The sequence below is a fragment of the Lathyrus oleraceus genome, chromosome 5 (assembly GCF_024323335.1).
Source record: "Lathyrus oleraceus cultivar Zhongwan6 chromosome 5, CAAS_Psat_ZW6_1.0, whole genome shotgun sequence".
Taxonomy (NCBI): domain Eukaryota; kingdom Viridiplantae; phylum Streptophyta; class Magnoliopsida; order Fabales; family Fabaceae; genus Lathyrus; species Lathyrus oleraceus.
In genome coordinates this window covers 566,786,905-566,847,852 of record NC_066583.1, presented here as the reverse complement: position 1 = coordinate 566,847,852, position 60,948 = coordinate 566,786,905, and the positions used below count along the sequence as shown (strand labels likewise).

At 40.3% G+C, this 60,948-nt stretch overlaps 1 protein-coding gene across 2 annotated transcripts; it reads left to right on the top strand.

Moving 5' to 3' along the window:
* Nucleotides 1–9,168: 9,168 nt before the first annotated feature.
* LOC127086494 (F-box/FBD/LRR-repeat protein At3g14710) lies at nt 9,169–42,054 on the top strand. 2 transcript variants are annotated; one of them, XM_051027266.1, is made up of 6 exons: nt 9,169–9,389; nt 9,946–10,171; nt 10,508–11,473; nt 11,646–11,789; nt 11,882–12,076; nt 41,868–42,054. In XM_051027266.1, exons 3-6 carry the CDS (start codon nt 10,523–10,525, stop codon nt 41,925–41,927), a joined length of 1,350 nt encoding a protein of 449 aa, XP_050883223.1. In that variant the 5' UTR covers nt 9,169–9,389; nt 9,946–10,171; nt 10,508–10,522; the 3' UTR covers nt 41,928–42,054. The 2 variants fall into 2 exon arrangements, with proteins under 2 accessions (XP_050883223.1, XP_050883224.1); XM_051027267.1 differs by lacking the exon at nt 41,868–42,054 and having other exon boundaries at nt 11,882–12,263.
* Nucleotides 42,055–60,948: the final 18,894 nt, after the last annotated feature.

The following is a 60,948-nucleotide window of genomic DNA, read 5'->3' as shown; positions in this document are numbered from 1 at the left end:
CTAAATAAGCTTGGATTAGTCAGAGACTTACCCAACCTGGAGTTTGCTTTAGATACTCTTTGTGAAGCATGTCAGAAAGGCAAGTTTTCTAAAACATCTTTCAAAGTGAAAACGGGTGTTTCTACCTATAGATCGTTAGAACTTCTGCACATTGATTTGTTTGAGCCATTGAAAACTACCTCTATCACTGGTAAGAAGTATGGATTGGTCATTGTTTATGACTATAGTCGTTGGACATGGGTAAAGTTCTTGAAATACAATGATGAGTCACATTCTATGTTCTCTACTTTCTGCTCTCAAGTGCAAACAAAGATGGATTGCAAAATAGTCAGAGTCATAAGTGATCATGGTGGTGAATTTGAAAATAAACATTTTGAAAATCTTTTTGATGCAAATGGAACTTCCCATGATTTCTCATGTCCTAAAACTCCACATCAAAATGGGCTTGTAGAAAGGAAGAATATGACTTTGCAAAAAATGACCCGCACCATGATCCAAGAAATTGATATGGCTAAGCATTTTTGGGCAGAAGCAATTAACACAACTTGTTACATTCAAAACATAACTTTTATTGGACCTATTCTAGGTAAGACTCCCTATGAATTGTGGAAGAATAAAAAACCCAACATTTCTTACTTTCATCCTTTTGGTTATGAGTGTTTTATGTTAAACACTGAAGAGAATCTTGGAAAGTTTGACTCTAAGGCACAAAAATGCTTATTGTTAGGATTTTATGAATGCTCTAAAGGCTACAGAGTCTTTAACACTAAGACACGAATTATCGAAGAATCAATTCATGTTAGATTTAATGATAAGCTTGACCCTGAAAAGTCAAAGCTAGTTGAGAAATTTGCAGATATGAAGATCAATATTTTAGAATCCAAGGATAACGACTTTGGAGAAAAAGACTCATAAGATAAAGCTAAAGAATCTGAAGCAAAAGACTAAGAAGCGACACAACCAGAAGTCGTTGTTGGTCCAACTCATAAGAAGAAGAGTAGACCAAGAACTTCTCATTCTAAATAATTGATTCTGGGAGATAAAGATACACCAGTCCGAACTAGATCTTCATTCAAACCTTCTGAAGAAACTCTTCTAGGTTTGGCATTTATGATAGAGCCCACATCTATTGATGAAGCTCTCTTGGATAATGAATGGATTCTGGATATGCAAGATCAACTAAATCAATTCACCATAAACGAAGTTTGGGATCTTGTTCAGAAACCAAAGGGTCTCCATGTCATTGGAACCATAGTGGTTTTCAGAAACAAGCTCGATGAGAAGGGTGAAGTTGTAAAAAACAAGGTTCGACTGGTAGTATAAGTTTATAGTCAGCCAAAAGGTACAAACTATACATAAACCTTTGCTTTAGTTGCCAGGTTAGAATTTACCTATCTTTTAATTTCGTTTACAGTCAATCATAACATCATTCTTTATCAGATGGATGTTAAGAGTGCATTCTTAAATGGATACATTTATGAAGAAGTGTATGTGCACCATCCCTCTGGCTTTGAAAGTTCTCAAAACCCAAATTTTGTTTTTAAATTGAAAAAATCGTTATATGGTCTGAAACAAGCACCCATAGCTTAGTATGATAGACTTAGTAACTTCCTTTTGGAAAACGAGTTTACCTGAGGGAAAATGGACATAACTCTCTTTTGCAAAACCTTTAAGAATGATATTCTAGTTGTGTGAATTTATATTGATGATATTATTTTGGTTCTTCTAATGCTTCTTTGTGCAAGGATTTTGCTAAGTCAATGCATGCAGACTCTGAAATGAGTCTGACGGGAGAACTCAAGTTCTTTTTGGGAATCCATATTCATCAATGTTTAGAAGGAATGTACATTCATCAGAGTAAGTATACAAAATAATTTATGAAGAAGTTTAACTTATCAGAATGTAAGCAAGGAAAGACTCTAATGCATCCTACATGTATTCTAGAAAAAGAATATGTAAGAAATAAGGTAAATCAGAAGCTATTCAGAGGTATGATAAACTCTCTCCTTTATATAACAACTTATAAACCTAATATTCTATTCAGTATCTACTTATGTGCTCACTTCCAATCAGATCCAAGGGAAACTCACTTAACTGTTATTAAAAGAATCTTTAGGTATCTGAAAGGTACCACTAACATTGGTTTATTTTATAGAAAATCAAGTGAATAAAAATTAGTAGGCTATTGTGATGCTGAATATGCTTGAGACATAATATAAAGGAAAAGTACTTATGAAAGTTGTCAAATTCTCAGAGACAATCTGATCTCATGGTCTAGCAAGAGACATTCAACAATTGCGCTTTCAACAATCGAAGCTGAGTATATCGTAGCTTATGGATGCAATACTCAGATACTTTTGATGAAGAGTCAGTTGGAAGATGATCAAATATTTAAGAGTAACATTCATATTCTCTATGATAATACTTCTGTTATTTGTTTGTCTAAGAATCCTATCTTGCATTATAGGGCTAAGCATATTTAAATTAAACATCACTTTTTACGTGACTATGTTCAGAAGGGTAAGATGAATTTCAGAATGTTAAGCTTCCAGAACTCTTGATTAGGTTCTGAGAATTTATTTGTTTTTGAAACATGAGCTTTCTGAAGTGAAGAAGTTTCATGAATAAAAAAGTTTCTGATCAGAAGCAATCTTATTGATTCGTCCTCCTGATTTTGAACAATCGTTGCATTAAATGATTGACTTATCATTTGAATAACATATGATTCTTAGTGGTAACAGTTATCCCAATATATAAGCATGTATGATAATGGTGTGACACATTGGGTTTCTCATTTATTGGAATTAGGTTAACATCTCGTACGCTTCCCTTTTTTGACTACGTGTTTGTTAGGTTTTCATCATTACTTATTTTCTATATAAGCCTATTTCACTCGCATTTTCACTACGCTCACAACTACTCCCACACTTTTCTTTATTTCAAACCTTCAAATACCCTCTCCGTAATTGTTCTTCTTCATCTGCAACTTCCGTCAATGGATGATAAAAAACAACAATAGCAACAAGCTCAATCTCAATCTTCTCCTCAGTCAGTCGCTGATAAGAACACTCCTCCCTTAAAGGAATAAATCTCCAGTAGTAGTATCCCATCAGAAAACTATCCTATCTTCACCAAGATCGATCCTCCAGAAATCTTGGAGTACTACATGGAAATCTGCCTCGAGGATAATATTGAACCATTGGTGGATCCTTTAAATTCACCTGATGACTACCCAGTTGTTCCTCCACCATAAAACCCTTAGTTTTTAAAAATAGGCTATGCACTTTTGTGTTTTTATTTCTTTTGTTTAACTACTTTTATGTTTAAGTGTTTTGTGTTTCTGCATTTGTAACATGATTGTACTGTTTCTGCCTTTTGGCATTATTTAATGAAATCATGTTTGCTTCTTTCCATCATTTTTATTCTATTACTCTATATCCTTTTTATTGATGACAAAGGGGGAGAAACGTACTTAGGGGGAGAATCATAATTAATTTTGATATACCTATATTCATATTAAAACCCAAACATTGTTTAATGTTTTTGATAACAACTACTTCGAAGAATAGTTTGTTAAGTATCTTGTAGGAAAAAGTCAAGTTCATCAGAAGCTCTTAGAGTCCTTCGGATCAGAACTTAAGTTACTAGTTTCTGAAGAAATGGATCACTCTATGTGTCTGAAGCTTTAACCTTGTTGTTTGAAAAAGATTTCAATTAGGCATCAGTTTATGAGAAATTGGAAACTCGACATCAATTTATGAGAGTGAGACTTAACTCAACCATGTCCTAAGGTTTATAACAAGGCGCATAAGCTCTTTAAGAAGAATTCATAACCAGACACTGGAAGCTCTTTCAAAGGTTCAAAGATAATTTCAAAGAGAACCAAACCCTGAAGCTTCTTTAAAAGAGTTCAACCAAGCTTCTGAAGTGAAGCTCATCAGAATGTTGATGTTAATAACCAATGCTCTGGATAACATCAAGAAATTTCTGAAGACAAACCAGATTCTTATGGAAGATCATTCTGGTACTTCAAAAAGGTTAATCAGGAAAGTGTTCTTTCATCCTGATTTTATCTTTTTAAGATTATACATCTCAGGGGGAGCTTTGTGTTTCTGTAAGATGTATCTTTTTGTGATTACCCTATACAAGACTGTTCATCAAAATATATATTTTTGTCATCATAAGAAAGGGGGAGATTATTAGAATAAGGTTTGGTTATGCATCTATACCTTGAGTTTTGAAGATAAAAATGTTGTATTTGTGTGAGAACAATTTTGATACCCTAATGGTTTATTATTGTGTAACTTTAACAACCAATTTTGATTCTGAATTATGATGTGCAACATCATCAGTTTCTGAATATTATGTTCCAAATTCCGATTTTGCGCTAATCATGATAAGTTATTAAAGATGTTCAAGTTGCTTCTGCAATGATCCTTCTGCTTCTGTGTTGATTCGCTCTTGATAAGTTTATAAAGATACGATATGTTATTGTTGCATTGATCTCTCAGTTTATGCTTATGAATGTGACTCTGATCATCAAACTTTTGAAGAATGATAAGCTTCTGAAGTTTTGTTACTTAGCTGAAGATTCTGAAGATCTCAAGCCAGATATTGAGTTTATCAAGGTTCTGACTGAAAAGTCTGAAGATTCTGAAGATACTGAAAATCTCAAGCCAGTCTACTAATGATGTCAAGGTTCTGACTAAGGATTCTGAATTTTATGAATCCAGCTGTATGGTTATTCATTTCATGCTTCATCATCTATTAACTAGAAGTCAATGAATTTGAAGATAAGATCAAAGTGGACATGTGATCAAATAATACAGGGTACAAAACAAATATTCTTTCCACTACCTGATATTATGGGAAAAGCACAATACTATACATCACACCTATCATTGATATTATGGGCGAAGGACGATACTAAGTGTCACTCCTTTCACCAATCTAATCATGGACAACCATTATATTGGTATCCCCCTTTTGTCCTCCAACGATCTCTTTCTCATGCTATATAAGTATGACTTTGAGACTTGAAGAAAAATGCAAGCGCTACAATAATTTGACAAGTCTATTTCTTCGTGAAAAGATATCAACTTTATGCATACTTTTTCTTTAAGTATTTATTTTTCATTTGTATAAAATATGCTTGTGTAGAAGCAACTTGTAAACACAAAAACTTTATTCAAGCTTGTTGTTTGTAATTCCTTAAGGAGACGTGGGTATAGTCAGATCCTTGAGAAGACAAAAAATGTTGTTCTTTGTGATTCCTTAAGGAGACTAGGGTATAGTCGGATCCTTGAGAAGACAAAGAAGGTTATTCTTTGTGATTATTGTAATTAATTGATAATAGTGGATTAAGTCCTTGTGTATAAGGCAAAATCACTCTGATGGGTAGACTGGAGTAACTTTGAGTTTCAAGTGAACCAAGATAAAAATACTTATGTTTTTATCTCTTTGTTCTTAAAATTTGTGTGGTGCTTTTGAGTTGGTAATTTTTTTATATTTTAAAACCCAATTCAAACCCCCAATTTCTTGTGTTTTTCACACCTCCGGGTTCTTCACATAAGATTCTCACTGAATCTTTCTTGACATTTTCTATACAATCTCATTCCTTAAGCTTATTTGTGATCATGTCTTTGCGGATCACTACTTGCTTGTTCACTGGGTCGAACAACTTATAATCTCCAGTTGAATGATATCATATTAGGATCATCTGACTTTATTTGTCATCAAGTTTTCTTCTTAACTGATCAAGCACATGTATATGTGCTATAGATCCAAATACTTTCAGATGACTCAAGCTAGGCTTGACACCAGACTAACATTCTTCTAGCGTAATTCATTCTAGCTTATTCGTCGGACATTTTTTCAAAATATATGTTATCATCGACATAACTTCTCCCCATAATTCTTTGGGAAGATGCTTTCCTTTCAACATACTTCTCACATATTCATGATGTCTACATTCTTCCTTTCAACATTTCCATTTTATTGTGGAGCGTAGGCGGGAACTAACTCATACACAATCCCTACTTTCTCACATAACATGTCAGAGTCTTTCGACACATATTCTCCACCACCATAAATACTTAAATTTTTTAGCTTTCAACCACTATGTCTTTCCACCATAGATTTAAACTTAGCAAATATCTCAGTCACTTCGTTTTTCTTCTTGATTATATAAGTCAACAACTTTTAACTGAAATTATTTATGGACGTGACAAAGTATTTGTTACTTCCAATCAAATCACCTACATGAAACCACATACATCAGAGTATATGGTTTTAAGGGTTGCCTTTGACTTACTTCATGCATCCTTGCTGAAGTTGTTCTCGTGCTGCTTTGCCTAAACACATTCTTCACACACTTCTTTTGGAATGTCAATTTCTGGTAAACCTGAAACCATATTTCTTCTCTTCAGATCTCTGATGTCGTTGAAATTGAGATGGTCAAGTCTGTAGTGCCATATCCATTCATCCATACTAGTTGCAGTTGCAAGGTACTTATGCTCCATCACATTAAGTTTAATCCTGGAGGTTCTATTCTGAGGCCTAAGTGCCTTCAAGATTAATCTTCCACCTGAATCGAGAATTCTCATCATCTTGTCTTTGGTCGATAATTTCTAGTTCTTTTCGACCAACTGCCCTATGTTGAGAAAATAGTTTTTCATGGCTGGTATGTATAATACATTAGAAATTACTAACATTTTCCCATCATTCCTCCTAATCAGAACATCACCAATACCTTCATCTGCTATAGTATTGACATTTGTAAATTTTACCATATTCTTCATTGAGGGTTTCATGTTGACAAACCAATCTTTCCTACCAGCCATGTGTGATGATCATCATGATTTAAAGTACCATTGATCCTGAAATCTTTCTTTATCTCTTATTGTGACCATCGACAACATCTCTTTTTATTCATGCTTTGCAAACTTTGCATAATTATCTTAATTATTTTGTTTTCAGGATAATCACTAGAGTAAGGATCATACTTTTGACAATTGAAACACCGAATCTGACTTTTGTCGGGTTTTTGACCACCACCCTTCCTCTACCTGCAACACCACCTCTTTGATTGCTTTGGTATGAGGGCTTTCTTTGATTTGACCAACCTCCATCTTGCTGATTTCGACCAATCAAATTACTGTAGCCTCCTCTACCGTTGTTGTCAAACCACTTTCATTTACCTTTCTTTTCTCTTGCTGATTGTGCATGCAAAGCCATATCACTCTTTGACTTGCCTTCAACTTTTTTAGTCATTCTTTGTTCATGAGATTCATGCGTCCCTTGAAGCTCTTCCTTTGTTAATATTGACAAATCTTTTGACTCTTCTATGACTAATACCATGTGGTTGAACATTGGAGCCAATGACCTTAAGATCTTTGAAGCAACTGATCTTGATGTCAACACTTCTCCATATACCTTGATTTGATTTACCAATTTTGTAACCCTAGTGAAAAAATCAGTTATGCCTTTATTGTCTTCCATCTGAATCAATTCATACGTTCTTTTGTGAGTATGTAACCTCACTTCTTTCATCTTTTCTATGTCTCTATACAATTTTCAAGAATTTCCCATGCTTCTTTCGCTGATTCAACAACACTAACCTTTTCAAAATTGTCTGTATCAGCATATTGATGGATCATAAATAGATCTTTATAATCTTTCTTCTTTAATTATTTGTGTGCAACATTTTCTTCATCCGTCGCGTTTGTTGCAAGCAAAGTCACTCCCTCATTCACAAAATCCCAAATATCTTGATAGCAAAAAACAACCTTTATCTACTTGCACCAATTCTCGTAATTCTGATTCTTCAGAATTGAGAGACTAGCCGGAAAATACCCATTCAGATGATTCATCAATATGGTGTTTTGCTTCCCACGAATCGCGTAGCCAATGCTCTAGATACTAGATATTGGAAATTCAACAATACTTATAGAGAATTCCGATGCATCTTGATGAACAAAATTCACTCACACCGATAAAATTCCTCTTGTTCTCCACTTTTCACTCGAGTGAATCAACCAGTCTTGGTTGCAAGATTGCGCTACACAATTTTTTAATGGAAGAAGAATTAAAAAATGAATTTGGGAAGAAAAGAAAATTTAGGATTTACGAGAAAAGGAAGAAGAAGAAGAAATTTCTGCATAGTTTCTCTCTGTTTCAAAATGAGAATTTTATTATTGGCAACTGCAAGTATATGTTATAATACAATGATATGGATTACTCCCTATTTATAGATTTTGGGTTTGCTTGCTCCTCAAACAAAACCCAAAATACCTAATTATGCTAACACTACAAAATTAGACCTAAGTCGAAATTCTTGTCGAAGTACACCATTTCGACGTTTCAACAACTATCACAATTCAACATTTTATTGCTTTTGTCGAGCAACCTACTTCCACACAAGGAATTATAATTCAACATCTTCAACATCTAGAGTATGTTCATATGATTCACTCTCACCGATGCATTTCTGAAGCACAAACATCACAAATTGCATTGACAAATGAATATGGAATAAGACTAAAGGATGTACGCAAATATATGTCCAAGCAAGTAAAGGGAATAAAGACTATTGATTTTCCATGACGTGATCTTAAGAATTACCTTCAAACCAAAAGAAGTCAATCACTAAAGTATGGTGAAGTGGGTGCATCGATAATGTATTTCAAACAAGAAAGTGAAAATCCTTCATTTTTTAATGACTTTCTAATGGATGTTGAAAAGCAAATAACAAATATATTTTGGACGGATGCATAAATGATAAATGATTATGAGTACTTTGGTGTTGTCATCACTTTTGACACCACATATATATGACAAATAAGAATTATGGACATTTGAGAGTATTTGTTGGACTTAATAATCATAAACAAACCGTCCTTTTTAGGAAAGTATTGCTATATGAAGAAACAACTCATTTTTTTTTATAGTTATAAAATTTGTGTTGTAAAAATTTTCACTAAGATTGTCCTATGTTCCACTCTAATTAGTAAAAAGAAAACTTAAAAAATATCAAAACAAGAAAATGTCAAAAATATAAAATCTTTTTTATTTTTTAAGTTTTATTTTTACCAATTATACAGGAACATATGACAATTTTAATGAATTTTTTTACAATATAAACTTTATTGGAAAATACAATCTTAATTTAGAAGTTTTCAAATATTAGTAAATTGTTAGGAAAAGGTTAATTAAGTTCACTCTGAGGGTTCTCACTTTTCTCGGCCATACGCAACCGGATTTCGCGTCTTGTTTCTTTTCCCCCATTTCTCATTCCCCTCACCGGAGCACTGTCTCCGCCGTTCCTCGCTGATGCAACCCTTATTATTGCATCCAAGTTCAAATTGCACCATCAATTATTAAATCGATCTGTAAGTTTATTTCATGAAACAACTAATCAAAATCGTCTAGTTTTATAGATTATTTGATTTCGTTGATGTTCGAACAACATTCCATCATTTGATCTGTAATTCATTATGAATCAATTTGTTTACTGTAATGGTTTGAGTGAATTGGGCTGGAAATCGACCATAGTCCTGCTTACTGCGATATTGGAATTAACAAATTGAGCACAATATTAGATTCTTTTTATTTGTTTATGAATAATTGAAAGATTTGCATTACTGTTTGTTCCTATTTGTTGAGAAGATTAGGGTTTATTCTATGTGTTGTATGGTACTACTTCTAGATTAGAGTTTTTCTGAATCATTTTATAGTGCAGTGTGTCGGTTTTTTGTGATATTTTTTTTGTTGTATTTTGCTACGCCCCTTTTGTAAGGGTATTTTGATTTGAAATTGTTAGTATGAAATGAAAAAATTGGTTCATGCGTTTCAGCCTGTGATTCACGTGTTCAATGAGTTACTCATTGGTTTAACCAGTGACAATATATAGGGAGTTGATGATGTTGGTTTTTGATTTTGTTTCAGCTTCCGTCTCCTTTTGGTACCCACCTGAAACTGACCTTCGAGTTCTGCACTCTATTCTAATCACCATCATTCTTCATCAGTTGGTGACGGTAGTCCACCATCACTCAAAGCTACTGTTATTGATAGCCTGTGATTCAGCCATGAAGATTGGACAGCCCGTGCTCCTCAAAACCTGGATTTATATTTGTTGAGTACACATGCTTTCTGAAAGTGCTCTATATTCAAGGTAGAGTGAAAAATCAGTTACTTTGTTTTTCATTTCAATAGAAATTAATATTCCATGGATTGGACCAATGAGCGTGTAATATCTTTTATGTTCTCCTTAATTATTGTTAAGAGTTTCACATTGGACAATATATGGCTGGAACATGTGCTTATAAGTGGGTGCGATCCTCACCCTACAAGCTGGTTTTGTAGGGATGAGTTAGGCCCAACCACATTTTAAATCATGCATTTTTGCCTCAAAGTCATGTCATTGTGCATTTGAAGAGTTGCTTCAATTTTTGAACAATGATGTGTGGAAATATATAGAGCTTTACAATGCATCTAATTGTCTTCATAGGAACTTGCTGTAAAAATGGACTCTAGTCCCATTGACGCGTTTGGTAGACGTAAGCATAAGCTTTCTAAGAGGCAAAAATCCAACAAGGAGGGTCAGGACTTGACAAGCAACCTACCTAACCACGTTATTGGCCACATTCTTTCTTTTCTTCCGACTAAGGAAGCAATTCATACCAGTGTTTTATCAAAGAGGTGGTTATATCTCGGAACATTTATCACTGGACTAAATTTTGATGACAGAGACTTTTATTATTCTTCCTGCACGATAAGGAAAAAAAGCTTTATAGACTTTGTAGATAGGGCACTGCTTCATTGGAATAGTGGCGGCTTCCAAAGTGTTTCTCTTGCATTGTTAGAGACGTATGATTCTTCTTGTATTAAGAAGTGGATATCAGTGGTTTTAAATTTGAGAATCAAAAAGCTTTGTGTCAATCTGCAGAATGAACTCGCAGTTTCCTCTGATGCCTTTTTTAAATGTCGGTTCTTAGAGGAATTGATACTGAATAGGTTTGCCATCACAGTTTCTTCCTTTGTTTGTCTGTCATCCCTATCATCCCTAACGATCCTGAAGTTGTGTAGAACTAAAATTAGTTGTGACTCCTCTAATGAGTCCGAAACGTTGACACTTAATTTCCCAGCTCTCAGAAAGTATGAGACATTAGATTGCACTTGGTCTGGTGTGAAGAGTGTCACTTTACAAGTCCCTCTACTTGAAGTGGTTTCAATAAAGTATACTTCTGTCTCTCGTGATTCGCATGTTGAAATTAAGTTTTATGCTTCGCGGCTTACAAAATTTTGTTATTCTGGTTTTGTATTGGATACCATTTTGTTAGACACAGACAGTTTAGCATCTGCTGATATTAGTCTATATAATAATGAGAAGAGTTTACAAGAAATTGGGATGTTTGTTAGTAAACTTCTCAGTATTTATCCAGAAAGTCTAAAGCTGTGTGTTTGCATTAAGCAGGTATGTTTTCTACTATTCTTGCTTCAGCCTTTGTTTTCACATAGGATAAGGTTATGTGCATGCCTTTGATCCTTTTATAGTTGAGAACTGTGTAATTTTTCATTAAATTTACTGTCTTATAGATATAGTCTCAATATACTGTCCTAACATGAACAATTGTACAATTTTGTAGTTCGTCCTTGCAGGATCGAAACATCATTTTACAGATATTCCTCCATTTGGAATGTTGAGTTATCTAGAACTAAACTTTGTTGGCTGCGAATATTTGTTAAGCATACTTCTAAAGACACCCTGTCTGAAGACTCTAGTTTTAAAGGTTTGTCATTGTTAGTTTATAAATTTAAAAAGAACTTAATGTATAAGGTTTTTTGGTTTCGAAAATTCTACTTTTCTTTTTCTGATCTCCAGGTGATATATTTTGATGGAATGCTGATGGATTTTGCAACTGTGCCTCATTGTTTGCTACATACTCTTAAAGTGCTGAAGTTTAAGAAATCTGTTGGTCATGTGCGTGGGTTAAGTATTGCCAAATATATTTTAGAAAATGGTCAGGTATTGGAGAGGATTAATTTTTGCCTCTGTTCCAAGGAAGCTCAAGAGAAGGTACTTTCATTTAAGAAATCTTCTACTTCAGTGATTTTAGAATTTTCAACTGAGCTGTAAAAATATCATCTTAGGAAGCTTTGTTTTAAGATTGGTAAAAAAATAATACAATTTTATTGGGAGAATGTATGTAATTGCTACGTGCAGTTTTAATAATCTAATTTTACCTAAGTTCCATTTTTCTTCATACCTGTGACATTTTTCAGTGAGTCATACAGTCTTAATCTTATATATCAAATAGTTACATATCCGTCATATCTACGCTAGAAAATAATAGATAAATACAGTTGGGCTATTCCGAGCCGAGTAAGGACCCCTGTTAATTTGTTAACTAAGAGGTTTAATTTGTAGAAGCACATGTATGTTAGCTTAGATTGTTTAACTCTTAGTTTTCTTGTAATAGTGAGCAAGCCTATGGATTATGCTCTCAACAAGGATGAGCCTGAACTTAGAGTCTTTGTCCTTCTTGTTCCTCTCCAATTCCTTAGCTTAGATTGTTTAATTTTGTGCTTAAGTCTATCCCTATTTTCTTCCCGTCTTTTTTGAAAATGTCTATAAAGGTTTGGAGAAAAATAGTTCAGATTCAAAGGTTTTTGCGGGGAGGAGTTAAGGGTGATTCTAAAATTCTTTGGGTTAGTTGGGTCAATGTGTGTAAGTCTAAGAGTAAAGGTGGCTTGGAGGATAGAGATCTACACCTGGTCAATTTAGCTTTTTTGACTAAGTGGAAGTGACGTCTTATTTCGGGTGCCTTTAGTCTTTGGAGTGATATCCTGATCGGCCGTTACGGTGTTGCTATTGGCTCTTCATTAAGAGGTGGTAGAGACTCGGGCTTTCGGAATTCGTCTTCCTAGTGGAAAGATGTTTCCCTTCTTGGTTCTAAACTGGAAGACCCTTCAGACTGGTGATAGAACCCAAACAAATGAGGAAGCACCACATCAACAATTAATTCACTCAGCAACTAGTGGGGCCCAGCCGTTATTGGTTTATTCTAGAAGAAAGGGCAGATTGGGAAATAGTGGCTAAGGTTGTTAGAAATGAGGTGACGTTGGGAGAGAGCATCACAACATTTCCTTTCCTAGTTATAAGGAGTGAGAGAGGGAAGGGAGGGGCATTTTTGCATTCTGTCTGTTAGTGCAGTGAGGGTAGAGAGTACTGACTCTCTATTGATTACAGATCTAGGGATCTGTAATTCATTCTTCTGTACCTTGTTCCTTTACACAACCATATAATAAAGCTCTTTCTCTTAAATACTGTTATTATTATTACTATTCTATTGTGTACTGTGTTGGTACGTATCAAGTGGTCCGACCTGCCGGATTCGAAGCACCGGTACCAGTGGATGCTAGCGAAGAAAATCAAAGCGGTAGCTTTAACGAGAATGGAGGCAAAGGTGACGACATTAGAAGGAGAAATCTCGGAAGTACGTTCTACCTTGGAAAATTTCCAGGTAGAGGTGAAGGAGAATCACGCGAGTTTAATTGCGATGTTGGAGAAGTACCTGGGAAAGGCGGTAAGAGAGGAGAGCAGTGGGAGTGTGTTAAACAGAACTGTACCGAAGAACTTGGGGACACCGGAGAAGAAGATCGGAGAAGCTTCAAATGGGTTTCGCGTCGATCCCTTGACCGAGTTCCGTCATTCAGCGAAGAAGGTGGAGCTTCCGTCGTTCGACGGTGAAGATCCTGCCGGTTGGATTTCACGAGCAGAGATTTACTTTCGGGTACAGGGTACCACGCCGGAAGTGAAAGTGAGTTTAGCCCAGTTATGTATGGAAGGACACACCATACACTTTTTCAACTCACTAGTTGAAGAAGATGAAGGACTGACTTGGGAGACGTTGAAGGAAGCGTTACTCGAAAGGTACGGGGGACATGGCGATGGAGATGTGTACGAGCAGTTGACGGAGCTGAAGCAAGAAGGATCTGTGGAAGAGTACATAACAAAGTTCGAATATTTAATCGCTCAAATTCCGCGGTTACCGGAGAAGCAATTTCAAGGCTATTTTCTTCATGGGTTGCAATCGGAGATTAAAGGTAGAGTTAGGAGTCTGGCAACCATGGGAGATATGAGTAGAATGAAGTTGTTGCAAGTATCTCGTGCTGTAGAGAAGGAGGTAAAAGGGAAGAGTGGAGTTGGACTCAACCGTGGGCCAAAAAATGGGCCTTATCGGGTTGGGTCACAGGTTGGAAGCAAGGGAGGGTCAGATTGGGTTATGGCAAAAAATAGAGAAGGGGGGGTGCAAGTGGCAATATGAGGAATGGGCCAAACAATGACAGGCAGGCCCAAGGTGACAGGAGGCGTGTTGGGCCTCGTGATAGAGGGTTTACACACCTCTCTTACAATGAACTTATGGATAGAAAAAAAAAGGATTATGTTTCAAATGTAAAGGACCTTTTGGTCCTACCCATCAATGTCCAGACAAACACCTTAGAGTGTTAATGGTGGATGATGAATGTGAGGAGGATGGAGAAGCTAAGGTGTTGGCTGTGGAGGTAGGTGAAGAGGAGGATGAGGAGCACGGAGAGATGAGCATATTGGATTTACATCATATAGCCCATGAAAATCATCAAACCATGAAGTTTCAAGGAACAGTCATGGGGTAGAAGTATTAATTTTGGTGGATAGTGGGGCATCCCACAACTTTATTTCACAAAGTTTAGTACACCACATGGATTGGCCCATTGAACAAACCCCACAAATGAAGGTTAAAATAGGGAATGGGGTCCAAATAGAAGCGCAGGGGAGGTGCAAAGAGCTGGAAATGTACATTGGAAGTTACAAACTAAAGCCGAATCTGCAATTGTTTGAATTAGGGGGTATTGACGTGGTGTTGGGCGTTGAATGGTTAAAAACTTTGGGTGATACTATTATTAATTGGAAGCAACACACTATGAGTTTTTGGGAACAAGGGAAGTGGATAACACTTGGAAACAAAGAGGGGTGCAAAAAGCCATTGATTGCTGTCGCATTACGCGAAAAAACCGGCGGGAAGCAAGAACAACAGAGCCGCCACCGTGCGTTATTTATCCCAAAAAAGGGAAAGGAAACGCTCAGAGTAAACCTGGAAAAAGCATGGTCTCGCGACCAAAGAGAATGGGATCGGGAGTCGGTTATGCGAAGGGAAGGTATTAGCACCCCTACGCATCCGTCGTACTCGACGGGATCCACGCACAAAAGGAAGGAATATGGTTGCTAAAACACTGCTCAAAAACAAACAAATACTGGCTGAAAGAGACACAAGAAAACAAACAAGACTGACTCGGCAGGACATCGCGTCCTGGGCCTATTTAGTCTATCAGGCATAGACATCAGAGTCGAAGTAGTTCGGACTAGGGGAAAACATGCTCGCTAGGATGTCGCATCCTATGCATACGTATCTTCTTGGACGAAGAAGAATCAGAGCATCCGTAGCTCGACTAACACGCACACCCAACACAACAGACACATGCAAACGTGGAATCCGAATGCCAATCGCTGGACTTACATCAGATTCCGAACCAAAACAGACCACACTGGAAACCAGATGCCACTTGATGGACTTATACCGGACTCCAAGCACACAACTAGACACAGGAAACCGACTGCCGATCGCTGGACTTACGTCAGACTCCACGCCAACACAGGAAGAAGAAGGGTCTCGATTGCAACTAGGGCAAGAGAAGGGGAAGGTCTTAATCGCAACGAGGGCGAGAGAAAAGAATTAGTGTTAGTTGTTAGTCAAACTCGACAAGACATCGCATCTCGTGCCTACGTATCTCATCTGGACATGAGAATCAGAGTTGCCGTAGTTCGGCTAAACTATTCCTGTTGGTTTGTGTTTTTTAGTGGACGACGTCACTACGCAATCTACCGGATGCTCGACCTTTGGAGACTTACTCACCTGTAGTAGAAGGAGTTGACGTATCCTTAAGAGGGGATAATGTTTGTTTGTGTTTTAGGAAAGCTCAAGCAAGAAAGGAAGTCCTATACGAAGGAACCGTGCTACCTTAATTGTCATGCAAACGAGACTACGCGGAGTCTAGCAAACCTAGGGGATACAATCACACCACACAAACACATACAGCATGAAATAAACACACCAACAAGGGGCTCAAACATCAAGGCTAGGCTTTAGTCGAGGGGTCATATCAACCTCGACAAACAAGCCTCTGTATCAAGGTAAGGTTAGCTCTTAACCTTGACATTGAGAGTCAAGGTGAAGCTAGATGAAAGGTGAGTGAAGATGAGACTTCACAGCTCTTATCCCTGGCCAAGGAGAGCTTCAAACAATGAAGTGTGGGTCCAGAAAGTGGGAACCCTTCTACACTTAAGACACTGACTCAACTGTACAACTGTACAAGATCTTGGGTTACTGTCCTCAATGCATCAACACAGTGGTGTGAGCAGAGGGACGACTCAACAGAATAGCGGGAGATAGATTGCATATCTCTTTTATCCGCCAATTGCCTCATAAAGGTCTTTACCTGCTTGGGGACAAAAGTAAACAAGCACAAACATCGCCTCTTAAGGAGGACTTCAGACAGGTGCCTGGCCAAGTAACAGGCCAGGTCTTCCAGACTACATGGAGACAAGAGAGTCTACCTCAATGCTTAAGCAAAGCAAAGCAATAGCTAGTTCTCAAAGAACTAAAGCGACTATGGTACCTGAAATCAATCAAATATAATCAGTATTCAAGTCACAACGTCACAACAGACAAATTATGAACCAACAGGCAACACAATCAATCACATGTGCAAAGCACAAACTCAAATGAAATGAATTAGCATCCTACAAAACAAACCAAGTTAGTTCATCACAATCAAATAAACCAAACTCAATCAACTTGAATTAAACTCTTCAAAGCATTTTGCTTCTTAACCTGAAAAAACAACTCAAAGGTGAGAAGTAAGACCACTAGGACAAGCCTAGGGTCAAAAGGAGATGAAAAATTCAAAACAGCAAGTAAAAATTGATCAAAACCAAGATTAATCAAACAAGAATAGAATCTAATTGGTCTCACATCAAAACTATGCACCAAATCCATTTCATACACAATTTAGGCCAAAGTGGGCAAGTGTGAACCACATATGAGCAAACAGAATGATTACAATCAAATCAATAACAGCTCAATAAATTCCACAAAAATTCCAGCCTAAACAGAACACATTGAATGAGCAGCATATCAAATTTCATGATATTTGGACAAGTGGAAGTAAGGAAATTAAAATCAGGAAGTCATGGTATGCAAATACAACTTCAAACAAGACCACAAATCATCTGCCAACGTCAAATGAATGCCAAACAGTGGAAACCAATGATAAATGAATGGGACCAAAGCCAAGATGAAGTTAAGCATGTTAAGAACCAATCCACCAAATTTCATCTTCATATGATAAGGAATGAGAATTTTACAAGTCATGTAAGTTGATCACTCAAGAAAAGTTCACAAAATGGGAAGACTTGACCAGACGTCATCGGACGAAAGGGAGAAGCTCGACGTTTATCGACACCAACGGAGAAGGAGACCAGACATCAACGGACGACGGATGAACTAGGAAGACTCGACCAGACGTCAACGAACGAAAGGGAGAAGCTCGACGTTTATCGACACCAACGGAGAAGGAGACCGGACATCAACGGACGACGGATGAACTGGGAAGACTCGACCAGACGTCAACGGACGAAAGGGAGAAGCTCGACGTTTATCGACACCAACGGAGAAGGAGACCAGACATCAACGGACGACGGATGAACTGGGAAGAAAGCAATACATCTAGATGTCAACGGACAACTAGGAAAAACTCGACGTTTATCGACACCAACGGAGAGGAGGAAACTTCACTAGGGAAGGGGTATAACAACCTGAAACCAAATAGGACGTCACCAACGACTCTACTAGGGATCCTGGCTGGGAGTCAACCAGACATTAATGAATGACTGGAGAATAGGATGTACAATCAAACGTCAACGGACGAATGAGAAAAACTCAACGTTTACCGAAACCAACGGAGAGGTAGCTCTGTATGGGGAAAGATACAACTAGACGTCATCGGACGAATAGGAAAAACTCGACGTTTATCGACACCAACGGAGAGGAGGAAACTCTGAGGGGAATCATCTGGTATTACCAAATGATCTGTGGGAAACAAGCCACTATACGTCAACGGACGCATAGGAAAAACTCAACGTTTATCGACACCAACGGAGAGGAGGAAACGCTTTTGGGGAGGAAATACAACTAGTTATCAACGGATAACTAGGAAAAACTCGACGTTTATCGACACCAACGGAGAGGAGGAAACTCTTCTGGGGAAGGAGATCGACGTTACGAACATCGAAAGATGATGTTTACCGACACCAAAAGAAGACCAGACACTTACGCATGACTGGGAAGGCACCGAAAGATGGTGTTTACCGACACCAAAGAAGACCAGACACTTACGCATGACTGGGAAATCACCGAAAGATGGTGTTTACCGACATTAAAGAAGACCAGACACTTACGCATGATTGGGAAAGCACCGAAAGATGGTGTTTACCGACACCAAGGAAACAACACACGCGGGTGCTGACAGGACGACATCTACATATGTCAAGGCAAGGCTACACACTTGCTGGGGTCTCACTGGGGATCAAGGTTACAACAGCGAGCAAACAGGAAGGAGCACCAAGAATACCGGTTTGTAGGTATGAAAACCGGTGACCGACCAAGGCGTGAATTGGTTTGTTTTCCAAAACACTCAACATCCTGAAGAGGGCTAGAAAAGCGATCTTGTTAAAGGATGGACATCCGATTCCACAGGGAATGCGAATCTTACTCTGCTGGAGAAAACAATCAAAAGATTGACCAAAGAGTGCATGAGATATATCATCTATAGCCGTCAAAACGTAGATAATACACTCGCATGGAAGATTATCCATAATCGGATTGGAGGTTGTTAGATGGAAAAAAATCGACCGACCTCATCCTGAAGAGAGCGAAAGCAAACTTGTTAAAGGATGGACATTCGATTCCGAACAAAGGAATACAAATCTTACTCAACTGGGGAGGACGACTTCGACCCAAGAGCGCATGAGATACATTATCTATAGCCGTCGAAACGTAGATAATACACTCGCATGGAAGATTATCCATAACCGGATTGGAGGTTGTTAGATGGATAAATCGACCGACCTCATCCTGAAGAGAGCGAAAGCAAACTTGTTAAAGGATGGACATTCGATTCCGAACAAAGGAATACGAATCTTACTCAACTGGGGAGGACGACTTCGACCCAAGAGCGCATGAGATATATTATATATAGCCGTCAAAACGTAGATAATATACTCGCAAGGAAGATTATCCATAACCGAGTGGAGGTTGTTAGATGGATAAACGACCGAAAAGAAAGGCATCGGGGTACCAGACTAGGTATGCAAAAGATGACCAATCAAAAGGGATAAAGTTGCTAACTCGGAGCAAATATCCAAAAGGTGAAGAGAATATCAATACCGAGACTGGGTAAGGATAACCACAAAGAGGGGATTACATCTACCGGGTAGTGGGTAGAAGACCGCCAATTCCGCCAACAATCAGAATGAACCACAAAGGTTACCTCTGCTAGGGGATGAAAGTGGGATTTTACAACTACCAAGAGTAGGTAGAAAACCACAAAGATAGGACTTACAACTACCGGTTTGTAGGTAGAGGCCACCAACTTTCGCTGAGGATAAGATGAATGAGTGCCGGTTAGTGAGCAACTATTCATTTATACCACAGGGAATCACAAGAGACAGCCACAAGGAAGCCAATTCATGATCGATCCGAAAAGGCAAACTGAATCAAGACATCCTAATGAGGAACGAACTCAATAGGGAAAACCCATCCCAAGGGGAGGGAACGGAAACAACCGTCATCCACGAGGATATAACTCAGTGGGGAAATGCAGAAGAAAACGACAGACACTTTCTGCTTAAGGGGTCAACTCTACATGGAGAGATCAGACACACCCACATCTGCTAGGGGAATTGACCCAATCTTGCAAGATGCTGCCAACTTCCGGGAGTAACACTGCTGGGGATACCCGCTCACTTGCGGAGTCACTTGTTGGGACAACACCTTCCTACCCTGCTGGTGAACCCAATTCTGAAATCGATCCAGAGGTGCGCGACTAAACTCCTTCCAATAACCCGTTCTTGGCCACCACGACTTAGGGCTAATGGATATGCTTGCAATGCAGATGCATGAGTTTTTTTTAGCGCAATGCCCCATGATCATGAAAATGCTACGCACTAGTGATGCGATATGCTATGCTTATCTAAATGATGAATGCATAAAACACACGTCTCCTCCCGAGACAACACCGGGGAGCTCCAGGAACTGTGCTGAGGATCTCATTACCACGTCAATTTCCACCCTGCTGGGGAAAGACAACATTTGCTGGGGATGACCTCCATCGAACCCGAACTGCTTGGGATTACTCTGCTAGAGGAGGCAACCAATCCTTACCTCTATTGGGGATAGCCCCGCCGAACCCGATCCTCTTGGGGACCTTGCTGAGGGAAAACCATCAATACAACCTCCGCCGGGAAGACAGCTTCAGACTTGGAAAACAATCACAACTCCGCTGGGGATATGGTAACCTCCAGGCTTGATGAGGAGACACCGATCTCGAATCGGCTAGAGAAATAACACTTTCAGACCCACTTGGGAGATACGGCCTATTTAACACGAAACACCCTTCGATTCGTCGAACACTGGCATTCATCCTCCAACCACAGTGTCGACTTTCCACTTTTGAGAACTCCCAGACTTGTCTGAACTCTTCTGATTCATCCCACGAAGATCGAATTCCTGGGATTCATACAAACTTTCCAGTCCTTAGACTTTGAAGAGTTTTCTTGATTAACCCTCCAGGATCATCGTCGTAATCCTTCACCGTCCCTTCATTATTCGCCTAACCCTTGCCCCTGGTTGGACTCTGTGGGGATTTCTTTTTTTTCAAAAGGCTTCATATCACCACCTGTCAGCGAATGAAGATATCTAACAGCACCTGCACAAGAGATTGTTAGATAAAAGCGTGCCCCAGGCGTGCCAACACTTCAACATCTTGGTCGCTCAAACTTCCGAATAAGATTTCCAGATTTCAATCTTATAAGCATGCATCGGAAGGGACCTCTATGTTTCAAAATGCAAATATTCTTATCAAAACGAACGGATGTTTTCGTAATCAAAGCGGTAATGAAAACAAAAACAAAACTATTTGACTGAACGCATTTATTGACTGAAACAAAAAGGTGGCTCAAAACCAAGCAACACACAGGAAGCAAACCCTGGAAAGAGGTGATTGCGCATAAAAGTGAAAAAATCTACCCTAATGGCAATGTGAAACCATGATCTCATCGGGTTCCAACTCGGTTACACCCCATATGTCCTCAAGACTTTTCGCACTTTCGGCCTTCTGAACAAGACGCTTCCGATCGATCTCGGTCGGAGATTATCCAAGTCATATCTCAAGCACAAACGATCATGCTGGACGCAGTTGTTCGTTTCAATCCCTCTTTTGCCTGGACCGCCCTTTCGGGTTTCAGTCCACCGGGATACCCTTTTTTGCCCAAGCCGCCCTTGTGGGATTTTCGACTTGCCGGGTGTACAGTTTTTTTTTATTATCCCTAACTTTTGCCCGAACCTTTTCTTTCTATTTTTTGGTTCGCCGGGATGCCCTTTTTTGCCTGGACTCTTTTATTCTTTTTGTCCAGCGGGACTCTTTTTACAAAGTATTTTCTAACTGCGTCCGCATCTGCAGGGGATGGAAAATCCTCGCCACTCATGGTCGTCAGGAACAAAGCTCTGTCGGAGAAAGCCTTCTTGACCATGCTGGGGATTCATGACTGTATATCCACTTGCCCCACGATCGTCTCGAGGAGGAAGGATCCTTTTCAACACCACATCTCTTCCATGCTACCCACGAGGTCGCACTTCTCGGTTAACAACACGCTTCATTTACCGGGTACAACTGCCCCATGACAAGTAACTGTCAGCCCTTTTCTCCTCGGTCAGGCTCAACATGTCATACTGAGTCCTTATTCACTCATCCTTTTTCAAGTTTACGTCCAACGGGACCCCATGACGAAACCTGAGTCTCAAATGGTAGTACCACCTTCATCCCATATCTGAGTGAGAAAGGCGTTGCCCCAGTATGTGCACTTACCGAAGTACGATACCTAGGATACCAACTTCGTACTCAGCCCCCATCGTTGGTGTGTTCAAATGTTATCGGGGAAGCACTAGCTCATTCACTTTAAACTCTCCCCATCAGACATCAGAATCCGTTCGGATTCAGGGTCAGGCCCCTCCTCCGGGATCGGTCACTCTCAATCTTTCGATTTGAGTACCTCGAGATGTCCTCATCAGGGACTTCAGACTTCCTTGGTTGATAATCATCAATGGGTTGTTGGGCAAGATAGCCATACAATACCCTCCTCTTGATTGCTTTCTGGGAGATGTACTGAATATCGGATTCAGTCGACACCATTTTCCCTCTCGCAACCCGTCCGTTCAATGCTATCTCCTCAAGCACATACTTGATCAGATCCATTTTGGACATCCACAAAGTGGTATGAATCAGCACACTGTCTTAGTCGGCGAACAGCCTATGCCAAAGTACATCAAGTTTTCTCGAGCAGTGAGTGTATTGTTTCACAGTCGATAAACTCTTTGCTTAGGTAAATTGCATGCTCTTTTCGACAAGACTAGTCATGCTGACCCAATACGCCTCATAGACCCCTTGAGGGCTGTTAAGTACCAGATTAACAATTGTTTCTTCCACGGAATATCTCAGAATCAGAGGTTCCTGCTACTCATTCTTTCATCTTTCCATGCCCCTTGGCAATTATTATTCTACCTGACCGTCTGTTTTCTTTTTTAGGTTCGGTTCAGGCATTTCTGACTTGCTTTTTTCCTTCTTTTTTTTCTTTTTTTCTTTTAGCAGGATCGACCTCGACTCCTCTTTCGTTCACAATAAGCCTCGGCAACTTACCGGACAACACTCTACAAATGCACTGGTTCGGACTCAACCTCAGTCTGAGTAGTTTCGATCCGGTCAAACAATTTGCCCCAGATCCACCGGATGCCCCTCTTCCGCTTGGGACTTTGTCATCATGTCATCAACATGGCATTCGCTTTCACGATGAGTCATATCATGAAACAAAGTCACTGTAGCCCTTTGATTCGTGGCCTTCTTCTTCACCTTACAACAAGAAGGTACTCTTTGGTGTGATGGACATTGTTTACTCCATATCATCTGGCGACAATTCCACTTGATTTTGGCCATAAAGCCATCCCTGAAGGTAAACACCGAGAATTGAGTTGTACTATTAACCAATACATCCATGTGAAGTACCGGGAATTCATCTCTCGAACTAGCTCTATTCACGTCTCGATAGTCCACACACATTCTCATCTTTTAGCACCGGTTTCCGCTTCACTGGAGGACAGTCTTCTCTCCATGGTAGCTCGTGCCCCACAACATGGGTATTCCACCCTGGTGTATCTTGATGCAACCAGGTGAAGATACCAACCTGCTCTTTCAACAGGGCTACCATTCTGTTCTCGACTCGCCTCTGAAGCGGCCTCAACTTTCATTTCCCTTCTGACCTCGGCGGTACTTGGGATGACAATCTTGACTCGCTCCTCGTGCAGTTGAATCACCTTCTCCTCTTGTTTCAACGCCCTGGCTAATTCCAGCAGATCACAATCTTCTTCGCCTTATTCTTCGGCATGATAGATCGGAGTGTCGAAGTCATACAGAGGTGTAACCAAATTGTTATCGATGAGATCAGGATGGTAACCACTTTTGAGGTCGAAACCAAATGAATCAAAAGGAAAGAGAATAAAAACATTGCCATTTTTTATTTTTTAAAATTGCAAAAAGTGAAAAACAGGGAACACCGCTTTTAATCACAAAAACATCCATTTCTTACTGATGCAAAATGTTGCAAAATGAAACACATGAGGTGGCCCTTACAATGGACCAGTACGTTTCGGGCAAAACGTATGGCTTTCATGCAAACAACAATTGAAACACAGAAATGCTACACTTCCGGATGAGTGACAGTGGTGATTTTGGAGGCTTCTTAATTCTCTGGTACGCACGACTTTATCCACAACTCGAGCTCGCGGTCACAGTCGATCTCTTCACTCACTGAACAAGCATGATCAGGATCCAGCATTCCTGCACTGACAAAGATGTACGGCGGACGACGTCCTCTGTTTAGTCTAGACGACTCTTGATCTGGATAACCAATCCCGAACATGTCTGCCTTTACCACTATGTCAATGATCCTGCCCCAGCCTCGAGCCTCTTTGTTCTTCACCACTTCTAAGGCTTGCTTATAAGAAGAAATGGACAACTTCTTCTCCTTCTCAGTAACAACAGCATTCTCCACCTTGACGGTTTCAATTGCTTGACTTAGTGCTTCAACTTTTTCACTGTCCATTTCCACTTCCATCATCCTTTGGGTCGTATCCCCCATCAACATACACCCCTCTATGACGACGGCTGCACAACAATTATCAATAGCAGGGAAAGCTCCATCCTGTACCAGAGGTTTTGGGACCACATCCATTGGAACCTTTAACTGATCTTCCTCAGTCACCTCCATTCCTTTCTTGACCTTTTTCACCATCTTCATCTTTACAGGACCCTGCCTGGGTACAGGGTTGACATCCCCCTTCATTATCTGTGCCAAGCTGACGGTCTTAGAGTCCACCATGTCTTGGACGACATGCTTGAAAGCTCTACAACCCTCAATACTGTGTCCGGGTGCCTCAGAATGGAACTCGCACCTGGCATTCTCATCATAGTGTGCAGGCCTCTTCTGCCGTTCTATGGGAATCAAAATCCTTGGCCGGACTAACCCCAAATCCCTCAACCTCCTGAACAGCAGGGTATAAGTCACAGGTGGTTCCTCAAACCGACGATCCTCCTTCTTCTTCTTCACCTGGCTCCTAGCTCTCGGTGCCTTCTGTTGAGGTGGTGGTTGTTGCTGTGGAGCAGGTGTATTACCAACAGGAGTGGTTACAGTGACAGCATAAGGGTGATAACGATCCTGACTGCGTTCCCTTTTAACTGGCACACCACTTGAATCAGCCTCCTTTTTTAGCAGACCACTGCCAGAGGGTTTCTTGGCTACAGTGCCAGAGGGTTTGTTCACTTCGGAGGGCGGAGCCTTCCCCTGAACTTTCTCCACTATCAGCCACTTCTCAATCTTTTCCAATCTCTTAGCCATGGCTTTCTGCCCCAAGGCAAACCCTTGCACAACACTGGACAAATCCCTCACCATCTCTTTCAGTTCGAGGATGTCGGCGTTGGGAGGATCCATCAGTTTGGATTTGTTGCCTCTAGCAGGATATCTGAGCAAACGAGCTATGCGCACCGGTTGACACCTACAAAACAGCAAATGGGTTAGTATGACTCACACATGCAATGTCTATCAGTACCAGGAATATTCCGTCCTTTGATTCTAGCGTCACCGAGACAGATAATTTTTCATCAATAACAATCTGACATCTGGATGTCTCTCAACCAGAATCTTAATAAAAAATGGACCCTGAGTACGGACAGACATGGGTTGAATGCAGATGAATGCGAAATGGGATGATGCAAATGCATGAATGCAGGTCATTGTGCCACCAAGTCATCTGAAGACCCATTCTCTGAACCAGTCACAGTCAACTGAGTCACCCTAAATCCAACTTGGGGAGTTCCGAAATAAACGGAACCGAAGATTACATCACTATCACCACAGGAACATCCACTGAACGGATGACAGCCAGATCCTCTGAACAGATACTCTCAAATTCAACCCAGGGATCCGAAATAAACGGAACCCGCTGATAAACCACGGACAGAACTCCGGCGTCCCAGAAATAAATGTCCATAATTCACAGTCACCATCAGTACCAAGAGTCACCAACTGGTCACCAACTGTACCTGTTATAATGATCATTCCCTCCCCACTCACGGGTGTCATCTAGGCCAGGGTAAGGTCGAGAGAAACGCAACATAAATAACCTTTCGCAGAATATCATCCCGTGCACACCCAATGTATGCACCGATAATATCCCACCAGGGTCTGAACTGCTCGTGATATCGATGTTCCGCTAAGTGGCGCATACCATCCGCTTCCCATGAATCACTCTATTCCTAGGTTTCCTAGATTTCACTCATAGCCTGGGTATTGGGCCTTTTACCTCGAGTAACTTCCCCCCAAACAGAGAAACACCGCACAACCAGCAATGAATATGAATGAATGCAAACATTAATGCACACAATAAATGCAAACAATGAATAAAATGAATGCAATAAAATAAAGCAGCACAAAGCAACCAAAGCCCTAACCTAGAGAGCGCTAGGAGAGACTCGCTTAGGGAAGATACACCAGCTGGCGACTCTGCTGGGGACATAAGAAGTTGACCTCTTGCTGGTCCATCTTCCCTAAGCGAGTCTCTCCTAGCGCTCTCTAGGTTAGGGCTTTGGTTGCTTTGTGCTGCTTTATTTTATTGCATTCATTTTATTCATTGTTTGCATTTATTGTGTGCATTAATGTTTGCATTCATTCATATTCATTGCTGGTTGTGCTGTGTTTCTCTGTTTGGGGGGAAGTTACTCGAGGTAAAAGGCCTAATACCCAGGCTATGAGTGAAATCTAGGAAACCTAGGAATAGAGTGATTCATGGGAAGCGGGTGGTATGCGCCACTTAGCGGAACATCGATATCACGAGCAGTTCAGACCCTGGTGGGATATTATCGGTGCATACATTGGGTGTGCACAGGATGATATTCTGCGAAAGGTTATTTATGCTGCGTTTCTCTCGACCTTACCCTGGCCTAGATGACACCCGTGAGTGGGGAGGGAATGATCATTATAACAGGTACAGTTGGTGACCGGTTGGTGACTCTTGGTACTGATGGTGACTGTGAATTATGGACATTTATTTCTGGGACGCCGGAGTTCTGTCCGTGGTTTATCAGCGGGTTCCGTTTATTTCGGATCCCCGGGTTGAATTTGAGAGTATCTGTTCAGAGGATCTGGCTGTCATCCGTTCAGTGGATGTTCCTGTGGTGATAGTGATGTAATCTCCGATTCCGTTTATTTCGGAACTCCCCAAGTTGGATTTAGGGTGACTCAGTTGACTGTGACTGGTTCAGAGAATGGGTCTTCAGATGACTTGGTGGCACAATGACCTGCATTCATGCATTTGCATCATCCCATTTCGCATTCATCTGCATTCAACCCATGTCTGTCCGTACTCAGGGTCCATTTTTGATTAAGATTCTGGTTGAGAGACATCCAGATGTCAGATTGTTATTGATGAAAAATTATCTGTCTTGGTGACGCTAGAATCAAAGGACGGAATATTCCTGGTACGGATAGACATTGCATGTGTGAGTCATACTAACCCATTTGCTGTTTTGTAGGTGTCAACCGGTGCGCATAGCTCGTTTGCTCAGATATCCTGCTAGAGGCAACAAATCAAAACTGATGGATCCTCCCAACGCCGACATCCTCGAACTGAAAGAGATGGTGAGGGATTTGTCCAGTGTTGTGCAAGGGTTTGCCTTGGGGCAGAAAGCCATGGCTGAGAGATTGGAAAAGATTGAGAAGTGGCTGATAGTGGAGAAAGTTCAGGGGAAGGCTCCGCCCTCCGAAGTGAACAAACCCTCTGGCACTGTAGCCAAGAAACCCTCTGGCGGTGGTCTGCTAAAAAAGGAGGCTGATTCAAGTGGTGTGCCAGTTAAAAGGGAACGCAGTCAGGATCGTTATCACCCTTATGCTGCCACTGTAACCACTCCTGTTGGTAATACACCTGCTCCACAGCAACAACCACCACCTCAACAGAAGGCACCGAGAGCTAGGAGCCAGGTGAAGAAGAAGAAGGAGGATCGTCAGTTTGAGGAACCACCTGTGACTTATACCCTGCTGTTCAGGAGGTTGAGGGATTTGGGGTTAGTCCGGCCAAGGATTTTGATTCCCATAGAACGGCAGAAGAGGCCTGCACACTATGATGAGAATGCCAGGTGCGAGTTCCATTCTGAGGCACCCGGACACAGTATTGAGGGTTGTAGAGCTTTCAAGCATGTCGTCCAAGACATGGTGGACTCTAAGACCATCAGCTTGGCACAGATAATGAAGGGGGATGTCAACCCTGTACCCAGGCAGGGTCCTGTAAAGATGAAGATGGTGAAAAAGGTCAAGAAAGGAATGGAGGTGACTGAGGAAGATCAGTTAAAGGTTCCAATGGATGTGGTCCCAAAACCTCTGGTACAGGATGGAGCTTTCCCTGCTATTGATAATTGTTGTGCAGCCGTCGTCATAGAGGGGTGTATGTTGATGGGGGATACGACCCAAAGGATGATGGAAGTGGAAATGGACAGTGAAAAAGTTGAAGCACTAAGTCAAGCAATTGAAACCGTCAAGGTGGAGAATGCTGTTGTTACTGAGAAGGAGAAGAAGTTGTCCATTTCTTCTTATAAGCAAGCCTTAGAAGTGGTGAAGAACAAAGAGGCTCGAGGCTGGGGCAGGATCATTGACATAGTGGTAAAGGCAGACATGTTCGGGATTGGTTATCCAGATCAAGAGTCGTCTAGACTAAACAGAGGACGTCGTCCGCCGTACATCTTTGTCAGTGCAGGAATGCTGGATCCTGATCATGCTTGTTCAGTGAGTGAAGAGATCGACTGTGACCGCGAGCTCGAGTTGTGGATAAAGTCGTGCGTACCAGAGAATTAAGAAGCCTCCAAAATCACCACTGTCACTCATCCGGAAGTGTAGCATTTCTGTGTTTCAATTGTTGTTTGCATGAAAGCCATACGTTTTGCCCGAAACGTACTGGTCCATTGTAAGGGCCACCTCATGTGTTTCATTTTGCAACATTTTGCATCAGTAATAAATGGATGTTTTTGTGATTAAAAGCGGTGTTCCCTGTTTTTCACTTTTTGCAGTTTTAAAAAATAAAAAATGGCAATGTTTTTATTCTCTTTCCTTTTGATTCATTTGGTTTCGACCTCAAAAGTGGTTACCATCCTGATCTCATCGATAACAATTTGGTTACACCTCTGTATGACTTCGACACTCCGATCTATCATGCCGAAGAATAAGGCGAAGAAGATTGTGATCTGCTGGAATTAGCCAGGGCGTTGAAACAAGAGGAGAAGGTGATTCAACTGCACGAGGAGCGAGTCAAGATTGTCATCCCAAGTACCGCCGAGGTCAGAAGGGAAATGAAAGTTGAGGCCGCTTCAGAGGCGAGTCGAGAACAGAATGGTAGCCCTGTTGAAAGAGCAGGTTGGTATCTTCACCTGGTTGCATCAAGATACACCAGGGTGGAATACCCATGTTGTGGGGCACGAGCTACCATGGAGAGAAGACTGTCCTCCAGTGAAGCGGAAACCGGTGCTAAAAGATGAGAATGTGTGTGGACTATCGAGACGTGAATAGAGCTAGTTCGAGAGATGAATTCCCGGTACTTCACATGGATGTATTGGTTAATAGTACAACTCAATTCTCGGTGTTTACCTTCAGGGATGGCTTTATGGCCAAAATCAAGTGGAATTGTCGCCAGATGATATGGAGTAAACAATGTCCATCACACCAAAGAGTACCTTCTTGTTGTAAGGTGAAGAAGAAGGCCACGAATCAAAGGGCTACAGTGACTTTGTTTCATGATATGACTCATCGTGAAAGCGAATGCCATGTTGATGACATGATGACAAAGTCCCAAGCGGAAGAGGGGCATCCGGTGGATCTGGGGCAAATTGTTTGACCGGATCGAAACTACTCAGACTGAGGTTGAGTCCGAACCAGTGCATTTGTAGAGTGTTGTCCGGTAAGTTGCCGAGGCTTATTGTGAACGAAAGAGGAGTCGAGGTCGATCCTGCTAAAAGAAAAAAAGAAAAAAAAGAAGGAAAAAAGCAAGTCAGAAATGCCTGAACCGAACCTAAAAAAGAAAACAGACGGTCAGGTAGAATAATAATTGCCAAGGGGCATGGAAAGATGAAAGAATGAGTAGCAGGAACCTCTGATTCTGAGATATTCCGTGGAAGAAACAATTGTTAATCTGGTACTTAACAGCCCTCAAGGGGTCTATGAGGCGTATTGGGTCAGCATGACTAGTCTTGTCGAAAAGAGCATGCAATTTACCTAAGCAAAGAGTTTATCGACTGTGAAACAATACACTCACTGCTCGAGAAAACTTGATGTACTTTGGCATAGGCTGTTCGCCGACTAAGACAGTGTGCTGATTCATACCACTTTGTGGATGTCCAAAATGGATCTGATCAAGTATGTGCTTGAGGAGATAGCATTGAACGGACGGGTTGCGAGAGGGAAAATGGTGTCGACTGAATCCGATATTCAGTACATCTCCCAGAAAGCAATCAAGAGGAGGGTATTGTATGGCTATCTTGCCCAACAACCCATTGATGATTATCAACCAAGGAAGTCTGAAGTCCCTGATGAGGACATCTCGAGGTACTCAAATCGAAAGATTGAGAGTGACCGATCCCGGAGGAGGGGCCTGACCCTGAATCCGAACGGATTCTGATGTCTGATGGGGAGAGTTTAAAGTGAATGAGCTAGTGCTTCCCCGATAACATTTGAACACACCAACGATGGGGGCTGAGTACGAAGTTGGTATCCTAGGTATCGTACTTCGGTAAGTGCACATACTGGGGCAACGCCTTTCTCACTCAGATATGGGATGAAGGTGGTACTACCATTTGAGACTCAGGTTTCGTCATGGGGTCCCGTTGGACGTAAACTTGAAAAAGGATGAGTGAATAAGGACTCAGTATGACATGTTGAGCCTGACCGAGGAGAAAAGGGCTGACAGTTACTTGTCATGGGGCAGTTGTACCCGGTAAATGAAGCGTGTTGTTAACCGAGAAGTGCGACCTCGTGGGTAGCATGGAAGAGATGTGGTGTTGAAAAGGATCCTTCCTCCTCGAGACGATCGTGGGGCAAGTGGATATACAGTCATGAATCCCCAGCATGGTCAAGAAGGCTTTCTCCGACAGAGCTTTGTTCCTGACGACCATGAGTGGCGAGGATTTTCCATCCCCTGCAGATGCGGACGCAGTTAGAAAATACTTTGTAAAAAGAGTCCCGCTGGACAAAAAGAATAAAAGAGTCCAGGCAAAAAAGGGCATCCCGACGAACCAAAAAATAGAAAGAAAAGGTTCGGGCAAAAGTTAGGGATAATAAAAAAAAACTGTACACCCGGCAAGTCGAAAACCCCACAAGGGCGGCTTGGGCAAAAAAGGGTATCCCGGTGGACTGAAACCCGAAAGGGCGGTCCAGGCAAAAGAGGGATTGAAACGAACAACTGCGTCCAGCATGATCGTTTGTGCTTGAGATATGACTTGGATAATCTCCGACCGAGATCGATCGGAAGCGTCTTGTTCAGAAGGCCGAAAGTGCGGAAAGTCTTGAGGACATATGGGGTGTAACCGAGTTGGAACCCGATGAGATCATGGTTTCACATTGCCATTAGGGTAGATTTTTTCACTTTTATGCGCAATCACCTCTTTCCAGGGTTTGCTTCCTGTGTGTTGCTTGGTTTTGAGCCACCTTTTTGTTTCAGTCAATAAATGCGTTCAGTCAAATAGTTTTGTTTTTGTTTTCATTACCGCTTTGATTACGAAAACATCCGTTCGTTTTGATAAGAATATTTGCATTTTGAAACATAGAGGTCCCTTCCGATGCATGCTTATAAGATTGAAATCTGGAAATCTTATTCGGAAGTTTGAGCGACCAAGATGTTGAAGTGTTGGCACGCCTGGGGCACGCTTTTATCTAACAATCTCTTGTGCAGGTGCTGTTAGATATCTTCATTCGCTGACAGGTGGTGATATGAAGCCTTTTGAAAAAAAAGAAATCCCCACAGAGTCCAACCAGGGGCAAGGGTTAGGCGAATAATGAAGGGACGGTGAAGGATTACGACGACGATCCTGGAGGGTTAATCAAGAAGACTCTTCAAAGTCTAAGGACTGGAAAGTTTGTATGAATCCCAGGAATTCGATCTTCGTGGGATGAATCAGAAGAGTTCAGACAAGTCTGGGAGTTCTCAAAAGTGGAAAGTCGACACTGTGGTTGGAGGATGAATGCCAGTGTTCGACGAATCGAAGGGTGTTTCGTGTTAAATAGGCCGTATCTCCCAAGTGGGTCTGAAAGTGTTATTTCTCTAGCCGATTCGAGATCGGTGTCTCCTCATCAAGCCTGGAGGTTACCATATCCCCAGCGGAGTTGTGATTGTTTTCCAAGTCTGAAGCTGTCTTCCCGGCGGAGGTTGTATTGATGGTTTTCCCTCAGCAAGGTTCCCAAGAGGATCGGGTTCGGCGGGGCTATCCCCAATAGAGGTAAGGATTGGTTGCCTCCTCTAGCAGAGTAATCCCAAGCAGTTCGGGTTCGATGGAGGTCATCCCCAGCAGGGTGGAAATTGACGTGGTAATGAGATCCTCAACACAGTTCCTGGAGCTCCCCGGTGTTGTCTCGGGAGGAGACGTGTGTTTTATGCATTCATCATTTAGATAAGCATAGCATATCGCATCACTAGTGCGTAGCATTTCCATGATCATGGGGCATTGCGCTAAAAAAAAAACTCATGCATCTGCATTGCAAGCATATCCATTAGCCCTAAGCCGTGGTGGCCAAGAGCGGGTTATTGGAAGGAGTTTAGTCGCGCACCTCTGGATCGATTTCAGAATTGGGTTCACCAACAGGGTAGGAAGGTGTTGTCCCAACAAGTGACTCCGCAAGTGAGCGGGTATCCCCAGCAGTGTTACTCCCGGAAGTTGGCAGCATCTTGCAAGATTGGGTCAATTCCCCTAGCAGATGTGGGTGTGTCTGATCTCTCCATGTAGAGTTGACCCCTTAAGCAGAAAGTGTCTGTCGTTTTCTTCTGCATTTCCCCACTGAGTTATATCCTCGTGGATGACGGTTGTTTCCGTTCCCTCCCCTTGGGATGGGTTTTCCCTATTGAGTTCGTTCCTCATTAGGATGTCTTGATTCAGTTTGCCTTTTCGGATCGATCATGAATTGGCTTCCTTGTGGCTGTCTCTTGTGATTCCCTGTGGTATAAATGAATAGTTGCTCACTAACCGGCACTCATTCATCTTATCCTCAGCGAAAGTTGGTGGCCTCTACCTACAAACCGGTAGTTGTAAGTCCTATCTTTGTGGTTTTCTACCTACTCCTGGTAGTTGTAAAATCCCACTTTCATCCCCTAGCAGAGGTAACATTTGTGGTTCATTCTGATTGTTGGCGGAATTGGCGGTCTTCTACCCACTACCCGGTAGATGTAATCCCCTCTTTGTGGTTATCCTTACCCAGTCTCGGTATTGATATTCTCTTCACCTTTAGGATATTTGCTCCGAGTTAGCAACTTTATCCCTTTTGATTGGTCATCTTTTGCATACCTAGTCTGGTACCCCGATGCCTTTCTTTTCGGTCGTTTATCCATCTAACAACCTCCACTCGGTTATGGATAATCTTTCTTGCGAGTATATTATCTACGTTTTGACGGCTATAGATAATATATCTCATGCGCTCTTGGGTCGAAGTCGTCCTCCCCAGTTGAGTAAAATTCGTATTCCTTTGTTCGGAGTCGAATGTCCATCCTTTAACAAGTTTGCTTTCGCTCTCTTCAGGATGAGGTCGGTCGATTTATCCATCTAACAACCTCCAATCCGGTTATGGATAATCTTCCATGCGAGTGTATTATCTACGTTTCGACGACTATAGATAATGTATCTCATGCGCTCTTGGGTCGAAGTCGTCCTCCCCAGTTGAGTAAGATTTGTATTCCTTTGTTCGGAATCGAATGTCCATCCTTTAACAAGTTTGCTTTCGCTCTCTTCAGGATGAGGTCGGTCGATTTATCCATCTAACAACCTCCAATCCGATTATGGATAATCTTCCATGCGAGTGTATTATCTACGTTTTGACGGCTATAGATGATATATCTCATGCACTCTTTGGTCAATCTTTTGATTGTTTTCTCCAGCAGAGTAAGATTCATATTCCCTGTGGAATCGGATGTCCATCCTTTAACAAGATCGCTTTTCTAGCCCTCTTCAGGATGTTGAGTGTTTTGGAAAACAAACCAATTCACGCCTTGGTCGGTCACCGGTTTTCATACCTACAAACCGGTATTCTTGGTGCTCCTTCCTGTTTGCTCGCTGTTGTAACCTTGATCCCCAGTGAGACCCCAGCAAGTGTGTAGCCTTGCCTTGACATATGTAGATGTCGTCCTGTCAGCACCCGCGTGTGTTGTTTCCTTGGTGTCGGTAAACACCATCTTTCGGTGCTTTCCCAATCATGCGTAAGTGTCTGGTCTTCTTTAATGTCGGTAAACACCATCTTTCGGTGATTTCCCAGTCATGCGTAAGTGTCTGGTCTTCTTTGGTGTCGGTAAACACCATCTTTCGGTGCCTTCCCAGTCATGCGTAAGTGTCTGGTCTTCTTTTGGTGTCGGTAAACATCATCTTTCGATGTTCGTAACGTCGATCTCCTTCCCCAGAAGAGTTTCCTTCTCTCCGTTGGTGTCGATAAACGTCGAGTTTTTCCTAGTTATCCGTTGATAACCAGTTGTATTTCCTCCCCAAAAGCGTTTCCTCCTCTCCGTTGGTGTCGATAAACGTTGAGTTTTTCCTATGCGTCCGTTGACGTATAGTGGCTTGTTTCCCACAGATCATTTGGTAATACCAGATGATTCCCCTCAGAGTTTCCTCCTCTCCGTTGGTGTCGATAAACGTCGAGTTTTTCCTATTCGTCCGATGACGTCTAGTTATATCTTTCCCCATACAGAGCTACCTCTCCGTTGGTTTCGGTAAACGTTGAGTTTTTCTCATTCGTCCGTTGACGTTTGATTGTACATCCTATTCTCCAGTCATTCATTAATGTCTGGTTGACTCCCAGCCAGGATCCCCAGTAGAGTCGTTGGTGACGTCCTATTTGGTTTCAGGTTGTTATACCCCTTCCCTAGTGAAGTTTCCTCCTCTCCGTTGGTGTCGATAAACGTCGAGTTTTTCCTAGTTGTCCGTTGACATCTAGATGTATTGCTTTCTTCCCAGTTCATCCGTCGTCCGTTGATGTCAGGTCTCCTTCTCCGTTGGTGTCGATAAACGTCGAGCTTCTCCCTTTCGTCCGTTGACGTCTGGTCGAGTTTTCCCAGTTCATCCGTCGTCCGTTGATGTCTGGTCTCCTTCTCCGTTGGTGTCGATAAACGTCGAGCTTCTCCCTTTCGTCCGTTGACGTCTGGTCGAGTCTTCCCAGTTCATCCGTCGTCCGTTGATGTCTGGTCTCCTTCTCCGTTGGTGTCGATAAACGTCGAGCTTCTCCCTTTCGTCCGATGACGTCTGGTCGAGTCTTCCCAGTTCATCCGTCGTCCGTTGATGTCTGGTCTCCCTCTCCGTTGGTGTCGATAAACGTCGAGCTTCTCCCTTTCGTCCGATGACGTCTGGTCGAGTCTTCCCAGTTCATCCGTCGTCCGTTGATGTCTGGTCTCCCTCTCCGTTGGTGTCGATAAACGTCGAGTTTTTCCCACTATGTCCGCTGACATGTGGTTGTATCCCTTCCTGGTCGTCCCAGTTGATCTACCTCTCCGTTGGTCTTGGTAAACGTTGAATTTTTCCCATGTCGTCCGCTGACGTATGGTTGTATCCTTTCCTGGTCGTCCCCAGTTGATTTACCTCTCCGTTGGTCTTGGTAAACGTTGAGTGTTACCTATTTGTCCGTTGGCATCTAGTTGTGATTCCTATTCCCATTCATCGTGTTGAGATGTATGGATGTGACTGTATCCATTGAAGAAGAAAAACCAAAACCAGTAATAAATATCAGATCCCAGTGGACGTTTCCGTTGGTGGATCCCTGCAGTGTGCAAATTCTACGGTTCTTGGTATTCAATCCCTGTTTACCCTGAAAGTCTGACAGCCGTTGCTCTCATCCATTCGGGTTCCCAGTTGATTGAATAGGGGCAACTGTAGCACCTCAAATTTGCATCCTACCCATTGTACATACATTTTCATGATTAGGTCATTAACATAACATGGTCCATTGCATAGCATTGCATAGCCATTTGCCCGAGTGCAAGTCATTCAGACAGAATTAGGTCAACTGGTCAGGAGAATCAGTCAATCAAGCAAGCATGTGCAATTTCCATTGAGACAAGGCCCTAAGGTTGGTTTATCAGGTTCATATGGTCTAAGGATCATTTTGAAGAGATTTGGACAAAGATTGGATGCTCAGAGGTCATCAGTCAAGCTGAATTTCAGCTGAAACCCTAGAAAGTCAATTGTGGTCAACTGTGGTCAACTGTGCCTGATTTTTTGGATTTGAAGGTGTGAGATGGTTTGAAAGGCTTCATTCATGTCCATATAAGTCTCATTGGACATATCAAAGATCAAGGTTGAAGAATTGGAGGTCAGGCAAAAAAGTTTCCTAAAATGGCAAGTGACCTGTAATTGGAAACTGCCAAAAATGGAAAGTTCTTCTCCTCAAATTTACATCATCATACAAGCTTCAAATGGAATTTTGTCCAACATGAAAGTTGAAGATCTTGATCTCACCTTTCCAAAAAGTCCAAGAACACTCACTTCTCATGTGTGGTTGGCAAGTTATGATCAAATCATTTTCAGAAAATGTTGAAATTCAAAGTGCCATAACTTTTGAATGGAAAGGCCAAATTGGGTGATTCTTTTTTGAGCAAGTCACATTTGACATGTACTATCACATTGCATTATTACATTTTATTGAAAATCAACACATAAAAAGGTCATTTTTCAAGTGAACCATTTAAAAATTGGTGGGAAAAATAGTGATTTTCAAAAATACAAGGCATTTGCATACAAAACCTTTTCCAACACATTCTAAATGACAAATACGACTTGCTCCAACTGGTTTTCTACTGTTACATTGGATGCATCTAGAAAAGGGCATTTTGGCCAATTATGCATAAAACTCACTTTGCTAATTTCACTTGAATTTGCTAATTGTGATTAACACTTGGATTAATACATGGTATAAAAGCATAATTGTAACAGAAACTCTTAATCACATTTCATTTTCTCAGATCCAAAAGCAAAATTCACCAATTCTCTCAATTTTTCTCAAGTTGCACTCACACTTTTTTTCATCATTCATCAAGAATTCTCCCATTTTTCTGCTGTTTCTCTTGTGAATCATTGACTGTAGGTGGAGGAAAACTTCTGTTGAAGCTCACAGTAGAAGAATCTTGAAGAATTATGGCTATGGCATTTGCATCTTGTACAGGACAGTTGAAGATTGCCACAAATTGAAGTTGCCTTGAGCTGAAAATTTGATTCTATCTCCTTATCCATACCTTGCAGCGCATCTGTTTCACGATTTCAAGACTTGAATTCACCAAATCGATACCTGCACTCCAAATCAGGTCAGAAATCAAATGTTCCAATTGCGCAAATTAAGATATGGATTCAATAGATCGTTCATTGCTGAGTATTCTGAAAGTTGAATCGCGCGAATCCATTAGGTTTTGAGCTAGATATACTGATTTGAACATTTGTGTGTGAAACTTAATTCGATCGATTCGTTGAGCATGATTAGAATTAGGTAATTTGCGTGTTAGATTCATGATCCTGAGTGAGAGACGCATCCAACCATATATGATTTGTGCCATTCCATGAGAATTTGTTCTTGGTGATGAAGAACACCAAGAACACGATGAGCATTCTGATTTACTTTCCCAGAACACGCGTAGATCTTCATGCCTGACCTTCACGTTTGAAAGTATGTTTACCGCGTGAACTGACCAATCGCACCACGCCACTGAATAAATGAAAACGCGGCGTTTTGTCCTGGCTGTAGCATATTTACAAATTTGCCATTGGCGCCACATTAATTCATTTAAATGTTAAATGTTTATTTCATTTTGTGATTCAATTTCAAAAATTCATAGAATATTCATGGATGATCCAATTTGAGTGAGGATTTTTGTGTTCATCTCCAATTTCTCTCTAGTTTTTTTTAGGTATGATAACAAATGTTGTGCCTGATTGATATTTGCTTTTGCCTAGAGGTCTTGGTCATGTATGCCATGTGTGTATGTTTTGCCATTTCATTCATAAAATAATGATGCCTCATCCAAAATGCATGAAATTTTATATGCATGTTCTTGACTCTTTCCTGTTGATTTTGGTATATAGTTTGCTAATTTTGAGTCCCTGGTTAGAGAGATATGATGTGGTCAAGTTGAGTGTGACAATGTGTGTCACACTATGTTATGCCATGTTCTTGAATTTTGTTTCCATGCTTCTGCTTTGCCATTTGCTCTCAATTTTTGCATGTGATTACTTGTGTAGGTCTAGTTTAACCATGATTTTTTGTAGGATTTGTTGATCAATTTCCTATTTGATTGGTATTTTTGTTTGCTGTTTACCATTTTGTGAACTTTTCTTGAGTGATCAACTTACATGACTTGTAAAATTCTCATTCCTTATCATATGAAGATGAAATTTGGTGGATTGGTTCTTAACATGCTTAACTTCATCTTGGCTTTGGTCCCATTCATTTATCATTGGTTTCCACTGTTTGGCATTCATTTGAAGTTGGCAGATGATTTGTGGTCTTGTTTGAAGTTGTATTTGCATACCATGACTTCCTGCTTTTAATTTCCTTACTTCCACTTGTCCAAATATCATGAAATTTGATATGCTGCTCATTCAATGTGTTCTGTTTAGGCTGGAATTTTTGTGGAATTTATTGAGCTGTTATTGATTTGATTGTAATCATTCTGTTTGCTCATATGTGGTTCACACTTGCCCACTTTGGCCTAAATTGTGTATGAAATGGATTTGGTGCATAGTTTTGATGTGAGACCAATTAGATTCTATTCTTGTTTGATTAATCTTGGTTTTGATCAATTTTTACTTGCTGTTTTGAATTTTTCATCTCCTTTTGACCCTAGGCTTGTCCTAGTGGTCTTACTTCTCACCTTTGAGTTGTTTTTTCAGGTTAAGAAGCAAAATGCTTTGAAGAGTTTAATTCAAGTTGATTGAGTTTGGTTTATTTGATTGTGATGAACTAACTTGGTTTGTTTTGTAGGATGCTAATTCATTTCATTTGAGTTTGTGCTTTGCACATGTGATTGATTGTGTTGCCTGTTGGTTCATAATTTGTCTGTTGTGACGTTGTGACTTGAATACTGATTATATTTGATTGATTTTAGGTACCATAGTCGCTTTAGTTCTTTGAGAACTAGCTATTGCTTTGCTTTGCTTAAGCATTGAGGTAGACTCTCTTGTCTCCATGTAGTCTGGAAGACCTGGCCAGTTACTTGGCCAGACACCTGTCTGAAGTCCTCCTTAAGAGGCGATGTTTGTGCTTGTTTACTTTTGTCCCCAAGCAGGTAAAGAACTTTATGAGGCAATTGGCGGATAAAAGAGATATGCAATCTATCTCCCGCTATTCTGTTGAGTCGTCCCTCTGCTCACACCACTGTGTTGATGCATTGAGGACAGTAACCCAAGATCTTGTACAGTTGTACAGTTGAGTCAGTGTCTTAAGTGTAGAAGGGTTCCCACTTTCTGGACCCACACTTCATTGTCTGAAGCTCTCCCTGGCCAGGGATAAGAGCTGTGAAGTCTCATCTTCACTCACCTTTCATCTAGCTTCACCTTGACTCTCAATGTCAAGGTTAAGAGCTAACCTTACCTTGATACAGAGGCTTGTTTGTCGAGGTTGATATGACCCCTCGACTAAAGCCTAGCCTTGATGTTTGAGCCCCTTGTTGGTGTGTTTATTTCATGCTGTATGTGTTTGTGTGGTGTGATTGTATCCCCTAGGTTTGCTAGACTCCGCGTAGTCTCGTTTGCATGACAATTAAGGTAGCACGGTTCCTTCGTATAGGACTTCCTTTCTTGCTTGAGCTTTCCTAAAACACAAACAAACATTATCCCCTCTTAAGGATACGTCAACTCCTTCTACTATAGGTGAGTAAGTTTCCAAAGGTCGAGCATCCGGTAGATTGCGTAGTGACGTCGTCCACTTAAAAAACACAAACCAACAGGAATAGTTTAGCCGAACTACGGCAACTCTGATTCTCATGTCCAGATGAGATACGTAGGCACGAGATGCGATGTCTTGTCGAGTTTGACTAACAACTAACACTAATTCTTTTCTCTCGCCCTCGTTGCGATTAAGACCTTCCCCTTCTCTTGCCCTAGTTGCAATCGAGACCCTTCTTCTTCCTGTGTTGGCGTGGAGTCTGACGTAAGTCCAGCGATCGGCAGTCGGTTTCCTGTGTCTAGTTGTGTGCTTGGAGTCCGGTATAAGTCCATCAAGTGGCATCTGGTTTCCAGTGTGGTCTGTTTTGGTTCGGAATCTGATGTAAGTCCAGCGATTGGCATTCGGATTCCACGTTTGCCTGTGTCTGTTGTGTTGGGTGTGCGTGTTAGCCGAGCTACGGATGCTCTGATTCTTCTTCGTCCAAGAAGATACGTATGCATAGGATGCGACATCCTAGCGAGCATGTTTTCCCCTAGTCCGAACTACTTCGACTCTGATGTCTATGCCTGATAGACTAAGTAGGCCCAGGACGCGATGTCCTGCCGAGTCAGTCTTGTTTGTTTTCTTGTGTCTCTTTCAGCCAGTATTTGTTTGTTTTTGAGCAGTGTTTTAGCAACCATATTCCTTCCTTTTGTGCGTGGATCCCGTCGAGTACGACGGATGCGTAGGGGTGCTAATACCTTCCCTTCGCATAACCGACTCCCGATCCCATTCTCTTTGGTCGCGAGACCATGCTTTTTCCAGGTTTACTCTGAGTGTTTCCTTTCCCTTTTTTGGGATAAATAACGCACGGTGGCGGCTCTGTTGTTCTTGCTTCCCGCCGGTTTTTTCGCGTAATGCGACAGCAATCAATGGCTTTTTGCACCCCTCTTTGTTTCCAAGTGTTATCCACTTCCCTTGTTCCCAAAAACTCATAGTGTGTTGCTTCCAATTAATAATAGTATCACCCAAAGTTTTTAACCATTCAACGCCCAACACCACGTCAATACCCCCTAATTCAAACAATTGCAGATTCGACTTTAGTTTGTAACTTCCAATGTACATTTCCAGCTCTTTGCACCTCCCCTGCGCTTCTATTTGGACCCCATTCCCTAGTTTAACCTTCATTTGTGGGGTTTGTTCAATGGGCCAATCCATGTGGTGTACTAAACTTTGTGAAATAAAGTTGTGGGATGCCCCACTATCCACCAAAATTAATACTTCTACCCCCATGACTGTTCCTTGAAACTTCATGGTTTGATGATTTTCATGGGCTATATGATGTAAATCCAATATGCTCATCTCTCCGTGCTCCTCATCCTCCTCTTCACCTACCTCCACAGCCAACACCTTAGCTTCTCCATCCTCCTCACATTCATCATCCACCACTAACACTCTAAGGTGTTTGTCTGGACATTGATGGGTAGGACCAAAAGGTCCTTTACATTTGAAACATAATCCTTTTTTTTTCTATCCATAAGTTCATTGTAAGAGAGGTGTCTAAACCCTCTATCACGAGGCCCAACACGCCTCCTGTCACCTTGGGCCTGCCTGTCATTGTTTGGCCCATTCCTCATATTGCCACTTGCACCCCCTTCTCTATTTTTTACCATAACCCAATCTGACCCTCCCTTGCTTCCAACCTGTGACCCAACCCGATAAGGCCCATTTTTTGGCCCACGGTTGAGTCCAACTTGATAAGGTATTGGAGAGGATTAATTTTTGCCTCTGTTCCAAGGAAGCTCAAGAGAAGGTACTTTCATTTAAGAAATGTTCTACTTCAGTGATTTTAGAATTTTCAACTGAGCTGTAAAAATATCATCTTAGGAAGCTTTGTTTTAAGATTGGTAAAAAAATAATACAATTTTATTGGGAGAATGTATGTAATTGCTACGTGCAGTTTTAATAATCTAATTTTACCTAAGTTCCATTTTTCTTCATACCTGTGACATTTTTCAGTGAGTCATACAGTCTTAATCTTATATATCAAATAGTTACATATCCGTCATATCTACGCTAGAAAATAATAGATAAATACAGTTGGGCTATTCCGAGCCGAGTAAGGACCCCTGTTAATTTGTTAACTAAGAGGTTTAATTTGTAGAAGCACATGTATGTTAGCTTAGATTGTTTAACTCTTAGTTTTCTTGTAATAGTGAGCAAGCCTATGGATTATGCTCTCAACAAGGATGAGCCTGAACTTAGAGTCTTTGTCCTTCTTGTTCCTCTCCAATTCCTTAGCTTAGATTGTTTAATTTTGTGCTTAAGTCTATCCCTATTTTCTTCCCGTCTTTTTTGAAAATGTCTATAAAGGTTTGGAGAAAAATAGTTCAGATTCAAAGGTTTTTGCGGGGAGGAGTTAAGGGTGATTCTAAAATTCTTTGGGTTAGTTGGGTCAATGTGTGTAAGTCCAAGAGTAAAGGTGGCTTGGAGGATAGAGATCTACACCTGGTCAATTTAGCTTTTTTGACTAAGTGGAAGTGACGTCTTATTTCGGGTGCCTTTAGTCTTTGGAGTGATATCCTGATCGGCCGTTACGGTGTTGCTATTGGCTCTTCATTAAGAGGTGGTAGAGACTCGGGCTTTCGGAATTCGTCTTCCTAGTGGAAAGATGTTTCCCTTCTTGGTTCTAAACTGGAATACCCTTCAGACTGGTGATAGAACCCAAACAAATGAGGAAGCACCACATCAACAATTAATTCACTCAGCAACTAGTGGGGCCAAGCCGTTATTGGTTTATTCTAGAAGAAAGGGCAGATTGGGAAATAGTGGCTAAGGTTGTTAGAAATGAGGTGACGTTGGGAGAGAGCATCACAACATTTCCTTTCCTAGTTATAAGGAGTGAGAGAGGGAAGGGAGGGGCATTTTTGCATTCTGTCTGTTAGTGCAGTGAGGGTAGAGAGTACTGACTCTCTATTGATTACAGATCTAGGGATCTGTAATTCATTCTTCTGTACCTTGTTCCTTTACACAACCATATAATAAAGCTCTTTCTCTTAAATACTGTTATTATTATTACTATTCTATTGTGTACTGTGTTGGTACGTATCAACTGGTTTGTGGATGGTATCACAAGGAAGGTCGAATTAGGATTTCAGACGTCTTTATGGTTTTACCATTGGATTGAGAGTATACCCTTTAAGGATAGGTTTCGTAGACTATTTACAACCACTAATTATCCTGAGAGGAGTGTGGGAGGTAGTGAGGTGGGTAGATGAGACCCTCATTTGTGACTTTAGGTGAAGGAGGCATTTCTTTGTTCGTGAGGAACCAGTTGTCGTTGAATTCCTCTCAGACATTCGAGGGTGTTTTTTTTTTCTTGGACAAAGATAAGTGGATTTGAAAGCTTGTCCGAGATGCTACTTTCTCATTTTTTTTGTTCATTCTTAATCGCATCATCCAAATCTAGCACATGCAACCGTTTCTCAGTTTTATATTTCAAAATTTTGATTATCTAGTGCTACAAGATCTTGAGAAGAATGTTGTGCAAAGAGCTGCGGTAGAGAAAATTGTTTAAGTGGTTTGATGGCTTATGGATACATTATAAAGTCTCCAAGTTGCAACTTTCATCAATCAAAACTAGTGGAATACCCGTGCGTTAGTCACGGGTACCGAATGTTACATATATTTATTTTTAAAATATAATAAGAATGTAAAAAAAATGTTTTATCAAAATGATTTATTATTTTTAAAAGAAAGACATATTCTTTTGATTTATTATACGGATTATAAATATAATTTTTTCATATATAAAAATATTTGGATGAAATGTATATTTTACTATATGTAATATTATTTTTGTTGACATTATTTATAAAAATATTTGGATAAAAAAATTTATTCTCATTTACAAAAGAATAAATATTAAAATTCACTCATTAATTTAAAAATAATATTTATCATTAATAAAAAATATTAATGAAATAATTACATCAATAATATATAGCTTATTTTTCATAAATTTTTCTATGTTTGGATTTATACGTTATTTTAAATATATTTATTTTAATTGTATAAAAAATATAATAAACCATAAGTTCGTACAAATTCTAGTCTTAATATCCGTGCGTTCGCACGAGTATTGGTGTGTTACGCATATTTGTTTCTAAAATGTAATAAATAAAAAATAGAAAAACAAAATTATTTAAGAAAAATAATTTATTAATTTTAAAAGGAAATATATTTTTAGTTATATTTAGAGCATAAATATAATTTTTCCATATATATAAATATTTGCATGTATATTTTTCCGCATGTAAATATTAATTTTATTTTGACATTTTTTATAAAAATATTTATGCAATCATTTAATTTTATAAATATCAACTAATAACATAGTATTTATAAATATTATTTTAATTGTATAAATAAATATTAGTAACATAAATAAATATATTTGTCTGTCTTTGGATTCATATATTATTTTTAATATATTTATCTTTATTTTTTTTAATTGTACAAAAATTGTAATAACCAGTACGTTTACACATATTCTGGTATGGATCCTCATGTGTTCGGGTAGTGATGAGTTATGTGTATTTGATTTCAAATGTAATAAGAATGAATAGAAAAAAAAATTTGTTTATATATTAGTCAAATTATTACATCAATAATGTATAGTCCACCTTCCATTTATTTTTTAATAAATAATTGTATCTTAAATTAAAAATAATTTAAAAATAAAAATGTTAACAATAGAAATAATTAAAAAAGCAACATATTTTTTAAATATATTTACTTTTATTTTCTTTAATTATATACGGAAATGTAATAATCCGTGCATTTACACGGATTCTAGTCTAAATACATGTGCATTTGAACAGATATTGATATGTTACGCGCATTTGTTTCTAAAATATAATAAGAATGAAAAGAAAGAAAACTAAAATTACTTAACCAAAAGAATTTATTATATTTTAAAAAAGTACATATTTTTATTTTTATTTGAATCATAAATATAATTTTTCAAAATACAAAAATAGTTGGATGAACCGTATATTTAATAGTATGAGATAAAAATACTTTAATTTTTTAATGTATGAATGACAAATATATCTTATACTTTTATGCATCAATGATAATTTTTAATTTCATATTTTTTTATGTTTATGTATGACATTCTTTCAAACGTTGCCACTTCTCCCTAGCTCTTTGCTTATCACTCTATAGCTAGACATCACTTTTATGTCTAGTGTTAGAGACGCAACAAATATATATTTTTGTTTCTAATAATAATATGAAAAAATATAACCTCTCATTGAAGTTAATTAAGGAATTAACGTAGTATAATTTCTAATAGTATGAATAGATATAAGTATCTAAAGATGAAAAAATTAATTTATTGTATGAGAAAGCTAACTTTGGTACCTTCAGTATTGTATTGTAACTAACAAACTCATGCTTAGTTTAAATACTATTCTACATGCTATAAATTCAGAGGACAAAATTCCAAATGTAATTATAAACCTTCAAATTTGTTTCTTTTCTATTATTATTATTCATTAGAGTAATTTGGTTTTCCATATTTATTTTTTTTTTTTTTTTTTTTTTTTTTTTTTTTTTTTTTTAAATATGTCCACAATTCTCCACCTCGTTTATAATTAGAAATATTCAAATTTAAATAGGAAATAATGCTTAGCAAGGTCAAGCAATGTTGGAATTTGCTACCCGATACAACTTTGATAAACATGTCTGCATGATTCTCATTAGTGTGTACCTTCATAAGAGAAATATGACCTTCCTCAATGACATCCCGTACAAAATGATACCTTACATCGATATGCTTAGTGCGAGCATGATGAACCTGATTCTTAGCTAAATGAATTGCATTTTGACTATCACAACTCAGATCTACATATTCTTGCTTAATTCCCAAATTATCTAGAAGACCCCACAACCACAATGTTTCCTTCACTCTTTCTGTTACAACCATGTACTCGGCCTTTGTAGTGGATAGTGTCACTGTAGCTTGTAACAACGATCTCCAACTAACTGGAGCACCATATACTTTAAATATATAACCAGTAGCAAATCACCGTCTATCTAGATCACCAACATAATCAGAATCAACAAAACCGTTTAACTGACATGTATCTCCACCAAAACACAAACATGTGTCAATGGTACCCTTTAAGTACCTTAAAACCCATTTCACTGCTTCCCAATGTTCCTTTCCTGGATTTTCCATGAATCTACTAACAACACTAACCGCTTGTGAAATATCTAGACGTGTACACACCATGACGTACATTAAACTGCCAACTGCACTAGCGTAAGGAACACATTTTATGTATGCCTTATCTTTTGCTGTAGTGGAAGATTGTTGACTAGAGAGCGTAAAATGTGGAGCCAGTGGAGTCACCACTAACTTAGCACATTTCATCCCAAACCTTTCAATAACCCGTTCAATGTAGCCTTTTTGACTCAAGAATAATTTTCGATTTGATCTTTCTATTCTAATCTCCATACCTAGTATTTTCTTGACAACTCCCAAGTCTTTAGTCTTAGACTCTTCACCAAGTTGAGTTTTTAACCTATATATCTCCACCTTGCTCTTTGAAGCAATAAGCATGTCATCCACATACAATAGAATATAAATATAATCACCTCCATGAAGCTTATGAATGTATACACAACAATCATAATCACTTCTAGAGAAACCCAACTTTAACATAAATGAGTCAAATCGCTTGTACCACTGGCGAGGAGATTGCTTCAATCCATAAAGTGATTTCCTCAAGCGACATACCTGACTCTCTTTACCCTTAACCTTATATCCATCAGGTTGATACATATAGATTTCCTCATCCAAATCACTGTGTAAGAAGGCTATCTGCACATCAAGTTGTTCTAGCTCAAGATCACCATGAGCAACAGGACTTAATAACACTCAAATAGAAATATGTTTTACTACTGGAGAAAATATATCATTGTAATCAACCCCTTATTTTTGTGCAAAGGATCCACAAAGAAAGTTATACACATGGTTGGGTGGGATAACATTACTAAAGCTAAGAAAAATGGGTCTTGGCTTAAGAATTGCTACGAAACAAAATATTTCTTTACAAACTATATAAAAATTAATTGTGGGTCCTAACTTCGATTTTTCTGAGGAGGATAACTTGATTTTCATTTGGTCTCATAATAATATTAACAAGCCTGATATTATGATACCCATTACCATGTGGGTCATTTGGTGTGCTAGAAATGATGAAATTCTGGTATCAGATATAAGATGTCGAAGGTAATGTCACGACACTAATATCTGTTAACACACAATGGATAAAGATACAGAATGGTAAAGCAAATAACACAAGCAATTGTTAACCCAGTTCGGTGTAACTCACCTACGTCTGTGGGCTACCAAGCCAGGAAGGAAATTCACTAAAATAGAATTAGTTCAAAGATTCTCCGTACACTTCAACAAGTTACAGTCTTTCTCACCTAATCTCTACCCGTGCAATTTCTACCTAAGCACTCTTAGATATGAGAACCCACTCACTTCCCTACAATCACACACCAATGATTTTAAACAACAATCCCTTGAGAAAAGAAAATACTTTTCAATTACACACTCTTGATTTTACTTCACAGTTTCAATCAAGAAGACACACTCTTGATCTTGCTTCACAGCTTTAATCAAGAAGACACACACTTTTGCTTAACAGCTTTAGAGTGACAAATTACAACCACAAATCAGTCCAATTCAATCATCAATGGATGACTTGAATGACCTACAAGTCTCACAACTAAACAGACACAAACCCTAGCTCTCTCTCTATATTTCCCTCAGTATTGGTTGTGTGTTCAAACAGGTTTTCTAAGTCCCTTTTTATAGAAGCATCCAGCTGGGCTTGGACATCTTGAAAACCCTAAATCTATTTTCCAATCAAATCTTTTTATAACAGCTGGTTAGATCTCCTTGGAAAATAAGTAAATCTGGTTGTAATCCATGATTGAATGCGCCAGCTAATCATATCTTCAATCATACACAGATTGCCATTAACTGTGCAATCACAAAACACCAGACATTCATATTGAATGTTCTGTGTACATGATGTTATGACATCGGGTCTGACATCCTGGAAAAATCCTGCATAATCCAATAATTCCTTTTATAACTTCCAGCAGGTACAACCATATCAGATGCCATGACCTTGTGTATGTCATCTGAAACAATCCTGCATGAACATGTCTTTCATTTAAGCTCCAGCAGGCACATCCAATATCAGAAGCCATGGCATTGTATGTGGCATTCTGAAACAATCCTGCATGAACATGTTCTTGAACTCCAGCAGGTACATAGGATATCTCATGTTAAGACATCACACATAACATCTTGTGAACACTCTTTGTTTTACCAAAATTGCTGCCAACACTTAGAATCAACAAACTCCCCCTTTGGCAAATTTTGGCTAAAACATATATCTGTCATTTTTGTTCACAAGGTAAACTATCAGCAGTTAAAGAACATAACAGTAGTTTAATCAGCAGCAGAAGCAAAACAATTACTAGCTATGGCTACTAGTAATGCACACATGCACAAGGGTACTTCTCCTCCCCCTAAATTTGTGCAACACAAACAGAATTACTAGTTATGGATGCAACTAGTAAGACACACAAATGCACAAGGGTACTCCTTCTCCCCCTAAATCCGTGCACACAACAAACAGCCTCCATGAACATAACAACCACTGTAACTCCAGCACCTGTACCAGCCAGAATGTCATTCTGACATCTGCTTCAACAACACCACCTGTGCACCATGTCAGACATCCAACATTTTGTTTTATTTTAACACCTGTGCACTTCCTTTAATAATAGTTGTCCTCCAGCTATATACATCTCACAACTTCCACAATAGCTTCCATATCAGCACTTCTCCCCCTTTTTAGTCAAAATTGACCAAAGGTGACCTTTTTCAAAATCAATAAAACTTCAATCAGCATCAGAATAGCTTCCAGCCACACGGTCTAGTCCTTACCACAACACAGTTTACCCAGTCAGAAATATCCTCTGGGATAACCACAAACTCCTTTACTTGCTATAGGTTCTCATGAACACAGATCCCCAACTTCCACCTTAAACATTCAAATTGATTGGCATCCAAAGCTTTAGTGAAAATGTCTGCTAGTTTCTTTTCAGTAGTAACATGCTCCAGAGTTATGATCTTCTCTTCTACAAGTTCTCTGATGAAGTGATGACAAATGTCAATATGCTTTGTCCTGCTATGTTGAATAGGATTTTTGGAAATATTTATGGCACTCAGGTTATCACAGTATAATGTCATGACTTCTTGTGTGACATTGTATTCAGACAACCTCTACTTCATCCAGACCAGTTGAGAACAACTACTCCCAGCTGCTATGTATTCAGCTTCAGCAGTGGATAGAGATACACAACTTTGTTTCTTGCTAAACCATGAAATCAGATTGTTCCCCAAAAAGAAGCATCCCCCAGATGTGCTTTTCCTATCATCAGCACTTCCAACCTAGTCAGCATCACAGTACCCAGTCAACATGGATCCAGATTTATGAGTATACAACATCCCGTAGTCACTGGTGCCATTGACATATTTCAGTATTCTCTTCACTTGGTTTATGTGACTGACTTTTGGTTCAACTTGATACCTATCACAAACACCTACAACAAATGTAATGTCAGGCCTGCTTGCTGTGAGATATAGCAGACTTCCTATCATGCTTCTGTATAGACTCTGATCTACACTGACACCATTTTCGTCTTTGGAGATTTTCACATGAGTAGGAGCAGGTGTCCTTTTATGGCTTTCATTTTCCATTCCAAACTTCTTCACAATGTTCTTGGCATACTTGCTTTGAGATAGAAAGATAGAGTCTTCCATCTGTTTGACCTGTAGCCCAAGAAAGTAGGTCAGTTCTCCAACAAGGCTCATCTCAAACTCAGATTGCATTTGTCTAACAAAATGTTCAACCATCTGTTCTGACATCCCACCAAAAAAATGTCATCTACATATATTTGTGCCACCATGAGCTTTCCTCCTTCATTCTTCACAAACAGAGTTTTGTCAATACCTCCTTTCTTGTATCCATTGTCAGTAAGGAACACTGTGAGTCTCTCATACCAAGCCTTGGGAGCTTGCTTCAACCCATAGAGGGCTTTCTTTAATCTGTACACATGTTGTGGAAGATTTGGATCTGTGAATCCTTTAGGCTGTTCAACATATACTTCTCCATTTAAGTAGCCATTCAGGAAGGCACTTTTTACATCCATTTGAAACAACTTGAATTTCAGAATGCATGCCACTCCAAGCAATAGTCTAATGTGTCGCATCACGCGAAAAACCGGCGGGAAAATAAGAACAACAGAGCCGCCACCGTGCGTTATTTATCCCAAAAGAGGGAAAGGAAACGCTCAGAGTAAACCCGGAAAGAACATGGTCTCGCGACCAAAGAGAATGGGTTCGGGAGTCGGTTATGCGAAGGGAAGGTATTAGCACCCCTACGCATCCGTCGTACTCGACGGGATCCACGCACAATAGGAAGGAAAATGGTTGCTAAAACACTGCTCACACACACACAACTGGCTGAAAGAGACACAAGAAAACAAAAGAGACTGACTCGGCAGAATATCGCATCCTGGGCCTACTTAGTCTATCAGGCATAGACATCAGAGTCGAAGTAGTTCGGACTGGGGAACGACACATGCTCGCTAGGATATCGCATCCTATGCATACGTATCTTCTCGGACGAGAGAAGAATCAGAGCATTCGTAGCTCAGCTGACACGCACACAAACAAACACAGGCAAAGGCAAACATGGAGTCTGAATGCCAATCACCGGACTTACATCAACATCCGAACCAACAAACCCACACTGGAACCCAAATGCCACTCGATGGGCTTACATCAGCTTCCAAGCACACAACAAGACAAAACAAAGACACAGGCGCCCGGAGAGATCTGCTCATCTCCTGCCTACGTACCTCATCTGGTATGAGGATCAGGGCGACGTAGTTCCCCTACGGAGGGATAAAGGACTAGCCTAACCAGATAACAGAGGGAGACACAACACTAGGGAGACTACGACTCGAGCCTAGATGTTGTCATGCAAATTCATCCCTAAGTTAAGGTTTCTAGCTAACTGGCACAGGGAGCCAGCCTATCCTAATCATGACTTGCACAGGAAGCAAGCCACACATACACTTAACTTGCACAGGAAGCAAGCCAAGCACAACCTAACTTGCACAGGAAGCAAGTCTAAACTAACCCTAACTTGCACAGGAAGCAAGTCAAACAAACATACAAGCACAGGTAGCACACACTATACACAAGCAAGTGGCTCAAACAAGGGTTAGGTTTTAGTCGAGGGGTCATATCAACCTCAACAAACAAACCTCTGGAACTGGGTAGATGTTGCTCTTAACCTTGACATTGAGAGCCAAGGTGAAGCAGATGAAAGGTGAGTGAAGATGAGACTTCACAGCTCTTATCCCTGGCCTGGGAGAGCTTAAGACAAGAATGTGTGGGTTCAGAAGGTGGGAACCCTTCTACACATTTAAAACTGACTCAACTGTACGATTGTACAAGATCTTGGGTTTGTATCTGCAATGCATCAACACAGTGGTGTGAGCAAAACAGATGACACACAGAATAGCAGGGGATAGGTTGCATATCCCTTGGGTTCTGCCAATTGCCTCTTCACTTAGGAGGTCTTTGACTATGTACAAGGACAAAATTAAACATCCACAAACATTGCCTCTTAAGGAGGACTTCAGACAGTTGCCTGGCCAAGTAACAGGCCAGGTCTTCCAGACTACATGAAGATTAAGGGATATACCTCAATGCAAATTGCTTATACAAGCAAAGCAAAGCAAAAAGTTCACAAGGAACTAAGCAACTAATGGTACCTGAAATGGTCAAACAGATCAGTACACAGTTCAACAGTCAAAGTTAAATCAAAATGAAACAGATATCAACCAGTCAACACAAGCAAGTGAATGTGCAAGGCACAAGGCTCAAGGCATGTGAGCCAAGCCACCTACAAAACAAAGAAGTTAATCAATGATATTCAAGCAAGCTCAATCAAAAAGAATTGGTCTCATTGGTCATTTGTTGGTCAACCTGAAAACATGAGCTCAAAGGTGAGTAACAGGACCACTAGGGCAAGCCTAGGGTCAAAAGAGAATGAAAAAGTTAAAACAGCAAAGGGTAAGTATCCAAAATCATGTTCAAACAATCAAGAAACAAAACCAATTGGGTTCACGTTCATATCAATCACTATCATCATTTCATGAACAGTTTAGGTCAAAGTGTTGCAAACAGAAGCTCATAGAAGTCAACAGCAAGACTTAATTCAAAAGCAATCTTAAATATTTCCAAAAATCACCAAATAAATCATGACCAATCACAACCCACAGCATGGTAAGCATGTCAAATTTCATCTCATTTGGACAAGTGGAAGGCAGTCAATGAAAATCAGAAAGTCAAAGCAATTTTGAACATGCTCAAAGAAGTCAACCAAACATACATCAACTTGAAAAATTCATAAATCAGGAATGGTGTATGATAAATGAATGGGACTAAAACCATGGCAAAGATGAGGATGTCTAGTTATCTCATGTAAAATTTCATGTCCATCTAATAAAGTATGAGAATTTCACAAATGAAATGGGAACAAGTGTCACAAAAAGTCAACATATGACCAAGCAGGGGAGAAAATCTCAAACAATTAGGAAACGCCACAAATAAATCCAAGAAAATTCACATGTAAACTAGACATACAAGAGTAGGTTCATGCAAAAAATCAGATCAATTGGAGGTCAAGAAGCATGGTATCAAAAATCATCAAGTTATACATCAATGGTGTGACACAAATTGTCACACCCTAATTCAAAAATTCATAACTCACAATCCAGATAAGATAAAGTCACAAACTCTACACCAAAATCACCATGAGTGTGTCTAGTTTAAGCACAAAAAATTTGGGGGCCATTGGATAAAGCATCATCATTTCACAAATGTTTTGGCAAAGTGTACAAAATATGAGCACATGTCACAAACCCTAATACCAATTAAAATCCACTCATCAAAAAAATCTGGAAAAAACATGATAAAAAACTAGAGATTGTGATGAACATGATGCAAAAATCCCATGAAATTTGGATCAAAGATGATGATGATATGATTTTTGGAAAATGATGTATCAAATGAAATAAAAATTGAGAAAATAAATGAATAAATGAATTAATGTGACACGGCGTGGCAATTTTGTAATTTCGTGGAACTTTAATGAAACGGTGCGTATGGGAATAGAAGCGTGGCATGTGATGATTGGACAAGAGCAATCCAACAGTAACAGCAGCATGCAGTGTAAAAGGAAAACACGAGCAGCATGGTTTCTGGGCAACAAACGCATATTTAGGGTTTTATGAACAGTATTCCTTCATCATCTTCAATCAAGTTCGAAAAAAAAAATTTCCAGAAATACAAATTGAAGGTATCAATCGAACCAGCCAAGCATCATCATCAACATTCCATCATTTATTTTCAGTAACTTAAACTAAAACAGAAGAAATAAGCAAAAACAACATTTGACATGCAACTTCAAATCATCCTTATTCACTCATTACTCGACCGTTTTTATGGATCCAAAGCTCAATAGAATCAGCGAAACAAGGCCTACCTAAAGCATGGCATGGTTTTAAGAAATGAGAGTATCGATTTCTTACCAAAAATGAAGTGCAGTAGTGATTCTGATGTTCTTTGGTCGTGGAAGCTCAGAACAGCTGGCCCTTAACACTCCAGATGATGAATGGGAGAAGAACTTTGGCTTGAAATGGCTTGGTTTGGATGCAAACAACTTCTGCCATTGATGATGCTTTGGAAAAAACAGTCGTGTAGATGCTGATACAGATGGTGTTTGAAGGTTGAAACCAGCTCCAAATGATGAGTAGATGTTGTATCAAACAAAGCAAAGTTGTGTGGTTGCACTTAGTTGACAAAATTTTGAAAATGGAAAAAGATGAGAATTTTAGAGAATGAAGTTTTCTGTGTAGGATGTTGGCTGCTACTAGGGTTTTCTCAGCAGAAAAAGAGATGAATATATATGTTGTTTACTGGTGCTAATGAATGCTAATCATGGTTCATGAAAATGTGGAGTAGAGTTGGTAAAAGTGTACTTTTTTTCAATTTTCAAGCAAGTTGGCATGGGTGTATGTACTGCACAAAAATGACTTGGTTCATGTCACAAATGCATTTTCAGAACATGTTTGATAGGTAGAATTGGTTAGAAATGATTATCTCACAAATTCACTTTTGTACCACACTTAAAATTAATTCATGCAAGTCCAAAAATGCCATTTTGATTGGTAATGTTTTGATGCATGATGGTTACATTTTGGAAAGAGGGGATCAAATGTGACTTGTAGGAAAAAAACCACCCAAATTGGCCAAATGGTTTGAGAGATATGGCCTTTTGAAGTTCAAGAATTTTTGAAAATGAATTGATCATAACTTGCCAACCATACATGGGAATTGAGTGTTCTTGGACTTTTTGGAAATGGGAGAACAAGATCTTCAACTTTCATGTTGGGCAAAAATTCATTTGAAGCTTGTATCATGATGTAAGTTTGAGGATCAAGACTTTCCATTTTGGGCAGATTTCAATTACAGGTCCAGTTTCCATTTTTGGAAATTTTCTATTTGGCTTCAAATTCTTCAATGATGTTGTTTGCCATGATATATGAAGACTATATGGACATGAATGAGACCTCTCAAACCAAATCCCATCATCAAATCACTGATTAAATGGACAGTTGACCAACAGTTGACTTTTAGGGTTTCTGACTGATTGTGCATTGACTGATGACTTCTGAACATCCAATCCTTGACCTAAACACTTCAAATGGATCCCCAAGTCATGTGAACATGTTGGACCAACCCTAGGGCCTTGTTTTAATGAAAATTGCACTTGCTTGCTTGACTGACTGATCTCCTGACCAGTTTGACCTAATTTCTTGATTGGCTTGCACTTGAGGCAAATGGGACAATGCAATGCTATGCAGTGGACCATGTTATGCTATGACCTAATATGAGAATGTATGTACAATGATAGGTGCAAATTTGAGGTGCTACAGCTGCCCCTATTCAATCAGCTGGGAACCCGAATGGATGAGAGCAACGGCTGTCAGACTTTCAGGGTAAACAGGGATTGAATACCAAAGAACCGTAGAAATTTGCACTCTGCCGGATATGACACAAGGAGAACCACGTCATTTACCGATGACGCCTGCAATTGACAACTTCAGAAAGGCGAAACCATTTACCGATGGTTAGAAACTGGAAACTTGATATTTACCGATATCAACTTCAGCAAGACCATTTACCGATGGCTGCTGGGAAACAACTCTGATGTAAAAGGAAGCAAAACCATTTACCGATGGTGGCTTCAAAGAAACTTGACATTTACCGATATCAACTTCAACCCGACCATTTACCGATGGCTACTGCAACTGGGGATCCGATATTTACCGACATCGAAGAAAACGGGGCCATTTACCGATGGCGTCTCCACTTGGGGAGGAACAAAATCTTTGTGATGTAATCAGACAAGACGTTTACCAACGACTTCTGGGGATCTTGATTTTATCAACAAGGAAACAAAGCATGACCAGACATTTACCGATGACTGGGATGAGACTCGACGTTTACCGACATCGAAAGATGATGTTTACCGACATCCAAAAACGACCAGGCATTTACCGATGACTGGGGAACACTTCACTAAGGGAAAAAAACAAATATTTGCAATCGGAAACTGGATAGGACATTTACAGATGACTCTACTGGGGATTTCTAGCTGGGGATTATCAGACATTTACCGATGACTGCAGAAAAGACTCGATGTTTACCGACATCGAAAGATGATGTTTACCGACATCAAAAATGAAATGACCAGACATTTACTGATGACTGGGGAGAAAACCCGATGTTTACAGACAACGAAACAATGGTGTTTACCGACACCAAACATGATGACCAGACATTTACTGATGACTGGGGAAGAAAACCCGATGTTTACAGACACCGAAACAATGGTGTTTACCGACACCAAACAAAGAAACACACGCGGGTGCTGGCATGACACTTACCGGTATCACAAGAACGTCATCTTAGATATGTCAAGGCAAGGTTGACCACTTGCTGGGGGTCTCACTGGGGAGAAACAAACTTTCTGTCACCAACGGGTGAGGTAATAAACCTTTGTGGGGATATCAATCCTGAATGCTGTCAAGAGCAACTGTAGCGGACTTGCTGTGCTGATGTTGAATGAAATGATCCGCCTCTGCCGGGGATATGGTCTGGTGAGGTTAACATATGAATGCATATGTTTGAATTTTTCTATGGCGTAATGCTCCATATTGAATGGGAATGCTACGCAGTTTGAGGATGCAATGATCACTACATGCAAGATGCAAAAATGATGAAAAACTCCGGCTGGGGAGCCAAAACTGATCGGGTACTCCAACTCTGCGGGGAGACTCTGCAAGGAGAGCAGCGACTTCTCACTCATGTTGAAGAATAGCACTGCTGCTGGGGAAAGGTAAACTCCGCTGGGGATATCCTTCAGTCCACAGATAGGATAAATGCTGGAGATAAATTTCAATGAACCTGCCGCACTCGGGGAGGAAATCGGCAAATACAGGCCTGTTGGGGATAGGCAATCCTTAGATCTGTTGGAGAATAGAAGGCACTATCCACAGACGTCTCCGCAGGGGAACATAGCTCTGATAGCTTCCATACTTGCTTGGGGAAAATATCTGCTGAGGAAACGTCCTCACAGATGCCAACCTGAAAAACAGCACAACAAAATGCCCCCAGGGGATACATGGACAAGATACGCTCAAGTGTCCTCAACATTCAAAATGATTTTCAAATGTTTTGTCATTCTGCACATTATTGTGTAGCCTTCATGTTCTTATATGCAATGCTTATCAAAAATTCGGACATTTTTGCAAACAAAACAGTAAAAATAAAAACAAAAGAGCCATTTATCTGAATAACGACTTTTATTGATTGAAAATGTGCCTGAAGAGGCAAATACATTGGGAAGCAATTCCTAGAAAGAGGTAATTGCGCATAAAAGGAAAAATCTATCCTAATGGCAATGTGAACACGGCATCCATTATTTCCCAATTCTGTTATAACTCACAGATCATCAGTTTTCCTCCCAACTCCTTGCTTTCTGAGAAGAATGACTGGACGGATCACATCTTTCGAGATGGCAGACGACAAAGCTTGATGAAGTACAGACAACTCAGACTGTAGTCTTCGCTTTAATCCCTCTTTTGGCTGGATCGCCCTTTCGGGTTTTTAATCCACCGGGATACCCATTTTTGCCTAAGCCGCCCTTGCGGGTTTTCGACTTACCGGGTGTACAAATTCTTTTCATTTTATCCCTAATTTTTGCCCGAACCTTTCTTTCTGTTTTTTGGTTCGCCGGGATGCCCATTTTTGCCTGGACTCTTTTATTCTTTTTGTCCAGCGGGTCAATTTATGCGAAGTATTTTTTGACTACATCTGAGTTAACAGGAGACGGAAAATCTTCACCGTCCATAGTTGTAAGCATCAAGGCTCCACCGGAGAAGACCTTCTTCACAACATACGGACCTTCATAATTAGGAGTCCACTTGCCCCTGTTATCTGCACCGGGAGGGAGGATCCTCTTCAAAACTAGATCACCTATCTGATAGCTTCGAGGACGCACTTTCTGATCAAAGGCTCGTTTCATCCTTCGCTGATATAACTGTCCATGGCATACAACTGCTAGCCGTCTCTCTTCGATAAGGCTCAACTCGTTAAACCTTGTTCGAATCCACTCGGCTTCGTCCAGCTTGACATCCAATAAAACTCTCAGAGAAGGGATCTCCACTTCAACAGGTAGGACAACTTCCATACCATACACAAGGGAGTAAGGGGTTGCCCCGGTCGACGTACGTACTGAGGTACGGTACCCATGCAAAGCGAAAGGCAGCATCTCATGCCAATCCTTGTACGTAACGACCATCTTCTGCACAATCTTCTTGATATTCTTGTTTGCCGCTTCTACAGCACCATTCATCTTCGGTCTGTAAGGAGAAGAATTGTGATGTTCAATCTTGAAATCTTTACAAAGCTCTTTCATCATCTTGTTATTGAGATTCGAACCATTGTCAGTGATGATTCTCTCAGGAACTCCATAACGACATATGATTTCTTTCTTGATGAACCGGGTAACCACTTGTTTGGTAACGTTAGCATAGGAAGCTGCTTCCACCCATTTGGTGAAATAGTCAATCGCTACCAAGATAAAGCGATGTCCATTCGAAGCAGTAGGCTCAATCTTCCCAATCATATCAATGCCCCACATGGCAAACGGCCAAGGCGAATTCATGACATTCAGAGGGCTTGGTGGTACATGCACCTTATCAGCATAAATTTGACACTTATGGCACTTCCGAGCATACTTGAAACAATCGGATTCCATAGTCATCCAGTAATAACCCGCTCTCAACAATTTCTTAGCCATTGCATGTCCGCCGGCATGAGTACCGAAGGAACCTTCATGAACTTCCTGCATTAACATGTCTGCCTCGGGTCTGTCCACGCATCTGAGCAAGACCATGTCAAAGTTTCTCTTATACATCACATCATCCTGATTCAAATAGAAGCTTCCAGCTAGCCTCCTCAGGGTTTTCTTGTCATTCTTCGACGCACCTTCAGGATACTCCTGAGTCTTGAGGAAGTTCTTGATGTCATAATACCACGGCTTCTCATCAATCACAACAGACTCGGCTGCAAACACATACGCAGGCCTCTCGAGTCGATTCACCGCAACATGTGGCACATGATTCCACCAATGAACTTTGATCATAGACGACAAAGTAGCCAAGGCATCAACCATTTGATTCTCATCCCGGGGGACATGATACAACTTCACCTTCTTGAAGAACGTCAGTATTCTTCTGGTGTAATCTCTATACGGAATCAAATGCGGCTGGTTCGTATTCCAATCTCCGTTGACTTGATTGACCACTAGAGCGGAATCTCCAAATATATCAAGAGTTTTGATCCTCAGATCAATGGCTTCTTCTATTCCCATGATACAAGCCTCATACTCAGCTTCGTTGTTGGTGACGTCAAACGTCAATCTAGCAGAAAAAGGTATATGAGCACCTTTAGGATTGATCAATACTGCCCCAACACCGTTACCATTCATATTCACAGCCCCATCAAACATCAGTGTCCATTTGTCATCCGGATCCGGTCCTTCCTCGACAAGAGGCTCTTCGCAATCTTTCATCTTAAGATACATGATGTCTTCATCAGGGAATTCAAACATCATAGGCTGATAATCTTCAATCGGTTGTTCGGCGAGGTAGTCTGACAGAATACTACCTTTGATGGCCTTTTGTGACGTGTACTGAATATCATATTCTGTTAGAATCATCTGCCAACGAGCAACGCGTCCGGTGAGAGCTGGTTTCTCAAAGATGTACTTCACTGGATCCATCTTAGAAATCAACAAGGTAGTATGGTTCAACATATACTGCCTTAGTCGGCGAGCAGCCCAGGCCAAAGCACAACAAGTTTTCTCGAGCAGTGAATATCTTGTTTCACAGTCGGTAAACTTTTTGCTAAGGTAGTATATGGCATGCTCTTTTCGACCAGACTCGTCATGCTGTCCCAATAGACACCCCATCGAGTTCTCAGTCACTGACAGGTACATTATCAGAGGTCTCCCTGGAACTGGAGGTATAAGGATTGGAGGTTTCTGTAAATACTCCTTTATCTTATCAAAAGCTTTCTGACAGTCATCATTCCACTTGATTGCTTGATTCTTTCTGAGCAGTTTGAAAATTGGTTCACATGTGGCAGTTAGGTGAGATATGAACCTTGCAATGTAGTTCAATCTCCCTAAAAACCCACGGACTTGCTTCTCCGTTTTCGGTTCAGGCATCTCTTGAATAGCTTTGACTTTTGCTGGATCAACCTCAATCCCTTTTTCACTGACAATGAAGCCTAACAACTTCCCTGATCTCACCCCAAACGTACACTTGTTCGGATTCAACCTCAGCTTGAACTTTCTCAACCGGTCAAACAACTTCTGCAAATTAACCAGGTGCTCCTCTTCTGTCTGCGACTTCGCAATCATATCATCTACGTACACTTCAATTTCTTTATGCATCATGTCATGAAAAAGAGTCGTCATTGCCCTCTAATAGGTAGCACCAGCATTCTTTAGCCCAAATGGCATCACCTTATAGCAGAACGTGCCCCAAGGTGTAATGAATGTCGTCTTTTCCATGTCCTCTGGCGCCATCTTGATCTGATTATATCCAGAGAAACCATCCATGAAAGAGAATACCGAGGATTGAGCCGTATTATCAACCAATACATCAATGTGAGGTAATGGGAAATCATCTTTCGGACTCGCTCTATTCAAATCCCGGTAATCGACACACATTCTGACTTTGCCATCCTTCTTCGGCACAGGAACGATGTTGGCCACCCATGGGGGATAACTTGTAACAGCCAAAAAACCTGCATCCCACTGCTTCTGAACCTCTTCCTTGATCTTAGTTGCCATATCAGGACTCGTTCTACGAAGCTTCTGCTTGACCGAAGGACATCCTTCTCTAAGAGGTAATCGATGCACCACAATGTCTGTATCTAACCCTGGCATATCTTGATATGACCAGGCGAATATCTCCACATATTCTCTCAGCATCTCAATCAGCCTCCTCTTGACAGAGTCCTCTAAAGCAGCCCCAATCTTGATTTCTCTTTTGGCGTCCTCAGTACCCAAGTTAACAAC

Coding starts and splice junctions, on each gene's coding strand:
- LOC127086494 (XM_051027266.1), top strand. CDS start 10,523: ATGGACTCTAGTCCCATTGACGCGTTTGGTAGACGTAAGCATAAGCTT. Junction 11,790..11,881: donor TGAAGACTCTAGTTTTAAAG/GTTTGTCATTGT, acceptor TCTGATCTCCAG/GTGATATATTTTGATGGAAT. Junction 12,077..41,867: donor CCAAGGAAGCTCAAGAGAAG/GTACTTTCATTT, acceptor GCTCAAGAGAAG/GTACTTTCATTTAAGAAATG.